The sequence below is a fragment of the Megalops cyprinoides genome, chromosome 17, assembly GCF_013368585.1.
Source record: "Megalops cyprinoides isolate fMegCyp1 chromosome 17, fMegCyp1.pri, whole genome shotgun sequence".
In the NCBI taxonomy this organism is placed as follows: Eukaryota; Metazoa; Chordata; class Actinopteri; order Elopiformes; family Megalopidae; genus Megalops; species Megalops cyprinoides.
The window spans coordinates 7,041,229-7,113,317 of NC_050599.1; the positions used below are offsets into that span (position 1 = coordinate 7,041,229).

Consider the following 72,089-nt stretch of genomic DNA (forward strand, 5'->3'; position numbering starts at 1 on the left):
ATTTAGGTCCCCATCCTTCCATAAGTGTGGTGTAAAACAAAGAACTTTGCCACCTCTGCCACAGTGTCAAGGGCAATGCAGTGAAGCAAAGATGACATAATCACTGACGTGCATTAAGCTAAATTTTACAGACTTAATAGAGACTTTCAGACAAGCGCCCGTTGAGTCACAGCTCTGATAGTGTAAAGACACAGTGGAAACTGCAAGTGCCCCCAGGTCAGACTGTGGACATTAATGTCTAGGGCGACAACGTCTCTCCCCAATCCACTGAGACAGGCCTTTCCGTACTGCAATATGATTATGGATGCTGTGTGATGCTCCAGCAGCTAAAGAAACCCTGACTGTGGAGAAAATCCTGACCAGAGACTTTTAATCTGAGCATTAAAAAAGTGATCCAGTAGCCCCTTTTTTCCCCTTCATTCTACAGTCATACATTACGCTTCTATTTTTTTCTCTCTCCCACGAGCCACAGAACTTCCTGCTATTTATAAGTACAAGTGATCTCAATTAGGGACCTCCGCGAAGGCAAGAGGCGGCAGACAGTCATGGCAGTGAGAGCAAGAGGAAACTGTCTTTACCCCCCAACCCCAAACCCCCCCCCCCCCCACACACACACACACACACCCCTCAACCCCCACCCCCACCCCCTCATTTTTCCAGGCAAACCTGCCATGCTGAAAGCAGACATCATCAAACGCACATACTCCAAAACGTTCTCTTTTTTTTTTTTTTTTTTTATTTTACCCCATAAAGACCTTGTCACCAGGATTTTTAACTGCTATCGGCCTCATCCTGACTTTTTCTCTTTTTTTTTCCCCGACGCAAACTGCTCTGGCTCCATCCATGCCATTACTGTCAGATGTTAGTAATTTGCGTGGTGTAACCGTTCTGCCAGGTTCCTTGCTGCAATTACTGCTACCTTGGCAAAAAAATAGATAGAGGCACCATTCCTATCATCGCTGATGTCACGAACAAGCTAATGAAAAACAATAATTATGCGCTTAGATCAAATCCCGGGCAGATCCTGGAGTCAAGGAGATGCCGAGAGCCTTTAGGATGAAGTAAGGAACACGATTACTTTGTATCATCATTTTGTGCTACATGGCGCCTGCCAAGGGTGGAAACAAATCGTTTAAGTTGGAAGGCTCTTAGACTCCATCAAAATGTTCCTCACATAAAGCTATAATTAAGTGTCTCGCAAAATATAGGACTGTGTAATGGAGCACCATCCAGTCTTAAGCCCAAGTACTTTTCATTTCAACAAATGAAAGTATGTAAGACCGTTAAAGAGAGAAAAAAAAGTGCTTGTGCAGTTTGTTACATAATATCTTGTTTAAAAATAAATATACAGCTCAAATTAAGCATGTTGCGTTAAACAAAACAGATAGAGGGGTGTTATGTCTGAACTGTGCGTTTGGCTACTGACACCCTTAAAGAAATGTTTAAAAAGAAGGGCCACGTTCAGTCTGTTTTAATTTTCATTCTGTGTGAAACGCAGGGAACAATGAGAGTAATGTTCTACATCATTTTCCTTACAGAGGTGTGATAATTAATCAAGGAAAGTAATACTGACTGGAAAGTACTTAAAACTACAGCACCGTCATTTGCCACAGACTACTGTCTGGCTCTCGAAGCAGAGCTGACTCAAACAGACACCATGTGGCTCCCATAAAAGAATGTGACTGAATGTATGATGTGAGTCCAGCTAAGCCGTATATAGGATCGCGGTCTAATCCCCACAACAAGCTTGGCACGTCATGCCATCTCAGTCACAGGTGGAGGATACAGTGAGGCTTCATAAGCCTAACAAAAAGAAAAAGGCTCGTTTGTTAATGGTGTGTGAGTATGAACAACCACTTTTTTATTTCCTCAAATTTCACCGCAGAACAATTTATAGCACGGAACAAAAGGGATTTTTTTCCCCCATCTAATGTGGTGTGTGTAATGTGGAATAATGGTTACAGAACTGATCAAGTTCATATCCTAGGTGAGATACTCCTAATGTAACAGTTTTATGTCCAAGTCATTCAGTCCATCCAGGCTTGTCATTTTGCCCTAGAGTCTAGAGTAAATCTAATACGCCATTCACACTACAGGGAATTTAAGGTCAGAACCAGTTTGGAAGTCCCCAAATTAATCCTTCCAACAGGAAATCCAATCAGAAAAAGTCTGAAGTTGTTTCAAACTGTAAGCCGCCTGTCTCCCTGAACTGGTGGTTTCAAGAGGATTTACAAGGTTTTACAAAATAAAAAACACCATAAAGGGTACAGACATACAAACATAAAAATATATAAAATCAGCTGCTGTTACAGTTAAACTTGTGTATTCAGTTACTGCTGCTGCTAGCTCATTGTACCTAGTTTTTTTGTTTACATCAAATGAGCTGTGTCAGGTTTAAAATAAAAATTCTGGTTAATACACAAAGTAGTTATTACCAGTTTAATGAAGAGTCCATTCAATATATACAAGTTTTGATAATACATGTGGTCTAGATTTTGTACCTGACATTACCAGAAAAAAAGATGTTTGGTTTATATTTTAGGGCACAGTATTTAGCAAATAAGCAGTAATGTTTTTTTTCTTGTCATGCAGTCTAAGTAACTGAGCTAACCTTTAGTTCATGTGTTTAATTTGGACATTGATAGTTTCAATCTACACTTCTTTTCAGGGTTCAGTGGTTTTAAGTGGCACATAATTCTCTTGGAGTTTGCGTTCTCCTTGGGTGTTGAAGTAGTTGTGAACTCTTGAAATAGTTGTGAATGCCATTATTTCACGATTGGTTGCAATGGGCTTCACTACAATCGGTTTGAACTGGTTTCAAGTGGTTCTAGTTGTGAAGAGAGTAGAGTGCTGTGTCAGGCATGGTCTTGAACACTTTGAGGCCATCTGCTTCCAGTAGTCCCGGTAAGCTATTCCAAGCAAAGTACTTACCCTGAATTGCTTCACTAAATATCCAGCTGTATAAATGTATCCTTCATGAATAATGTAAGCTAATTTATGTAAGTCGCCCTGGATATGATCATCTGATAACTAAATACAGCATATAATGTCATGTATAGATTGTGCACTATACCATTTCAATGCGGGTCATGGGGGTCAGGTCATGTGACTCAAAGGATTGGGAGGGACTGATGCTTGGCTTTATATGCTTAGTAGTTCATCATAAGGCTAATAAGTCTTCCAGGTAGGTTTTTTGCTGCCAAAATCTCATTTAAACAGAAATAATGTAAACATTCACCAAGAGCTGATGAGGGATTCAAGACAGAATCCCTTTCACCAGAACAGAGAAAACAGAGAGAGATCCACACAAATACACTTCCATCCAGTACAAGGTTAGTTATTTTTCTTGTAGAGTTATGACAGTCTTATCAGTGTTTAGATCAATCCAGTAGCTTATTTCTTAGCCTCAGTACTCACCTTATAGACTACAAGGAAGCAATGGTATGAGACATATACACACAAGCCAAGACTGAGATGAGGGACTTTTTTTAAACATGTAAGCAGCAAGTAGGTGGGGGAACATCTAGATAGAGAGAAAACCACACATGGGCCGTGTGACAAAAATCCAGCTCTGATGTGGGCGTCGTTGGCCCCCTCTGGAGTAGGTCAGCCACTTTGAAATGCCTTATCAGACAGACCACTCCTTGCGTGAGTGTAACAGGGCACACCAGTAGGGGCATGGCAAGGAGACACAGAGGCAGCTGTCTTATATACTGTATATCATATGTCTTATGCAGTGGAGTGACATACTCAGTCTCCTCCATTTCCTCTGTAACTCCCAGTCTCATTACACCCTGTGTGTGAAAGGGTGTGCACATATGTATGTGAGACCCTGCATGTATGTGAGTGCATGTGTATATTTTGGTTAATAAGACTTTAGTTAAAAATGCCTTTCTACCCATGTATTTCATTAAGCAAATTTTTAGCACTGTCTCCCAGGTCATCCATCACTAAGGAACCTGCAAACTACTTGCCTCACACAAATCAGATAATGGGTGAAGGCCATCTATAGCTCCAGCAGTCCAATTCAGTGCCTTCCTTAATCGGTCAAGAAACTGTGTCCTATGTGGAAAGTACTGTAAATGTGTGAAAGCCAGACCCGGGGAGACTTTAAGAAGAATTTCCCACTGGACCCATCATCACGCTCTGCTGCTCTGGGCCTGTAGGTAGCGCTCTCTGACTTGGGCTTTGCTAAGATGTTATTCATCTGTTACACACAAAGACAGAGAGAGCTTTCATGTAGCAGCAGCGGGATGAGAAGTCTGTCTCAGAGTTGTAATTACAAAGCCACTTCACAAAGAAAGCACTTCCTGATGACTCCACTGGTAGAAAAGTCACACCACATGTTAGAAAAAAAGCCCTTTAGCTTTTTATATATATATATATATATATATATATATATATATATATATATATATATATATATATATATATATATATATATTTTTTTTACAATATCGACCATCACCAAAATATCGTAGCTACAGCACATCAGTTGCGTTGTCCTTTTAACGGAGTGTATGAACATACCATGTTGTGCTTTGCGGAGTTAAATTTAATCTAATTTCTGCCTTGCACATATTCACTAGTCAGCAAACTGGTCAAAGTCTTCACAAGAAATCTGTGTTGACAGAGATACCAGGCATCTTTTTTCAAATTCTGAAGAAAAAAAATGTGCTGAGAGTATTGAATGCAGGGGAAAAATTTGATGTGTCATATCCCTGAGATTTTCCAATGCAAACCAAACATGCTATTTAGGTAGATCACTTCGCCAGTTGGTCTGCAAACAGTTGGTATTCGATACAGTGATCTGTTCTTGATCTTGACTCAAAAGAAAGAATCATTGATGTATTTCTGTAAATCTATGCAGTTTCTGAAACTTATTTTCTGTGGAGCTAAAATAACATACTGTATAACTCACTGTGCTTCAGAGTTTAGTTACTTTGATATTGTATACCTAGAAGCACACAGGCCAGCAAACAGCAAAATACAGGCCCGGTTTTCAAAACTGTGTTTTACACTTAAAAGGGAGTCCTTTTCATGGCCTTTGTCAAGGACATTGTACTGTAGTTGCCTTGAACACAAGCCTGGTTTTGCAAGGGAGACTTTCCACAGTTTATATCAGGCTTGATACTATAGTACCATTCAGGATTTTGGAGCAACTTTTCACTGTGGATCACTGAGAATGAAAGATTCAAATACAGGAGGAAATATTACACTTGATGTGATATTTTGGCAAAAAAAAAAAAAAAAAAAAAAAAAAACTGGTCAGCCACATTTATGTAGACCAATGGAGAGCCACTGCTGACTGGGAAATAACACAAAGGCACAGGAACTGTGGAGATTATGCCACTGTTACAATTCCTGTAGAGGATGTGCTTCTTAAGAGAGCTTGCACTGGTACGAATGGAAACCCAATAATTCTGAATGAAAAGACAGTAACTCTGGTAACTACCTTCACACTTTCTGTTTGCATTAGTAATACCAATTTTGTGTACACACAGAGAGTACAATACATTTGGGCCTTTGGCCACTAACATTTTAAAACAGACTAATGGACAATATGATGAAATCTGAGCCTTAATGGACAAATTCATATCTGTATAAAGAGGGCAGCTATCAAATCAAACAGGCAGACTACTAAATCCCAAAGGTGAGCTATTATATCCTGAAGGTGAAAAGGTCATTGTCTTTCACATGACAACAGCCCAGGAATTGTGCCTTTCAAATAGCTTCCTTGTCACGTGGTTTGTATGACAGTCTTTACTATTATTTCCTGTGAAACACATCAAAGCCATGTGACTGCCCTCTTTCCTTTTGTCAATAGATGGAGATTATAACGTAAACAAAATGAGAACTCTTTAGAAGACACGCAGACACAAGCTAGCTCTGTAATAAAAAGTGAATACAAAATAATAAAAGCAAATAAATAAACATCAATCCCCTACCCCCCACCCAACTAAACCACCCACCCTCCCTTGAAAAGAAAAGAAAAAAAAAAAAAAAGCTGCCGTTTCTTTTAATTGTGATGGCAGATGGTCGCCATGCATGTGGTAAAATGAATTCAGATGTACCAAATGAATTCTGATTGCTTCAGCATGTAAAGGTTTAATACACTGTTCTGTGTGTAGAAAAGGGGGAGCCTTTCCAATTTATTGTGTTTTTTATTCTGTAATTAAGTCAACTTTTATGTAGCTTCACTTCTTCATTTCTCCTTCTGTGGACGCCTGTTTAATTTTACAGGTTTATTCTTGTCCAAGAAACCCAGGAAGCCAGACCTGCACCAGAATATTTCATGTGTATTTTTAAAGGATTGAATGTCTTGTAATTTTTATTATACAAAAACATTAATATGGGCAATACATGTTAAAACAAAGTGTAAGTGACAAAGCCTATCTTATCTTATCTTATCCTATCCTATCTTATCCATGTACACAGATCACATAAGCTCAAAAATATACAGTCCAATAAAATATACATTCGAACAACCTCTATCAGCATGGAGAAATCAAATTAGCACACAAGGACACTCCCATGCAATCTAACATTCCATCCTTTTGAAATGAAGTGGAACAGTATTTCAATAGGGTGTTACTTACAATGATTAATTATTACAATTATTCCAGTCTGTCCATCCCATAAATTTATGGCTGATGTTGAGCACATTTGATGTTCAAAGCAGCACGAGTGAGAATCCAATCTGCTTAGCTCCTTCTTTTGCAATAGAGGCAAATAAGTCATCAGTGTGTGAGGGCTGAGGGGCATTTACTTCACCCTTGTATCCACAGGCCTGCATTCACACAAAGCTCACAGATCACTCCTCCATCGCCCTGTCTGTGTATAACACGAAATCAGACAAGGTCCTTTCTTTTCCATTCTGAAATGTTGATGAATGGCTTTTGGTCTCGCAAGGAGGAAAGATGGTAATCCTAGAATAACACTGGGAACATCCATAAAACAATATTTTTTAATCTAACTCTGAATGAAAAGTTGTCAAACAAACCTTTTAACTACAAAATTCAATAATGGTGAAATGGCTTTGTGATGCTGCTCACAAAACCTAAACCAAACATCCAGGTTTGATTTGCTGTTTTGAACTAGGGTGAGATATAGTGGTTTTGGGACAAAACAAATGGAAAGATATTGTGCTTTTTAAAATATGTTCTGTTGACTTGCCCTGAAAACAGATGCAAGACATATATGCATCCCATTGCTTAGACTGTTCTGATGAAACAGATCTGTGTAGCAACAAACATAAGCTGTAATTCCAAGAGGATGGAGTTCCAGACAACGATTTCAAAACTAAGATGAACAATGTGGAAGACTGCAAAATAATACAGTAATTAGAGGGCACATGCACTGAGTGATAAATATATATATATAAAAAAGAAAAAAAAAAACAGGCTGGCACCATTGAGGAATTAGAAACTTTCAATTGCCTTGCTTTGGGGAGTTTGTACAATAAACATGAAAAGGATTTGTTCTCGTCTGACCTTAGGATCAATGGAGCTGCATATTTGAATGGAATGCTATGACTACCCCTCACAGTTCTTCTTAGCCTCCATCACACACGACAGTCCTATTTTTTGCCCAATGCTCATCCTGGGGTTTACAATAAAAAAAACCTAACTGAAATTAATATGAATAAACACTCTGAGCTGTCAGTTGGTGGAAGCAGTCCGGTTTTAATATTGTCATGTGTACAACAACTACAGTTCTATCAACCTCTAAGATCAAATCGTTTTTTTATTCTTGGAAACAGTTCTGATAAGGGGAATCACAGCAGTTATTGAAGAATAAGAATCTGTTTCAAAGAACTCATGTGATTAGCTCTGCATCGATGTAAACGTGGGTGTATTTGTTTTCATTTTTAATAATGTGAAACCACAATTTCAGAATAAACATGCCCCAATGTTTGGACCTTTCACCACTAATTCTGCATTTGCTACTTAGTCTGCATAAATTAAAAACAAAATGTTCCATGATTTGTACTGTGACCATCTAATTTTTGTGCACCTTCGGCATACAGTGATTTAAACGATGCAGTCTGTGCATGAGTGTTTACATAAACATAAATAAGCTGTGGACACAAACAGATTCTTGGAAAAGTGAAAGGAAGTATTGTTATTTTGAATGTCTGATGTTTCGGCTGCATTTTCAAAAGCTGGTCGACTGGGTCTCACAAATCCAAAAACCAGAACCAGACCATTTCTTAAGCAGATACTCGGCCATAAAGTCTCGCCTCTAGAAATCTCTGAATATGTGTCTTTGTGACTCAGGATGAATTCAGACAGTAATGTGGATTTTTTCCAGTCTGGCCTTCAGATTAAACCAATATGTCTTGTGAATGAAACCCCCACACAGAACAACTACACTGTAGAGGGAGTAGTCACTGTCTAAATTCCAGAGCAGTGCTTTTTTCCTTCCCACCAGCAAACTGATCATTAATTTGCATCAAATTCATACCACTCATCTGAGGTCACTTCATCCAATACCCCTTTGAGATTAATGTTTGCCACCAGATCGAAGATATCTAAAATCCCCTTTATGGTATTCAAACAAGTCAAGAGGAAGATTAACCATTAAAACCAATCCCTTTAGATTTGCATTGCCATAAGTATTTTAAATATTTCAGCAAATGACAAATCCCACCAAGTTAAGCATTAATTAAGAACTACAAAAGAAAGAGACATTTAATAAATAAGCATATCATTAAGCATATTTTTAATAAGCAAGATAAAGATACCTCCAGACAAAATTGTACATATGGCTCTTCATGATCAGTTCCTGCAATGGGAAATGTACAACATGCTTTACTGCAGTCTTTTATCATCCAAGACAACTTGGATACAAACTTGGATGTACAAAATTACAAATTATGCATTGAAAAAAAAAATACAGATTTCTTTTTCCACGTTTCTCAGACTGAGAAATTTCAGAGTCTCTGAAATGCAGGAGTCTCCCCTTAAGATGAGAGGGTAAATTACCTTTACAACAACAAACTAGTTCCCAAGCTCTTTAAATGTTCCCTAGTGAGGATGTTTTATTTCTTTTGTTACCCTGCACTTGTACCAGTTACCTGCATGGACTGCAGTGCATAGCTGCAAGGCAAGACTTTGCCTGTGTTTTTATGTCTTCTTTAAAAGAAAGAAATTTAAACCGAATCCACCAACACTGAAGATTAACAACCTACAGACCATGTGTCCGTCAGATACATCTACTCCATGAGTCATTGCTTACTACACCAGCACCCCCAGATATTTGACTGAGGGGCAGACCCAAGGAGTGCACCAGTGGGTTGTACACTCGTAGGGAGATTTTTGTTTAAGAAAACTTCTGAGAAATCTGTTTGGTTTCAAATGCATTAAATGCTAGCCTTGCTGCTTAAAAATACATTGTGCAGTCTTAGAATTGAACTGAAGTTCCTTGCATGTAAATACACTGCCCAGAAACGTGCAATCCCTACAAAAAGCCAGCTGGCTTGTTCTGGTGAAAATGGGCCACTGAAAAAAAAAAAAAAAAAAAAAAACAGGTATCTCAGCCAGATCATGTTTTTGACACACTGTCTCATACGAGTACCAACAGACTGCCAAATCACATAACTGTGGACAGCAAACCTGTCAAAATAAAGTCAGTAAAGAAACTATTAATATAAATTAAAATGTTGATAAATGTCAAAATAAAGTATGAACTAGTGAAATGTAAAAAGTAATTATGGACTACTAGTACTACTATTGCTACTTCTACTACTAATCATGATGGCATATGTGAAGTGACCTAAAAGTAGCTTCCTGGTTCCCAACTGTAAAGAATGGGCAAAAGTGTGGGGAATGGACAGACCATCCACTTGGATGAACCCTATATGTGTAATGGAATACAGTACAACACAAGACGGATGGAAAGACAAACATAAAATTGACTTTATTTCTACCATTTCTACAGTTCTTAGTCATATGCATGAGTAGCCACCCGCTGTGCAAAGATCAAGTAGGCTATATGATCTGCAATGATCCTTAAGATATGTCTTATATTTCAAATATTTCCATGGAGCAGTTCCAAGGAGTATACTATATAATGTTCTTCTCTGGAATAAAAATCTACAATGGAATTCCCAATCTTTCTCAACTACTCTACTACTGGTTTTTTCTTGAATTAAAAAAGAAAGGAAAAAATGGTTGGTAGATTTTTTCTTTGTGACTTTTTACCCGGCTGCTGATGTTCAGACATGAAATCAGTCATTTTGATCTATAACATTAGGTAAGGACTTGCAACTAAAGTAAAGGGGAGTGGAGACAGCAGCACAATAAGAATTGTGATGTAATACATGCTATTTGCGTAATGGCGTAGAAAGTTTCGTTTTTCAAAAGATGTTGCTATCAACAGGCCTACTCACCTGTGCATCAGATGAAAGTACCAATATTCCCGCGTGGTCCAGCCTGCTTGTCGTGACCTTGCATCTGTTGTTTCTAACATTCTCATTTTTTACTAATATGTGGTGCTACAAGCCACAAAGCAGTTTGGCTAATGTTTAGAAGGACTTTCTATTAGTTCTGAAGCAGCAGCTGCATGGAATGTTTCATGTCTTGTTCTAGCTAGCCGCAGCTGTTTTATCTTTGAAATTTGATAATGATAAGCTGACGCACAGGGCAGCCGTGCACTAAAATACACTGCTCGATATTATACGATAACAGGAGATATTACCGTACGTATGTCTCTCTCTCTCTGTGCTGTCCGTTGTAGAATTTTGAAACTGCAGCGCGAGAAGACTGTCGGACGTTGTAGTTCTTCTTAAATGTGTTCCCTTTATTCGTTCACCTCTTGTCGCATATAGAAATACGAAATTATGACGCTTGTCGTGCGCCCTCTTCTGCCATCTCGCACAGTTTTGGTGTACTTGTAGTTCTTCAAAAAGCCCGAACCCCCTGTATGTCCCAATGCAGAAATTACGCACAACGACATGTGGCTAATTTAAAACACTAAATCTCCATATATTTATCAAACATTGTCATCATTTTAACTTCTTTTTCATTAAAGGGGATAATGATACCAAATAATATTCTTGCAAATGGGAAAAAGACAGTGTTACACAATATTATTTCAATCTATATAAGTAAATATTGCGTTTTCTATTTGAATAGTCAAAGGTTTCTTATTTATTGTATTAATCATTTTGTTTCGAAACGCAGCCGCATGGGTTTTGGTGCGACAGGTTTCAATAGGCTAAGAGCAACAGCTCTCTCACCTACCGACGAAAGTCTCTTTCTCAGATAAACCTGAGTCAGACTTGGGGGGAAGTGAGTCATTCATTTCGCCTCGAATTCTTCGCCAGTTTATTATTTATAAGTTTCTCTTCCAGTTACATGGCACTTGAAGCGAGCGAATTGCTCGAAGTCGCAATCCCCGGCATTAATCGCATCAAACAATAAAAATACGGCAGTTAAGCGATGGCATTCGGCATTTCCTCTTCTTATTCTTTGATATCCCGTTGTATGTCACTCCCCTTAATACATACAGGCCTGTGTAGTTCTCAGATGGTGGAAGTGGGCTTTTTGTGCCATAATGTCACATAGTTTAAACATATGTGTTAGCACTTCTAAGCAAGATTCGAGTTTCCACGGAGGAGGATCGATGCTCCTTTTAACAACTAGGTATGTAAATAATGCTCAATAAAGTTCAGACGCCTGCTTTCATTTTCAGTAATGTCGTACACCTATTCCGTCGTATTGGTGAGGCTGCGTTTCATTCATTCGAGAGTGCGTTTTAGACGACAGGAGGGAAAGCTTCTTTTTTTCAATGTAAATTTTAGACTTTCGGGGACATATCATTTCGACTCTACGACTCGACAGGGTCACAGCCATCGATAATCTAACGAGAACGATTTGATCAGACCGCTCCCCCAGGCAGCATTAATTTATTTATTTTGAACGCACTATGATAGCTGGCTTCAGATACCACGTGCTTGTGTCTCATCAGCATAATGATTGCCTTGCTAGTACTGTATATAAACCACAAAAACCTGAGCACTAGAAATCCCTTCCTCCAAAGTCTAACCACATTTTAGGACACAAAAAACTGTGGCTTTTTTCCGGCTCCTTCATCTTACCGACCGCGACTTTTTTTGGATCGACGAACTTTTTAACCCTATACAAAAGCGAATTATTAATTTGGGGAGAGGATTTTCAAAGGGTGTTTTAAGAGCGACGGAAACAATATGCTGTATTTACGATGAAAGAAAAAAGGGAGAAACAAACACTGAAATTGTCGACAAGGCTTTTACATTTTACTTTCGTCTTCCTTTCAGACATGTTTTAGACTTTTTGTGTAACGTATTGTTAAATTAGGCAGTATCACGTTTATGAGACTGTTAACCGAATAAGAGTTTGTCTCTTGGCAGATTGCTTATTATTTCATCATTCGAGTTTTATAACACACTTGCTGTGTGTGGGATTTCAGCTGTGCATAAAGACATTTCTGCGTAAAAACTTAAAGACTTAAAAACCAAAAGGAAACTGAAATGACTCCTTCAGTGGATCTGCGCGCGTCAGACATTAATTTGCCAGACTGATTTCATTTTGGATAGGGAAGCGCTCGAATTCAATGAAAAAGAAATTTGTCTGGAAAAGTTTTGAGATACTCACAACGGGAATTCTCGGTCATTTTAGGCGTACATCTATTTTAGCTTTGAATTTTTTGCGTTATCCTTACAGCTGCCTCATTAAGAGGAGGACTACGGTAGTCAGTGTAAACGCGTCTGTTTCTGAGAGCACCATAGAGGATATAACCATTCTCCAATCGTTTCCCTGTTCAGATCTTTAATTTTGTTACCAGTGCAGCTTACATTTGTATCCTCAGAGAAGATCTGTTTTTATCTTTCAAGAAAGGAGATTTTTTTTTGACAAGTCTATTTCATTCGCCCTACCTTTGCTAAAACAGAGTTCTGTGATGCGCATTCCCGTAGATCCCAGCACGAGTCGGAGGTTCAGTCCCCCGTCCAGTAGTCTACAACCGGTCGCGGGGAAGATGAACGATGTGAACACAGCGACGGGACAGCAAGATGCAGCCGTGCCGAGACTCCGGCCGCACGAGAATCGCACCATGGTGGAAATCATCGCTGATCACCCCGCTGAACTTGTCCGGACTGACAGTCCGAATTTCCTTTGCTCAATCCTGCCGTCTCACTGGAGGTGTAATAAAACTCTACCCGTCGCTTTCAAGGTAAGGTGTACTTATTCACCTTTCGTATGACCTATTCGATGATTTTGTTCACTGCGTTTTTATTATGCACGATAGGCTGTTTTTTTAGGGGGGAATGCCAGTTGAACGTCTGTCTTTGTACAGTTTGCTTGTCTATCAGTTCTTGTCTGATTAGGAAGATTTCTTTGGTGAAGGACAATAGTTTTTTGGCGTTCGAAATAAGTCACATTATAAATGACACAGCTGACGTTTTACAGCGTACACTTCTGGTGAAGTTACTTATAGCCTTTTAATTTTTTTTTGCCACATGACACATGAGTAGCTAATGTAACTGAAGTCACCACATAAAGTGCTACGCTTTGAAGAAGATAAACAATTAGCCTGAATGCAGGTAGCGACAGCCTTAGTCAAAGTGTATAAATAGAAATGCCACCGCACACGCTTATCGCGACGTTGGAGACACCTGAAATCTGAGAGAGACACGCTATACATAGCAACAGTCGCATTCAACGCAAATAATTGCCAGGCATGAGCTAATGGTAAAAACAATGTTATTGCCATGCAAATAAGCATCTCGATTTACCTGTTAATTATGGAAGAACACAATTATCATAGTATGGAGGAGGGAGGGATAAAGGAACCTCTTTTCTTTGTATTTTAGTCTTTTCATGTTTTCAGGGATTGATCATTTCAACTGCAAACGTTATTATTATTTCTGCTATGCATACACCAGAAATTCCTGATGTAGATATCCTCGAGTAGTCACTATGCCATCTGAACATCTGTTTTTGTTATCTCTAAATATTATTTTGATAAGAATATTTTCACGTAAATTGTGACCCTTTCAGTGGGCTCATTTTTATTACAGTAATTGCATTAAGTGTTATGCCTCAAAATGGAGCAAATTGATTTGACAGGTTTATTACTGGTCGTGACTTATTTTGTGTATCGGTAAAATCATATGCAGAGCTGTTGAAAAGCCACATAATTGTTTGGTATATGTGAGGTGAAAGCAATGATTTGAATAGCCATATTAGTAACTCTGACACGGCTATTATCAATCAATAAGGAATCATGTCAATAATTAGCAATGCCATTTTATATATTCATAACTATAAAATACCCAGATAGCCTATTGATTTGATACACTGCACAAATTTCTCGTGTTTTTTTCCACGCTTCTTTTTGTCTCGTTTTATTCCCTTGTGTTGAAGGAAGAAAAGATAAATTATAGGCTGCAGATATGGTTAATCCGGAATCCAGAATAAATTTACTCTTCCGATAACAGACCCAGTAAACAATAGTATCACAGTTTTGTTCTTTGGAGGAGAAAGTAAGTTCAAACATTACGTGACGAATACATAGACTGCATAATTTAATGCTTTTCATGGAACATGCGATTGGTGTGGTTCTCAAGTGCGTGCACTATCGCACTTTGCAGGGCCAGTTGGGAGATTTTAAAAAAAACAATATTGCTTAACTTACTCAACATGTTTTCGTTTTTCTTATATCAATATGATTAACGTAATCGAATAATGTCTTTACTGTCGACAAGCATTTAGGATATGTGTGGGGTGTTTTGAAGGCAGCTCCTCAAAGTATAAAATTCAATCATAAACTCAAAGTGCGTACTGTATTAATTTAGTATGAATGTTGGACAGTGATCTGAAATATAATCCATTTGGGAATAATTCCTTGTGCTCTTGAAAAATCTTTTCTTATATTGTATGCATTGTGATTTTCAGAACAGCGCGGTGATTGTCCACTCCTCACGTTTATTAACGTCTGCTTCCTGTTCTACAGAGCCACCAGTATAATTTTATTTGATTCCATCCACGCTTGAACATTTGCTGAAAGTGCTGAGCTGTTAGAAACAGTACAATGACTTCATGGTTTAAAATTAGAAGTCAGAGTTTCGACCAGCATGTTCACAAAACCGGGCCGACTTTGTAGCTAAGAGCATTATTACAGACAACAGATTATAACAGATTATAAGGGGGTTGTTGTTGTTATTTAAAGGTTGCTAAAATGCAGGCTGAAGTGTGCCAATTGTTTTGACTGCACGAAATGTAAGAAAGAGCAATGACTGGGTTTGCTGTCTGTAAAAATGGATAGGTAATACAAATATGAGACTAATAGAATATGACTTACGTGTCGACGCAGCGTTAATGTGCGTCATATATCCTAATACCTCCCATGCTTCTACGATAAACCGTTATTTAACAAAATGTAAAAACAACTTGAAAGGCTGGATATGAAAAGTGTGCAAACCTTATCAGTCAAACCCACGATAGCAAAATACATTTTACTTAATTGGTATTCAAATTTACGTAACGCTGGGGTCAAAACAATGTGCAATTTTTTAAAAAGAGGAGCTGGTAAGTAGGTAGGCTAATTGTTTTCATCCACATTTTTGGCAAGGGCCTCTAGTGTCGGTTATGGACAGAGATAAACAGTAAACCTGTTAATTGGATTGAGAATTATGCTCAGTTAAGGATATGTGGAATTTAGTATCTGGATAGATCACCCAAAAGGATATTGTGTGTGCACGCGTTTGCATACTAATATAGTAAATATTATAATTTAATAGCGTATAAGTGAAATTTTGCATTTTTACATAAACAAGGCAAATTCATCATGGTCATGCTTATTCAGCTCCTCCTACTCGCACAAATGTATGTATGACTGATGTATTCTTATAATTATGCATCACTACATTTTTTTTCCCATTATATATCTCTTCATCAATAACCCTTACATGCATTTTATGTATTAATAATTTATAAATGCATATATTTATTGAAGCAACTCAGAATTAGTACATTGCACACGGGTATGACTGCAGCACTATATCTGGGATTCAAACCTATTATCTTCTGATTCAAAGGCACATTTCCGTACGCACAAAGCATTTGCATTATAAAGTTGAGGAAACATTGAACCATCCTTTTTTATCACTGAACAAGTCATTCAGACCTGAGTGTGCACTCCTTTTGAACAAAGGCCAAAGAGAGTGTACGTTTTGCGGTTAGATGGACGTTTGCCGTTTCTGACTCTGTGCTCTTTTGTGTGCAGGTGGTCGCCCTCGGAGAGGTCCCAGATGGGACGGTGGTTACTGTGATGGCGGGAAATGATGAGAACTACTCAGCAGAGCTTCGAAACGCCTCAGGCGTCATGAAGAATCAGGTGGCCCGCTTCAACGACCTGAGGTTTGTGGGTCGCAGTGGAAGAGGTGAGTCCAGCATATTGCATATCAGTCAGTTCTGCTGCGTCCATTTTGAATCAGGTTAAATCAATACTGAAAGGGTCTCCAACTGCTATTCTCCAAAACATTATTAATAGTTTACCTTAACCATGACAATTTAACATATAAATCAAATTTGCCACAGAAAATAATATTAATTTGAAAAGTTTTTGAAAAAGTTAAGCAGTACTTTCAAGTGAACCCCCGAGCAAAGTGTTTAGGTGGACACTCCAAACACAAAGTAAAGGGCCCGAAAAAAGTCTGATAAGTGCTTCTGAAATTTAAACACACATTTTCCCTGGGTTTTGTTGCGTTACAGAAAGACTTTACATGAAAGTAATAAATTCTTCAATTTTACTGTTCTTAAGGAAGGGAAAAAATAACAATAACACTGGGATGATTCTAGGATTTTTATTGAAGGCTTTATGAAATATTTTGGTCGGGTGAATGAATTTCACCCCACCCCATTAACCGAACAGGAGATGGCATTGATACACATACATATGTTTTGGAAGGTAAGGTAAATGTACAATTGACTATAACTTATAAAAAAAACTCTCCCATTGAAAATATAGATAAAGCAACATTGATTTAGAAGTTCTGCCATGAATTCTTGTGGCTGATTTTACAAATGAATTTTTGGGACTTTGTATTCGTGTAACTACATATGAAAGCATAATCTTGTAAGTACTGTAAGTACTTGTAAGTACACCTTGTTACACAGTGATTACCATTCATAACACCCTCAACAATTAATGTATTTTTTATGTATCTACACAGTACAAATGTAGTTCTTACATGTGTAAGCATGCAGACTGAATGTGGACTGCATTTCTGAATGCATGTGACTTTTAAGGGTTCAATGGAGCTCAAATGCTTCTCTCTCAAGTGTAGTGATCCTATACATATTAGACATTTCAGGTAAAATAAAAAACTAAAACCTACCTACCTAAGACCTACACCCTTGTCATGCTAATGAATAAAAAGATGGCATGCAGTACATTAATTAGCAATGCATTTGGCCTCAAGTCATATACCTCTGAGAAATGAACGTGATTTATGACCATATCTGTAAAAATATATGCAGTAAATTAACTTCATCTGACTTTCACCCCCAACATTCTTGGTCATTTTTGTTTGGTTAGCCCAACTTATATTGGCTTTGACTTTCAATTCATAACCGTGACAATTTTTTTCATAATTTGCATTAAAATTTTACGTTCAATAACTTGTAAGTTGTTTAAAAAAAGGTACCATTTTGTTAAAATTGTTGTTTAAAGTTAAGCCTTGCCTACATTGTGGTTACATCAACTCGCTCATTCAAATGGAACCATGGTCGTGCTTAAGCAAACATGGTTGGTTGTGCAAATCACATCACTTGTTTAGTGTACACAGTCCCTCTCCGGGCATGGCTGGATGCTCAAGGCTGCTCTTGTGATGTTTGCAGTGGTTGTGATGTTGTTACAGGATACCTTTAAAATACAGCAATTGTTAAACCCTGGATTTCCTCTAAGTACTTAATTACTAGGATGACAATGAATTAGTTTGTAGCCTGTGTTTTTAAAAGCAGTTCATTGTAGGCGTGAAGGCACATGAAGCTCTCTTGATCAGTCAGTTTTATTTTGAATATGATCAGCATTATTGCTTCACAGGTGACTGAGGGCTGGACTCACTTTACAACATAATCATTTCACATGTATTTAAATGAAACTCGAAAGTTGTTTGCAGTTTTCTAGAAAAAACGTCATGAGAGTTGATGTATTAACATTTGCTCTGCCCAGCCAAACACCAGAATCTAATCAACATTGGATATTTTTCCAGTACCACCTTAGGTACTTATTAAACATGTGTTTTCAGCATACAGGAATCCTCTCTGTGTACTTTTTAAGCAAAGCACTCCGGGCAATTCATCACTGTGCCCAGCATCTGCAATCTGTAGGTACTGATACGGCATGCCCAGTAATAGCACTCAGGCAGTCACTCTCAGAATGATTGTCAAAAGACTGTATTAACACAGCATTATCAGTCCCTAGTTTACTTTGCTTGTAACCGCAGCGCTGCCACAATAGGTAATATCTTGAGGAAATAGCCTGTGGAATGAGGATGCTTGACTTCTGGACTGGGGATTCCTTCACCTGAATACCTGTCAAATGTCATCGTTGTTCTAGGAACAGCACTGCTCTGTGTGGTGCTCATCACTGATCTGTTCACATTCTTCTCTTTGGTGCTCTGTACTTCCACTTCCATCCTCAATTCTACATTCATATCCTATTTTAATATACTGTGACTATACATAGGTTTTACTCAAAATGCATAAAGTATGCATTTACGAATAAATATTTAATGTATTTGTCATTACATATACGTTAATGCTATTTATAAACCCTAACATACAGATGTATGTTAGATGTACAGAAGCACAGATGGTCTTGTTGTTTGGGCCTTCTTTAAGAATCCATGAGCAGTAATGGTGGAATAGGTGAGGATGGTTAACTGTTACAGAAGACAAGTAAAATGGACCCTTAACATGATGATGAAACTCACTTCATTTTCGAAGGCATGTAATTAGCGTTGTGGCTGGTGATATACTGCATTGCACATGCATTGGGGCTGTGAATCACACACCCTGCAGCGTACCCTGTTCTTGCACGGCTGGTTAATCAAGTTAGTCATGATTACCACACTCTGATTCCGCTCTAAATGGGTCATCATTTCTCGCATTCAAATCGCATGGGGAATTACTGAGCTCCAAAGCACAGGAAAACTCCCAATCCCGGACACAGCGGAACAGAGGAGGAGAGGGGAAAAAGGCCTGAGAGAGCATAAAAGCATAAAAAGTCGAAGATGCCTCCCTTCAGATGGGCCCTCAGAGGCTTCCCATGCTCCACAGCGACGCCTTCCCGAAAAACACACCCACATGTACAAACAAACTCTAGAGGAAACATTTTGCATGCACCCCACACATGCATTTTATTCTAATTAAGGCGATTGCACAATGCAGGGGTATGCATGTACACACAGGTATTTACGTGCATCTGACTGGAAGCATGCATATTTACATACATCTGAGTCATTGAGGTATGCTCTCAGGTGTTTTGTCTAAGCTGATGACCAATGGCTCTGCAGATATGAGTTCATTTATGTCCAAAGAGAGCTGACCCCCTGCCGAAACACTTTGTTCCACTCCGTCTCTCTGTGACTGATACTGAGTCAGCAGTCCCGTGGGGCAGGACACTGAGTTCAGACTTGTCTCCCTGTGTGCAGGGGGATGTTGGCCAATTACAGTACAGAATGGCAGCACATCGACTCCATGCAAACTGGCTAAGCAGGAGCAATACACAGGCTCCCGTTGCTGCAGTGCTGTCAGCCGAGACAGCTCTGCCGCTGGTTCTGGCAGCAGTTGGCAAGTAGGTTTGCGGAGGAGGGAACCGTTTTTTTTTTTGTTTTTTTTTTCACCTCGCCACCTTCTTCTGCCTGTTTGCTTTTCACACAGAATCTCGCCAGCCGATCAGCACGAAGCGGCGTGATGCTGTACGTGTCAGTTTGGCTGCGTTATCACTGAAACCTTCGTATCTCAGCGGCGGGAGGTCTGCGGTAGAGCCCTGCCTGTCAGTGGTCATAACACCAGCTGGAGGTGCTGACTAGCCCATGTGGCACACTGGACCAAACGTGAGGAGGAAGGGCTTAGAGTGCAGTTTGTTTATACGGGTCTGAGGTCACAGACATTGCAGCTGATAAACAGCGCTGATGTTACCCCTGCCACAGCACTCGACTCCCTCAATTTGCGAACGATACGAAGGGGAACCTCCACTACAGCCCCGGGAGGAATGCGGAGATTAGAACTCCGCGATACAGCGTCTGGCCGTAACATCCCCCATAATAAGTTATTAACCGCCCACTGCATTTTTTTTTTCCTCTCTCCCCAAGAACATCCTGCAGAAGGTGGTACATCCGCCAACACCCCCCCCCCCCCCCCCCCCGGGACAGATACGTTATGCCATTCTCACGCTGTCTGTGGGCGGAGTGCGTGTTTACCCGGGCCCGGCTCTGGCAGATGACTGGCACTTCTACCCGTTCCAGACTCAGCACATTCCAAGCCAGAGGTGTCTGGCCCTGCGCACTGAGTCAGAGCTGTGAGCACTGCTTAGAGCTGTCAGGGGAGGATTACACAGGAAGTGGTACGGGGGGGAGACAAGAAAATGGGGCATCTGAAAGATGGGGGGAAAAACTGTCCGAAATGATACCTGGCGTACAGAAACGAGACAGGGGCCTGCAGAGGCAGTTTGTTTTTACACCAGCAAGAACAGAAACAGAAATATTAACCAAACAAGTAACCCTAAGCTGAAGAATCCACAAAGTATTTCCCATCTGTTCCTTGCTGTTAGTTATTAATTGAACTTTTCTTCCCATAAAAATGCCATATACAGCATGTATGAGAACCAATTTGTTCTGCTGAATTTAATGTGAGGGCAGGAGTTCATTTAGCCCACATGCCATTTGTGCACTGTCCTCATATATTTATTAGTGTGTGTCAGTGACCACCGAGCTTATGCTAGTGCATCACTGAATTTGCTCGTGTTGTTGTGCTTGGTTATTAACTATTACTCAACATTGAGGACAAAGCGCATGGGGGTTAAGTTGAACATGGGCCTAAGTGATTGGCCCTATTCTCAAGCGCCCTACCTTTCTTATGTATGGTTCTCGGTATATATAAGTTGAAAGTAAGAGGCCCACTACAGTATGTCTCAGACCTAGTGCTTCTGTATCCTCCTTAATCTTGAATAATGAGCTTAAATTAATGTCTCTTTGGCAGGACCTGACACTAACAAAAGATGCATTCCCAATGGGGGGGGGAATCACTATCTTAAAGTTTGTTATGAATGGTTTATGGCAGGATTCAGCGCAGTAGGACTGAATCCAGACGCGCTTTTTGTGCATCTCGTTGTGAGGGCGCACGGGGGGGGGGGGCCCCCAAGGACCGGCGGCGTGGTCTCCGTGAGGTGCGTGCGGTCCGAGCGCTCTGATCCTCAGCCCCCCTGTGTGCGGCTGCTGCTGCCGCTGCCACTGGCAGCCAGACTGAGTCACCCTCATTCCGCCCACCTCTTCCTGCCTCTGCAGCCGTGCGTACGTGACACGGGTAACCATTCGCATTCTTCGCTGATTACCAATAACGCTGAGCCCAGCACTCCTCAGAGCCGCCGCGTGATCCGCCAAGTTGTAGCCATCTCCCCGGTCCAGACAAAAAAAAAAGCACAGTCTGACGGGTCCTGTCTTAGAGTGTTTGTTTTATTTTTAAGCTCCTAACTGTCACGCTCACGATAAAGAGGCAGTAATATCAAATAAATTGTAATAGTGTTGCAATATTAAGGTGCAATTACATGAACTTCCAGAATTTGTGACTTGTTAGACAGAAACAACAGGCCAAGAAACATTTTAACAGGAATGGAATGATATCAGAGCTGTACAGTACAGTGAATTGTAATCAAAAAGTTGCTGAAATTATGTGAAAGTCTTGAGTACCCCCCTCTCATAAACAATGTGCACAATGATCGGTGCCAGAGGCTTTATCAAATAAAGTTTAGAGCTTTAAGCCGGCCGTCACATTAATACACTGTGCGTGTGTGTGAGTGTGTGCGCACGCACGTGTGTGTGTGAGTGTGTGTGCGTGCGTGTGTGCGTGTGTGTGCGTGTGTGTGTGTGTGTGTGTGTGTGTGTGTGTATGCGTGTGTGTGTGTGTGTGTGTGTGTGTGCGTGCGTGTGTGATGGTTCGATTGATACCCTGGGATTTGTATGTGTGTTTGTATAAACAGCCCTGTGAGAATGGCTCCCCATGTGCCAGGAGGCAAAGTTTGCACACATCACCCTGAGCCATAATTAAAATGCTTTCACCCACACAGAAAATGGCCCTCTACAGGGAGAGGGGAAGCCAACACAGCTTCTCCACCCACCATTTTTACTCTAGGGAACTATCAGTGGAGCAGCTTGAACACGGCCCACATGCAATCCAACTGCAATGCACTTTGCCATTGAATAGATGGATAGTTACTTTGTGTGCATTAGTGCGACTCCACACAGCTTGTGGGTCATTTTGAAGCACTATGTCACTGCAAGGAGAGCATACATTTTTTACTGATTATTGTCTATGTTTATAACTGCTTTGGTTCTGTGTGTGTAGGCTTAGGTGTTTAGCCTTTATAACAAACAGGTTCAATGCTGTCCCTGTACCTCCCATGCCTTTGGTCTTCCTTGTAAGAAGTCTAGTGATAAGAATTGGGCAAGTCACCCAACTAGGATCAGCATTTTGCATATTGGCTAGAGTGTATCTATCAAGCCTGGACTTGAATGCTGTCAAGGTCTGCATCTTATTAATGATGATAATAATAATAATAATGATAATAATAATAATGACATGATCATAAATTGAAAAGATTTCATGTGAAAAGGTATCAACTGCAATTTTCCTGTGGCTTTTTTGGTTTCCTTTTTCCTGATTTCATTACCCATCAATTGATATGATACGATATATCAAGATGTGCACAGACATAAGCATATGAAAACAGCTGCATTCACCCAGTTACCAAAAGCAGAGCAATCGGCGTGGTATCTCTCTCTGAAAAACAGTAAAAAAAAAGGCTGTCATCACTAAAAACTTTTGCAGATATTACATGTGGAAAAAGGAAGGAGGCGTGGGTAACCAAGGCAAAAACAAATGATCTTTATATGAGGCATTAGCCCTGGATTCCCCTGTGTGGCAATCCCTCACATAAAGGTTCTGCAGCAAACGCACTGACTGAGAGAGTGCAAGACAACAGAGATTTTAGGGACTTTCATCTCTGCAGTAATTTGAATCTAGAGGGACACGGCTGATGGGCAGAGGGAAAAGAGCAACGTGAGCGAAATACTGCCGTGGGTGTTCAGAGTCGCATGGCAGCCACTCATGGGCATATTTTAAGTGATAATTGCAGGCGCATTAACTGTATGAAAGCTGGATTGTGCATTGTTCTTTGGTTCTTTTTCATCCGTTGCCTTTCGGGAGGGGAAAAAACCCACAGCCCAGAACATCACCAGCAAGAGGTATGCAAATGAGCGCGAGAGCTCTGAATGTGACACATTGTGCCGGCAGCTAATGGGGTTTCAACCTTTTTTTCTGTGTTTTGCAGGCAAGAGTTTCACTTTGACAATCACGGTATTCACTAACCCACCCCAAGTGGCCACTTACCACAGAGCCATAAAGGTCACAGTGGATGGACCACGCGAGCCAAGAAGTGAGTAGCCTTCGGATTCATCCCCGTCCTGTATTATCATAATAATTAGGGAGGTCACTGCGGGGCGCTGGTGGAGGGTCGGTCTGGTCGGGGATCGATGCCGGTCTGGTTGGCACACAGCCTTGCATCTTAATCCCTGTGTGGGAGGACTGCAGATATTTGGGAGGGTGGGGTGAGGTTTGGGGTGGGGGAGGCTGGAGTTGGGGGGGGGGGGGGTGGTGCGGGTTGGGGGGGGGTTGTGTTGGTGGTGGAGGGATGAGGAGGAGGATGTGTTGTGTTATGTTGCTTGCGTTAACAAATGCGGACGCCGCAGAAATCCACAAAGCTTCCTATTGTGTTGTGACGATGCGCAGAGCGAGCGGAGAACACAAACAGACGTCTTTCAGCCGGTCGCCTTAAAAAATGTTTACCTTCCTGGCCTCCCGTCGGGTCCCCACCGCGTGCGGGGAACCAACGCGGCCCGCCAGCCCGCAGACCCCAGAGCAGCTCGCTACCGCCCCCCCCCTGCCCTCCGACAGGCACGGTGGCCTGGATCTGTTTCCTGCCACGCTGTAGAACGCCTTTGATTTCAATTAACAAATATAAACAAGCGCTGAACCCGTTTTCGCAGCGCGAGTTGCTGAAAAGGTAACACCTGCCCACAGTCCTTCAGGATAAAGTGCTTTGTGGTTAGATTGATAGATTGAATCCAGGCATCATGTGGAGACCACAGAGCTGCACTGAGACCAGAGAGATTCACTGAAACCATAGAGCTGCACTTAAACCGTAGAGCTTCACTGAAACCATAGAACTGCTTGTAAACTGTAGCATTTAACTGAAACTATAGAGCTTCACTGAAAAAATGAAGCTACACTCAAACAATAGAGCATAGACTATGTATGAGGCTGCAGCACTAGTTGACTGGCTGAAGCTGGTGGATATATTAGAATTTAGATTTTAGACATCTTTGGGGTCAAAGATCAGGCCAGACATTTCAACATTATGCAATTTTTTGGTCTAGTTTTCCATTAGAATTTCACAGCACTGACCAACCCTGGCGATCCCATGTAATTCCTAGTAACTTTGTGTGTTCATCCTTAGCTTTTTAATTTGGATTGCATAATGAGATTTTAGCGCTTCAGTAATTTTGAGATCATTTTAGTCTACAACCCTAGATAGACTTTGATATTTAATGATTTTTTAGCATTTTCAGTTGACTTTTGAGAAGGTGAAAGTTGAATGTGAACGAGGTTCCTAAGAAGACCATGGTATGTCGGCCTAACACATGCTCTTGAAAAGAGACTTTTATCTGTTTTAGTCAGCATGTTTCTGTTATTTTTCCATAATGCAAGTCTACAGTTAGACGTTGTTTTTCATAAAGTTCTGAGCTGGCGTCAAAGCTTTGTCCTTTGCTTAAACTTGGTCCAAAAATAACGACAGAAAACACACATACAAACAAAACCCTCTGAGCTCTGGAGAACGTTAACTGAACCCAACATGGTGGACCGCAAAAATAAAGAAGGTTTAAGAGATATCATGTGCAGATGGTGTGTTTTTCGGCCTTAAATACCACAGACCCACCCAGGCTTTCCCCGAGACTTGATGGGTACTTTGTGAAACAGTTGAGCAGAAAGGACAGGAGGTAAATGCAGGCTTTGCCAATGTTCATGCTAGTGCCCAGAGGCAACAAGCACACACAGACTGCAATGGAAGACTTTTATGTGGCTGAAAGCCGAACGAAGGCCGTATCACCATAAAGTATGAGAGAATGTTTACGTGTTCAACCTGAAACTTGCTGACAGCATGCCACGTCCATTTTCATAGCCATCGTTGTTATTGTTTATAGGTTTCTTTTTTACATTAGTATTGCATTTTTTGTGTAACATACTGGAAGAATAAACACCAAATATGCACCCGTTTAAAAATTAGACTAAGGCAGGCATTTATTTTCAAAACATTCCCCCTCTCCTATTTTGTTTGCCTATGTCCAACTTGATGCAGACATCTGTGTTTTTGTCAACAAGCAGCTTATTCTGAATGCAATGAAATATTAAGACAAAATCAAATTTGTTTCCTCTGGTATTCAACGGCCAAATACAATAGTGAAGTACACTATTTTGGGTTCAGAGCAGAAGTTTTTTATGAAACTCAATTTAACATTTCAACAAAAACAAACAAAAAAAAAACATTCTAAGAAATTTTTATTTCATTTTCATCATGGAAGCATTCTCCTGCACCATGTTATATTCCTCTCCCAGAAGCTGGAAAGTCTCCAAAAGACTGACCGGCGAACATATTGCTCCAAGGTTACCTTGAGTAGCATACAGCTAACATCAGCTCATTTTAATGGAGCGTATATAAAAACTAAAAAAAAAAAAAAAACGACTTTACAATATCCGACGATGCCAGCCAATCTGGCGAGCAGCTGTTCCCGGAGACTTTTTATTCATAAAAATATTTTTGTCCTCCCCCCTTTTCTTTGGCACCAGAATCAATGCTATCACATCGCAAACAACTCCTTCCCCTCTCAATAAACACATCTGGCACGAGAAGGCTGGAGCCTCTTCATACCAGCACAAGATCATCACTCATTACTGGATTAAAAGTACCCTGTGGTACCCCTGATGTGCCCGGCCTTTGATCTGACTCACTTCCTGTTACTCTGCCTGTTTTCTGAAACCTCCTTTTAAAAGAAATTCCAACAGATGACTACCAAACACTTAGACATAAAAGTTTGTGTGTGTGTGTGTGTGTTTGGGGGTAGGGATGGGGGGTAGCTAGTCTTTTGTCCTACTGTATGTTAAAACAGACACCTTTAAAATTTGCATGTGTTGTTTGTTCTCTAGCCACACCAGGGCACGTGCATCAGATTTGATCATGACTCAAAGCCTAAAAGAACTGCAGATGCAATTGTCTTGCAATGTGTAAAATTGTATACCAGGAGTTTTTATGTTTGCTTTTGTATTTTCCGAAGAGCATTTGCAAAGACTGCCACCAGACGCTGACCAAAATCCAGTGTTTCCGAACTGCATGTAATTAAAGAGCAGTTGCCCTATGTAACCAGATCTAACCCTTGGCCATGTCTGGTCTTAAGTAGGTGGATCGTGCCATACAAGGAAAAACTACTGGTACATCTAAGTATAACATGTGTCGCTGATTGAACACTTTTAAAATGAATGATCATAAATGAAGTAAAAAAGGATCATATTTATTTGCATTCTCATTGTCGCCAGAGCATGGGGCACGCAGAACTGTTCATCTGACAACTTGCTTCCTTCAGCTCCATTTCAGTGGAAGCACATAATGATTTTGAAGGGAAGATACAGGGCAGCCTGGTGCATGTTCTTCATTGCATCTAAATCTGGGCTGTTAGTGTCTTATCATTTGGCTATATGTTTACTTTGCATAAACAAAAAATGACTATGTTGTGATTTACTGAGTAGACTCCCACATCCAGGAAGACGTACACAGCTGATACTTTGTTTGCTTGGCTGGATGACCTTTGATCTGTGGATATTTTTGTGTTTCTGGCGTTAAGAAGAGATAACACCATGATTTGTTTGCATCTGTTATGTCTTAGTCTGTGTTTAGGTTAGCATGATTCGCGGGAGGTGTGTTTGCTCTTACCGCCTATGTTAGGGCCACGTTTTCCTCAAATTCAGTGAATTTACCCTAACCTGAGGGGGTTTCTGTGGGTTGCCGTCCTGTTTTCCGTATTAGTAACCTATCATGAAAAGACATCTAGTTTTTTTTCTTCTTCTTATAAACCAGCACAGCTGAAATATGGTTTTTATCTTACGGTTTTTAATCGTCACTCAAGGTGAGCTGTAGCGTGGCTCCTCTCTCTCTCTCTCCATTCCGTTTCATGTAGTATCTGTTGTAGTTTTACTTCACTTTACAGTCCCTTTGTTGAGAGCTCTGTATTAAGTAAAAATTTGATAGATTTGATGTTTACTGAAGCCGTTCAGGATACATGCCTTGCTCAAGGGTACACCAGTACTATCCCACCCAGGACGCAGGGCTGTAACCGGGTCTTTAACCCTCCATTCAGAGGCCCTACTCCCAAAACACTGCCCCACACGGCTGCCCCTGTCCATTCAGCATGCAGCTCCGCACTTCTCCTTGCCTGGATGAGTAAACCCCAGGAATACAGCAGCATGTATGTACTGGCGTTCCCATGTGGGCTGCGCTGCGGGTTATTGCTGGTCCACCACATTTCCACACTCCGCTCCTGTGACACGACTCGCGTGCAGGTGTCAGTTTCGGAATGCAGTTATGAATCTGGACCTAAAAAAAAAAAAAATCACGCCCAAAAATGATAGTAATTGAAAGTGAAGTGGGTAAGGAGGACGGCTCCATCTCTCCAGCTTTTCTCTCTTCCTTTCTCCTTCTCCCTCTTTCTCTCTCTCTCTCTCTATTTCTCCCCCCCCCCCCCCCCCCCCCCACCCACCCTTGCTCAGAGACTGGCAAGTGGCCAAGCAGGAAATGACACGGGCAGAGGCATCTGTGTTGTGCAACGTCCTGCGATTCTGATGTAAGGCCACTACTGCCTGTTTACGCATTCCACCCTCCGGAATACAGGGAGCCCACATACATATGTTTATTTAGAAATTTTTGAAAAAAAATCCGAACATAACTCATACGAAGAAGTTAAAAATAAGGAGGGAAAACAGAAGCATCCACTCTTGAATGCGCAATGTGCATTTCGCCACTTTTCACCACAGACAACGATCGATGAAAAAAAAACATTTTTTCGAGCGCTCTGGAAGCAAAGACAGCTCTGCGCTGAAGCGCGCCGGTCTGACAGGGACAGTGAAACCCAGTGTGTGTGTGTGCGATTTGGTCTCCAGAACTACCTGAATGGTTCCACTCATGCTCCCTCCGGTGAGCTCGGAGCCAAGCGGGGGGTCAGGGAGTCTGTGATCTGGGCTGAATTAACACTCGACACTGAGCTGGCACAAATTACGGTAAAGCTTCAGAGCCTCTGCCGTCTCACACCCCAGCTTTTGTCACTTGAAGGCCCTCATTTACAAAACTTCGGTCTTGTAGGTAATTAAGGCCCAATTTGGCCCGAAAAATTGCAAGTAATTAGGAGGCCCGCGGAGCCGAGAAAAGGCGGAATCTTAGAGGGGGAACACCATTCTCTCAGACGCCAGGACACGGGACAGAGATTTTGGCTTTTTATAAGTGTGTTATATTTGACAAAATTGATACTTTCAGCACTTTTTCAGCTCCAGAACATCTAAAAATTCCATGTGGAAATTAAACGTAAAATATGCCATTACAGGCATTTAAACCTTCAGATGCAGCAAATATTCTGGAGCTTATTGGCTCACACTGATCCTTTATGTTCCCGTTAAAGTGGACCCTTTTTCTCCTGACATGGCAAAAGCCTTTGGTTCTCAGTACTTTTCAGTATTTATTTTCAATGTACTTCTGACACACTTAGCACCGGCTGAACTGCCATAATTTCCCCTACAGGAAATCCATTACCAACGTATTTATGTTTTAGGTGGCCTGCTGGGCATCATTTGATTCCTAAAGGAGCAGAGATATAACCCCCCCCCCCCCCCCCCCCCCACCACCCCCAGGCTTCTCTGGGAGAGAGAAACACACGTGTTGTTCATTGAGAGTCTTCGAACAGACAGGCTCTGTGCACACCTCTCCCAGGAAACATGCTGTCCGCCCCGCACTCTTCCCAGGGAACACACTAACCACTCTACGCACTTCCCAGGAAACACACTGTCCACTCTCTGCGCGCCTCCCGGGAAACACACTGTCCACTTTTTGGCCCTCTCAGGTAATATTGTGTCCTCTCTTTGCAGATGAAGACCAAACATACACCGCCATATTAAAATGGCCAGAGCTGCCCTTCTCAAGTGCTGCGGGCCTGTTCTGTCTGTCAATAATTCTGAGTGTGAATGTGTATTAGTATATGTGTATGTCTGTCTTATAATGGAGGTCGTAAGTTGGCAGCACTCATTGTGTGAGAGGTGTGATGGCAGCTATTAAAAATAATTTGGATTAATAGATGGGGAGGGGTTGGTTAGACTAATAGATATTGATACTGCATTTTATAGAGAAGTTCTGTGAGACCAGGCTTTTTTTGAGCATTCAACATTCACTTGCATCAGAGATGTACCTCTGGGTTGTGTATACCTTCAGTGGCTATTAACTGACCCATTAACTGCCTGTATGGAAATTTGTTATATCTACATATATATTTTGGAGAGCTGGATCACATTCAGTAATCAGGAGGAGGTTATTAAGTATAGGTGATAAGGGGTCAATGCTTTGTAATTGTTTATAATTATAACTGAAAATCATTGTTTTATACAGTGTCAGAAACAGTTAACAGGCGATGATGAGAAAATTACTGTAAGGCTTCCTCCTCGGGTGTAATGTTACCTTTGTTTCCCTGAGCTTCACTCACGTATGTGGGATTTAGGGACATGTTTTGATTATGTTCTTCTTCTTTTGTAGTAGCTCTGCAGTTGGCATTGGCAATGTTAGCAATCAAAGCCAGCAGTTTTAGATGAATCGGAAAACAACAGGAGCGTGTTTAGTACACACTCATGGTGTTTTCACTCTGAGGGTGTTGAAACTCTCTGTTATTCTGGAGGAATACCTGTGTTTACAGTAACCACCTTGCTGCTGCTCCTCTCCAGGTTCCTTTTTTTGTCTGACAGAGCTATCTGCTGTGATAATCTCTATTCTCCGTGATAGTCTACAGTTTATTTGGTAATCCCAGTTTATCTGGTAATGGTTTTTATCATAACTCCTGCATTCTGTGGCTAGTTTATGTAGTAATCCCTGAATTGTGCAATATACCCGACTTTCCATCGTAATCCCAGATTTCTGTAGTAATCCCTGGTTTCTATCACAGTTCCTGGTTTCTATGTCAATCCGTAGTTTCTGTGATAATCCCTGATTTCTGTGATAATCCCTTATTCTTGTGTTAATCCCAGTTTCTGTGGTTCCTGTGAAAATCCCTGAATTATGTGATGCTCTCAATCAATCAATGAAATCAATCCTTGTTTTCCAATAGTGATGAGGGTTCTGGGTTCCGCTGGTGTATCATAAAAGAAAAAGCCTGTCTGTGTGTGTGTATGTGTGTATGTGTGTGTGTGTTATAGGTGTCATTAGTGGGTGAAGCCAGTTTTGTTGAGGGTGTGATAGCAGTTATTAAAAGTAATTCAGACTAATAGAGTGGGAGGGGTTGGTTAAACCAAGACATTTATAGGTGGTTCTATGTTATTATTATGGCTGCATTTGAAAGACAGGTTCTGTGAGGTCAGATGCTCTACTCTGAGTTAAGCAGCAACCATGCCACATTCCACAAGCAAGGGTAAACCCCCGAGTGACATAATTCTAGGGTGATAGTTGCAATAGAGCGTGCTTTTCGTGAATGGACCTTTCCATAAGTAAAAATTAAAAACTTCTGAGGATGCAGAGGTAACTGTCTCATCAGTATTATGTTTTTATTTGCTTGGCAGGATTACATAACTCAGATTTTACATGCTTAGGTTAAGGAGCAGCAGTGTCACACTTAGGATTTAACCCTGAAACCTGCCGGTTGAAAGCCTCACTGTCACCTTGTCACACCTCATACCTGGACCAACAAGCTTTATGTATTATTTGATTTCTATTTTATCTGTGCTTTGCGTTACTTTTGTGGTTTGACTTTTCAAGATAGGAGTTTGATGGGTGTAAGTGATGTACTTCATCTTGCAAACATTTCAGGTGCTTAAAAACAAATAAACAGTCAACATTAAACATCCGAACTCCAAGGCATCTGCTGACCTCACAGTGTAGTGAGCCAACAAAACAGAGGTGGGGTTACCTCTCTTTGCCAAGTCCATTTTCAGCATGGCTCGGTTTGTTCCACTAATTGATCATTAGTTGTTGTCATTGTTGAGTTGTTTTCTTTTGCTTCACCTTGGGCAGTGCCCGTTCCATTCCCTGTGACCACTAAATAAAAGAGAGTTTACTGAAAACGATGGTTTGTGGATTAACAGGCTTAATGCAGTAAATTAGCCAGGAGGAGAGAGGATAGATGCAAGGTTTGGGTGGTGCAAGGCATTATTACTGGGAAATATTACCACATTATTACTGAAAGGTATTATTACAGTAAATTGCACTTTTACTTTTTACTCTACAACAGAAGCATTGATAACAAATGACTAACTTGCATGGTAGTCATGGTAGGTTTGTAGGCACTATGCAAAGGCCTTCATGAAAACTTAGCTCTGCTGTGTCCATGGTGTCTTCATGGTGTACTGTGGTCACTTCTGTACCTCTCCCTGGAAAATAGATCAAAGAAAAAGAGATGTGTTTACGTTAGTCCGTCCCTTGGTTTTTACATTGTTCTTTGAGTTACACCACAGCAGCATACCGCAGACTTAACTGCCCTGTCTGCACCCCTGAAGTCACCTGTAGGCGTTGTGAATCAGACTGAAAACAGAGTTGTTTTTCCCAACAAATAAAACAGATAGAAGCCAGGCTTCGGTGGCCTATTTATAGCTTTTTTACGAGGGAGAGTTTCTCCGTTCGAGAGAGAGAGTGCAGACTTTGTTGACTTTAGCAGGAGCTCTACACCGCCTTCGCTACATTTACAAGCATGTAAACAGTGCAGCACAAAAGCAGAAGCATGGTCATCTCTCTCCCCAACATGGCGCAGTTTGGGCTGCTGATGTAGAGAGGGCAGGAGAACCAATCAGCCCTTGTCCTCCCATGACAGGTGAGACGGCAGGCCTATGAGTCAGTGTGGGGCACTTGGGCATGAAGAGGAATTACAGATACACAAGTTTGTGGTGCAGTACTCTCCTCAGACATGAGCAGAGCCTTTCATATCTGCTTCCTCAAAGACACGCCTAATTGCTAATAATAATTATGGAGGATTTTTTTTTTTTTTTAAGCACGTGGCAACTATTATGGCAGAGCAGCAGATGTTTTAGAAGGGGGATTTTGTATTTGACTTTAAGATCACAGATTTTCTGCATGATTTTTCACGTTTGTTTTTTAATCAATTCCCTCCCCACCAATGCATGGGGAATGTCTTGTACTGTTGTTAGGTTTGTAAGAGTGGCAGAGGGTGGGGGAAATGTGTTTGGAGGTGGGGGGGGGGGGTATTACAGGGGACAGGTGACAATTTTTCCAATTTAATAGAATACAGCAGGACATGTTTTCATTTTCACAAGTCTGGTTTTATTAAATGTGAGAAAGAGCAGGATAGGTTTGCATTGCTGTCTATGCGTGGACACCATCTTGTCATTTGTGATTGCTTAGTATTCATTGCACCATACCTGCTTAGCATTCGGTATATATCAGCTGTATCTTAGATATAATTCCTTCAAGTAATGTTAAAATGGATGGCAGTATGTTACAGTTAAATTTGCAGAACTACGACTTCCAAGGGTGGCAGATCCTTTACCTCGTGCTGGGCACTTCTCTTGAACAGCTTCCTTAACTCTCCAGCAATATAGATGGACACTGTAAAAGAAATCCAAGATTCATCATTGCACGTATCTCTGTCTATCTGTCTGCAAGGTTTTTATATGTACCAATACCTTATCACCCTAATTTTGCATTCACCTCTCAAAAAAACTCGCCATCACCTCTCTCAAGAAGAGTATTACACAATACATGACATTGTTGCGCACATTAGTCTGCCCGTCGATATACTGCAGAACACATGAGCCATATGGAATCAATTTCATAACGTTTTGTGGAATGTTGGCTGGGCGATTCCACCCCAGAGTCGTCTACTGAGTTCAACCACGGTGAGAAAATCCAGATATGGGGGGGCATGTCCCCTTTGCTGGGGGGGGGTGGGGGGGTATGACAACCAAGAAAAGAACGCGACATGCCAAAGCCGTTAAGACTTTTAACGAGGTGCTATGTGCTAAATATTCACTTCACTGCGGAGAACTGGAAAAGTGCTTTTGTCTCAAGCAGGATTCTCATAAAACTTTAGCCTGTCCGGCCTTTTAAAACCTCACCCATCTGTCTGCACATCACTTTGCTTACCTCAGAACCTCATTCTCCTTCTCTCTCTCTCTCTCTCTCTCTCTCTCTCTCTCCCTCTCTTTCTCCCTCCCCCTTTTCTCTGTCTTACTCTTCTATCTCTTTGTCACCTTTGAATGGACATGTTTTAACTGGGATTAAAAGTCAATAATGTACATTCTAAGATTTTGTTGCAGAGCTAGAAGGCTCCATTGTTGGTCATACTTTTTGTTAGTGTAAAGCCTTAAAATAAATGACAAATTTCATTAGAAATCCACCAAAAAGCATAGCTGCATTATTTTCCACCACCATACATTCTCTAAAGAGTATTTGGTCTGAAGTCCATTTTTGATGCAGCAGTGACGACAGGTTTCACCTTTTTGAAATATTGAAATGTAACTGTTTCAGTTTGTCTGCAGAAATGGGTCATAGATTGGCTGCTAGCATTTGTAGCCACATTCTTGGAGTATAAGGCAAATATAAAGCCGATTTCTTATCATTGGACATCAGCGCTTGCGAAGCAGCTTTCTGTTTCATACATTTCGTGCAAGTCTTGACAGGTGCCAGGCATGGCCAGGAGTGATTGATGAAGGCTTTTTTTGCAAGAGCTTTCCAATTTTTCTGTACTCCAAGGACAGAAAGCAACACGGGAATTCTTTCCATAACAAACAGAAATCTCCGCCTTATTTTTTCTCTGCTTTCTCAGGAGAGCATGGACTCCGATTTCTGTGCCGTGTCTCCGTGAAAGTCAAAGCCGTTGTTGTTGTTGTTATTGGCGATAGCACAGAGGGAGTTTTACATAGATGACGGCTTTTTCACCGCCCGGCAGGCCCTGACAGTTGGGTCTAGTGCACCTTGTGTTACCCCAGTACAAACTGCTGACTATATACAGAGGGTTGGCACAAATAGGCAAAGCTGAGTCCTTCTGTCGTTTTTTGGCACCAGATAATGTGTTTCAGGTGAGCAGAGAGTTGCACGATACTGGGACACCAGTATCAATGTCGTCAAATTATCCATTTTTGCAGTTTGCTTACTGTACATACTAAAGCTGTACTGGCGGTGAAAAACATTTGATACATGTACCCTCATTTAAAGGCCATCCAAGTTCATTTGCTGTACAAAGGGTGGTTGTTTGCTTTATAAATGGCATCCAACATGTGCATGTAAATAGATCATGAACTTTTCCTTGAAAAGTTTGTATCCCAGGGTAAGTGTTTGGTTGGCCCTCATGAGGCTTTGTGGGCCCAACCAAACATTATCCCTGGTTTTTATGTTTTTTTTAAGGTTATGTACCTTTCTAAGCTCTGTTGTCAGTGTACGGGGAATAATATTTTTATGGTGTATATATAAACAGAGCACAGACAGCTGAGGCTCTTTCAGAGTAAACTCGGTTTACAATGGGAGAAGCACAAATAAGGCCGGCTCAAACAGCAGCTGGGGGGGGGGCATAAAGAGAAAATAGATCCATCTAATCCTCAGGCCGTCAGACCAGTTTCCCATGTGGTCCTTCCGAAGGTGCCAGAGCAATTTAAAAAGCTCGCTCTGGTGAGTGTGCCAGAAAGCTCCATTCTGAGCAAAGTCAAAGGACACGCCATCCTCATATCAAAACAATCGATCTTATCTGTCTTTTCCTTTTTTTCTGATAAAAAAACAGGGGGGAAAAGACGTTTTAACATGTCTGCAGAGGTGGCGAGGAAGCTCGTCCACGGGGCTTGCAGACAGCCCATCGATTTATAACACTCTGGTAGCGTGTGTGCCCTTTCCTGGCCTGCTTTGCTTCCTGAATCCTGGAACACTCGGACCACACAAGCTCCTGGCAGAGGTCCACTGCCGCCTGGCTCGCCTCTCCTCTCTCCCTCTCTCTGCTTCTTCCTCCTCTCTCACTCCTCTCTCTCTTCCTCTCAAGCCCTCGTCTCTCAAACCTCTGTAAACTCTCCCTCTTCTTTTCTGTCTCACACTCTTACTCACTCCTCTCTTTTTCCTTTCTTTCCTTCTCTTTTTACATCCCTCACTACCCCCACCTCTTTCTCTCCATCTCTTTCTCTTTTGTTGCCCTCTGCCTTCATCTCTTTCTCTGTCTTCCCTCTCTCTACCACTCTACCCCCCTTCCTTTCCCCTCTCCTCCTCACTCTCTCTCTCTTTCTGTCTTTCCCCCCCTCTACCCCCCATTCACCCTCCTCCCCCCTCCAATCCCCTTCACTTTTTCAGACTCTCATGGTGGCTGTATGTCTGGCCTTGACCCATTTTTTTTTTTTTTTTGCTCCTTTTTTCTTCCTCTACTTCTTAACATGCTGCCAGTTACTTGGGCCGCAATATGAAATAATCCATTGTTTCAGCCTTCAGAAATAAAGAGGGAAGGCCAGCCCTGCTGTCACCACTCCAATTATACAATGAAATAGAGACGGATGTACGTCTCTCTTTATGCTTTCATGCCTTTTATGCGCTGTGTCGCCTTCAGATGATTGATGCGCACCGACGGCCAGATACATTTGATATTTAAAGCATATTAGTGTTTTAACATAAGCCAGAGTCTGGATTTTCTATTCTGGGTCATAACAGAATGAGGTGCCAGTCTCTGGTCCAGGAAGAGGGCCAATAATGCTAAAGCGTGGAGTATATGTTTCTCATTTCTCTTTCTGGGGAAGGGGGGGGGGGAATTGTCATTACCATACAGGTGACAGCTCTAGCGCATAAAATGGCACCTTTTATGAGTTCTCACTGTTGTCACTTTGTAGACTGCGCAGACTTGCTCATGTTTCATCCCTCCCCGACCTTGCATTCCAGACCGTCTACTTTGCTGGCTTTGTGGAAGGGGGAATACCTCTTTCATCCTCGGCGCTGAACACGAAATTCAGTGAATTCCTGCTCTGGGATGTGATCAAAGCTCCCGTACTGCGGGGGGATCAGACAAGCAAAACTCAGGATCAGTCCGCCAACAGCTCACAAGTGGCATCTGTCCCACCCAGCCCCGCTCCACCCTACGCGTGGTGTAAGTCTGGCTTAGAGTGACTGGTACAGTTGTGTCTGGTTGGCACTGCCGGGTGGACAAGTAACATGGCTGGTGTTGTTAAAAGTTTCCCGCTTGCGTGTGTGTGTGTGTGTGTGTGTGGTGTGTTTTTTTTTTCTTGGACGATGAGCAGATGTGGGACTTTCCTGAGAGAGTGATGAAATGTTGTGACCTCACAGCTCTTGTAAGCGTGGAGTCATTATGGCCACCCTGGACCGTATCGTATCAGTAAATACATTCTGATATACCCTACACCGTATCGTATCAGTAAATACATTCTGATATTCAGGCTAACACATGTTATCCTCTGTGCCATCTCTGTGAGTTATTTGATAGGCTTGGTAAAGGCATTTCACTTTTGTCGTAAAACTAGAGCTCATGCAATTTATATAGGTTTGCTACTGTGAGTTAAGAAATATATCTAGAATTCACTTTTTTATGGTTTCTGCAATTTAAGGACACATAGATACTCATCTATGTGTACACTATTTCTAGAAAGGATAGCTGTAATGCCCTTTTTTTTCCCTGTCTGCGTGGGTATGCTTTATCTCACCTGTGGCTGATTCAAAAATGCCGATGCTGGATTTTCAATGAGACAAGAATAAGCACTACTCTGTTCTTTTACTATTTATACTGGCCATCAAGTGCTTTTACAATAGAGGTGAAGATTTTATTGATTCCTTCTAAGGCATTATGTGTTCAAGCCCTGAGTGCATATCTGAGCTACTGGTTCCTATACATCTGAGGTCGTCATTCTCAGGCTGCTGGGGGTTAAGAGTGACCTAGGCCCTGAACTTTGGGATGGCCTGCATTAGGACAGTGTAGCTAAGGACAGTTTTCAAAACCTTAAAAAATGTTTATTTGTGTCTTACTTCTTTATAAGTCCTTATAACCTTTTTTAAAAAATCTAATTTATCTATGTGTGCTGTTTGGCTGGTTTATGCATGTTCACATTTGTCGTAACAATTGTCCTTTTTTGAAAAATGCTCTGCATTTATTCTGTCTGAATTGAAATATCTCTTTTAAAATTCACTCAAAAATTATTTATGAACACTGTACACAAAATGCAATTTTTTGTTGTTCTTGTTTTAAAAAGGCATGTAGAGTCAGAGATTTTATGCAGAATAACCTTTTTTATTTTAAGAAAAAAAAGTTAAAAAGTATTACTCCTGTTAAATTAATCTCTACTGCTTGATCCCCTGAAAAGATATAGAGATTTCCACCCAAACCCCCCACACCTCAAAAAAAAGTCACGTTTGTAAAGAGAACTTTGTGTTAGACGAAGCACTGGAAGTGAGAAAAAAAGGCCCTAACTATTTCAGCATACAGTGCTTGGGGAGGGACTCTCAGACCGTGGTCAGCAATATTCGCAGAACACCGGACTCAAATGAACATCAGGCCGTCTAAATTTACTGTTGATCAGGGCTGCTGAAACCTCTTAGCACCGCGCACAGGTATTTATATGAATCTTTATGTAGACACGTCTGGAAATATGACTACACAAAGCAGAACTTTGTGCAATTTCTCTCAGAACCCGCACGAAGGAGCCGGCACTGTGCACGCCTGAGAATAAAGAGGGATGATTGTTCTTTCTTCCTGCGGTGCTGCCGCATTAGCAAAAAAAATTCATTATTCCTGTCCTATCATGTAATTTACAAAGGAACTGTGCTCAAGTGGGAAATGTGAATGGCGGGACGTAATCCTCCTCAATGAGATCCAGATAACTCCATAAACACTCCCGGGCAGCTTTTCCGAAGGCAGACGCGGTTCTCAGACTGACACTGGCAGCCCTGACCCCCACCCTCCGGCAGGATCACTTCACCTAAATCAACATTAGTTTTGCCCTGGGAAAACAGTATGCGCTGGGATTAAATGGTCTAATTGAACCATCTAACGTGGTAATTAGCAGATTCTGACTAGCCCTGGTGGCAGGGATCTTGCATGTTGTCTTCGGCAACTGTGCCAAGTGTGTAATTTAGACCTGGATCAGGGCTAACAGTGTTTTGAGCGTTGAGCTGTTTTCATTAAACATTTGATTATTTTGAATATTATGATCTGTGAAAAAAAGACTCGGCAGTTTTTATGAGGGCCTGAAGCTGTGGCGGTCATTACCTAGTACAATATTTTCCTCTCCTTTTTCTTAATAAAAACAATAAGAATAATAATGATAACAATAATCAGGTGTACATTTAACTCTATGCTGACACATCTAGGATACTCCGAGGAATGCCATTGTCCCAAATGCAAAAAACTGCTCAAAAGATACAGCACACATTCACCTTTGAGTGAGTACCTTCCTTATTAAAGTGATATTTGCTCAGCTCCGCACTTGAGCGCAATCAGGTTTTGCAAGATTGGAGGTTCTGTTGCTCGCTTTCCCTCCATGCCAACTGGACTCTGGCCAGCTCCGAGTTGAGCTCCAGCTCCAGCAGGAGTTTCTCTTTCTTCTGTTTGATATTTACTTTACAGCCATTCAGAGGAGTCGGCCTGGGCCAGACAGACAGGCCCGTTTTTGTGAGGGGAAAAAAAAAGACGAGACATACACAGGCTTTTTTTTTTTTACCCCTTATCCTTCCATTCCCTTGTATTGACACAAGAGTTTGCCCCCAAAAAAGACGGAGTGCACCTGTGGGCCTTCACAGCACTCTCACCTGTGAGTCCTTACCGCATTGTTCCGGCCTCTCTGCTCAGAGGCCGTTTTTCTTTTGCTTTTTTTTTTTTTGTTTGTCCCAGGAAGAGGCTGCCGTAGGGCCGAGAGGCGGGCGCAGGGGCATGGCGTGACAGGCCGTGTTTACCGGAGGATGAGCCTCTTTTCACGGGACGGCATGAATCAATGTTGGCTTTTTGTGCGAGCAGGATGTCGCTCCCCTTCTCACGAAGTGGTGCTCTTAAAGCCTCGTTTTTTTTTCTCCTTTTTCGCCGGGACGTTGGCGCGTGTTGTGTTCTCGTCCCGGTGTTCTTTTCACGATTGTGTTTGCGAAGAGAGCTGCTCCACGGTTCTGTGAGATGCGCACAGGAACGGCCAGCGACGGTCTGTTTCAGATGCATAAAGGGCTGAGAGGACGTTATAAAGCTTTGAAACTTTACCAGGGTGGAGACAGAGAAAATGGCATTTTTTTCCCAAGACCAGAACTATTTTGTAGATATACAGTATTTATACTGGAGAGTCCATACTGTGTGGGTATATTAACACTGGAGAGAGTTCAGGCTTTTGGCTCTCTGATCAGACTTGATCATGTTCAAACACGTGTTCCCAGCTTTCACAGTTTTTGATGAGTTAAATCTATAAATTAAATTTTTTGTTGGTCTCTTGGGGAAAATTGTCTTTGCATCAATAACTTCAGTCGACCGCCATAAACACTTGCTTTAGAATGCAGCTTGGAAATAAAACCAGAAACAAAGCAGCACTGCCCCCAACCAATATTCAGATGTTTTGCTTTATCAGAATCTGAAAGAGCTGAATTAAAGTGGAAGCAAAGCTCCAATGTAGGTTGCACTGGAGTTAAAAGTGGTAGAACCAGAAAGGCAATGGAGAGCTGCCTATCGTAAATCTTTTAGCTGGAATCAGACAGACAACCTTTCATTGTGCCTTCATCCATCAACAGCTCAGTTTGCATTATTGACTTCCAAAAGCAGACGTTAACAAAAAGCAATGCCAAAAACGACTTCAAAGCTAATGCATTCTGCTCTTTATTTTCCAGGTACAGCACACTAGATTTAAGGATGCTGGTTCTGCCACCATACTTTAAAAGCATGCCAGCTTTAGGCACCCTGCACTTTCAGCATCTTGCTGCCATGATGTATTTTGATTCAATTTATCATCCATTTCTTTGAATTAGTTTTGCTTCAGAAGGTGGAAGGTGTTGGAGCAGTGTAGCATAGTGGTGTGGAGCAGGACTCGTAACCGAAAGGTTGCGGGTTCGATTCACTGCTGGGGCACTGCTGGGACACAACCCAGAATTGCCTCAGCAAATATCCAGCTGTATAAATGGATAACATGTCAGAACTGTAACCTATGTAAGTCGCTCCGGATAAGAGCGCCTGCTAAATGCCAATAATGTAATGTAATGGAAGGAAATGCACACTGCTTAACTGAAGTGGGACACCCTGTGGGGGGGGTTGATGGCTCTCTCCAGCGTGATGCATCCATTCCACTGCAGTGCCGTCCTAACAGGCGCGTTACTGTTCTCCCGCAGGACACAGGCAGAAGCTGGAGGACCCGCCCAAGGCCGGCCTATTCTCCGACCGCCTCAGCGAGCTGGAGCGCCTGCGACAGACCACCATGAGGGTCGCCGTGCCGACGCAAAGCCCCCGGCCGTCACTCAACACGGGGCCCAACTCCTTCACGCCGCAAGGACAGACACAGATATCAGGTGAGGAGAGGAGGGGGAGATAAAGGAAGAGAGGGGGGGGGGGGAGAGATCTGGCGTGTTCGTTTAGACCCCCTGTTACAGATGACTGTATTCACATGCATATGAATTCTGCCATTCTCAAGTTCTGAGCAACGCAATCTGATGAAATCTGACCCTGGATGCCAGCGCATCAGGAAATTAGAGAGGATTTAAGTAAGAAGTTGTTTGTTGGTTTAAAAAATAAATCTCAAGCATCCTGTCTTTGCAAATCGTAAAATCTACCCATGTGTAATTACTTGAATATTACTGCAAAAATCAAATACAAAAACGTCCCGTGTGAAAATTTTCAAAAAGGCCTACAGATTCTGTACCTTTTGACATGAAAAAGAGAACAAAGAATGAGCACAGAATGTAAGATACTGTCCTGTTCCAGCAGACATTTGAATGTTTGCTTGGAAGTAGATTGCACTAAATGAGGTTTATACGAGCAGTAATCCCCATTCTATGACACAGCAGAGCAAACAATTACTGTCTGGGTACAGAACAGTACTCATACCTAAGATACACATTGTTTCACATTGGCTTGTCTGTGTCATACTCATTAAGTGCTGTACTCATATTTCTTATGGTGCACCACACCATTACCTCATCATGGAGTGTTTGAGGTGAATGTTGAGATGAATCAGTTGCCTTTTTCACCCAAATGTTCTTCTTGAAATGCATAATATGTTTAATCAATATTATGAAGTACAGTTTAAAGTAATGGAATCGTGATTTTAAAACTTCCCCCTCTGCTACTTTAATGGACTCATCTTTTATAGCTTCCTGGCTTTGGTTTTCATGGGCAAAACCCTTACTGGCACTCCGACTGTAGCCAAAAAATGCAAACAAATTCTTTTCAAATGTGCTGTGCAGACAATGTGGGTATTTTGCAATGCTTCTCACATTTGGACCCCCCCCCCCCCCTTGGACAAATACCAACAGAATTCTCTATCTTTTGTGCATAAACATTTTGTTTATGGTGACAGCATGTTGCAATGCAAACAGGAAGCCCTTGGACAGCTCTTTGAATTGTTTGGATGTTGCATTTTTTTTACTTAAGTCACACATGCAAACTGTCTGATTTCTGCAGAAACTTTATCAGAGTGTGCATTGTGCTTAAAACCAATGGATTAACAGACAGTAACAACTCCTCTGTAGGTCTATCTGACCATCCATTTAAAAAGATTATTATTGCTATTATTATTATTTAACACATCAAAAATCAAAGATATTGAAAGGGACAAAAACCAGGATTTCAGCAGCAAAACTCAGCTGAAACAAACCTGAAGATGAGGACGGCCTCAGGCTGGCCTGTAGGTGGCGCTGTGCCCATGGAGTTCTCACCCAGGGGTCCCTCCGCTCTCTCGCCCCCCCCTCCCCCAGACCCGCGCCAGTCCCAGTCCTCGCCCCCCTGGTCCTATGAGCAGCCCTACACGCCCTACCTGAGCCCGATGACATCACCCTCCATCCACTCCACCACGCCCCTATCCTCCACCCGAGCCACCGGGCTCCCGGCCATCAGCGAGGTGCCCCGACGGCTTTCAGGTAAACCTCCCGCAGGTGCGGCCGCGCCTCTCCTCTGTAGGTCAGACGGGAAAGGGGGATTTACGGCTGTAGTCTACCCTTTCAGTAGAAAAATACCTGAACGAGGAAAGCCCAGGTGGCTGGCTTTGATATGTGGCGGGAAGGGATGGAAGGGGATTCATTAGGTTTGTGCCCCCCCCCCCCCCCCCCCCCCCCCCCCGAAAGATCTCCCAATAGGCAGTGAGAACAGTGCCCTGTCCAATCAAGCATTACCTCTTTAAACATTCTCTAAAGCTACGGGAGCCCTTCATTATACTAGAAATACAGTTGCCACAAAAGACTCGAGTCAGGTAATTGGCAAAGAGTGTTTGCAATGCGCATGGGTGCCTGCTTTTCGAAGATGCAAAAGAATGAGTACCTAGTGTAGTTCTTCAGGGAGGGAATTCCTAAAAAAAAATGCCTTTAAAGTCAGTGTACAATTTAATTGATTCTATGTTTACTGCCTGATTTATTGTACCAGGAGTAGCAACACTCTGGTTAATTGTACATTACTAAGTCATCAACTCTGGATTTACACTATTGTATCCTTCAGAAATGTAATAGGGTGGGTGAAGCTAAGCTTGCCTTTCTGCGAGACGCGAGAGGGAGATCCAGCGCTGTGTTCGCAGGCCCTGAGCCACTCCAAAAAACGCGAAGAAGGGCCATGTTTTCCGATTTCCCCTACTAAAGCCTTTGATCTTCAGAGGACTATGGGTAATAAGAAGGAACGGAGTAATAACAGGCCCAGCGTAGACAAACCAAGTGTCTGCCTGTGTTTATAGAGCTCCAGTCTGAGACAGGCAGTCAGGGTAATCCTAGGAATCAGAACTGTGCCTGTGCCTGACTGTAACAGTGCCCTCATTAAATATTCGGCGCACTCATTTATCTTCCTTTACCTGAGTGCCCTTTTAAAATTTTAATTTAGACCAGTTCTCCTCTGTGCACCTGTTTGTCTGGCTGCCAGGTAATTTTCTCCAGCTTTTTTTTTTTTTTTATCCTCTCTCCTTTGTGATGGCCCCGCTCCCTAACTGTTTTCGTTTTGCCCGAAGCAGAAGCAAAAAAACATTGGTGTGACGGCTCAGTGGCAGGTTTGAACGCCGGCCAACCGCCTTGTCGGATTTGATTAGTTTAGATTTCATCCCCCTTTCATCTCGGAGACGTCGAGCTTTGTTCTCCTCTGAAAGAGACGCTCGCACCTCTTGGTCCTTCCCAAAGGCCCGCGCGCTTTGTCGGAAAGGCCTGTCACGTCAGCGACGTCACTCAAACCTGCAGAGGCGGTGTACCCTGTCACCATATGCCGTTGATTCAGGATTCTCTGACAGCACGCCCTCTTCACAGTGTCACTCGAAAGCTGTCCTTCACAGGTCTACTGGCACTGAGGAACCTCTCACTTTGAGAGTGTGTGATGTAGTACCGTGTTGTTTGGAAGTATTTAAAAACTAACGCCCCTTTAGTATAAAGCATACCCTTATGTTTTATGCGGGTCTCATTTTTAACAACACTGGAAAGAAAATTTTAATTCAGAAATTCAGAAGAACTCATGCGGACTGCAACTCCCACATCTTGGTCAATATGTGGCCCTGATTAAAAAAAAAATCATCCGCATATGTTTTGTACTTTTCCAATGGAATTGGAAATCCTGTGTTGCTATAAATCTTATCTTGTTTTCCAATGAACCTTGATAATGAACTCCTTTGCTTTAAATTGACTTCAGGGGAAATTGTTACCGCATAAGTAGCTGTTACTGGATCTAACTGTTATGCAAAGCCTTTAAGGCTAAATGGAGAAAGCTAAACCTTGCTAACGATAGGATAGCAGCCCTTGTCATATCACATGTAGAGTTCATATACAGTTTGATAACTTAGGACTACATTGTTGAGAATGTTTCATATTTAAGATGACAGTTTTATTTGGATGCAACAGGCTGTGATGATCCTGAAGCCATAAGTTCTTTTCCAGAATTCATGCCCCAGACTTTTGCCTAAAGGCAGTGAACGCATACTTGAACACCATAACCTCAAACCTATGAGTCCAGTTTTCTGTTCATTTGGCCACCGAAGCCCTGAAGTCTCCCAAAAATATCTGCAAGTGGCCTGTGTTTAGTCGCACTTTGAGTTTGTTTGGTTCTCTGTAAGCACGCCAGTCAGACAGTATCGAGTGTTGATTGAAACCTTAGAGTAGCCAGTCACGAGCTCTGCTCTCCAGCTGCAGGGAGCTCCACCCGCAGAGAGAGGGCCCTTATTGTTTCCTGTTTTAGCAGAATTAGTGGCTAATTCTGTCAACAGGCATTATCAATCACTCACCAAACCTCCTCCTGCTGCCAAGACAAGCAGCTTTCATAACCCCAGTGGTCAGTTGGGAAAGGCAGACAGTTTCAGGATCTGTCATTTTCTCAATTTATGATTCTAGGCCCTCATTCAAAGCTACCTGTCTCTTTCCAGCAGCTAAAAAAGGGCTAATTCAATATGACCCTGAACCTATTGTGGATGACATGTTTCCTGCAGTATGCACAAGCAGTCTAATGCGACTCTCCAGCCGGGAGAGCGGATCGTTGAATGAATCAATGTACCAATCAGTGTGTGTTTTATAGTTTGTTGTCTGGGCTTCAATGTTAAAACTCGTTAATCAGTTGTAATACTTTTTTTTTGTCTTTAAAGATTAATTGGATGCAGTGGCAAATTAATTGACATATAACAAATTGACATATAAAAAACGTATGTTTACTACATAACTATAAATAATGAATAATTGCATTAAAAAACTCAGAGTACAAAGTATTGTCTTAGCTCCAGATAGTCATCCAGGCAGCTAACGTTGCTCAAAGCGGGCGTATCGCCACAGTTCTTCCCCAATATAGATGGCACCACATCAGCTCACCGGCATCGTCATGCCAACCCTTCTGCAGAGCTGCATCTGCCGCCCAGCTGACGGCCTGGACCGTTGTGTGGGCAGAGGGCAAGTCGCCCTGTCTGCCTCCTCAGAGCAGACAGGGCTGCTCTTCTTCCTCCAGTGCAACTTCCTGTTGTTTTTTTAAATGGCAGGGATCTGATAGAGCGGGGGAGAGGCGAAAAGGACCCTAATTGACCGCACATGTTATCGAATCCCAGCCCGATAAACACGGGCCCCCGAGCCCCGCGAACGGCAGACATGGTGACAGTGAAGACGCCTCATGATTTATGATAAGAGCGCCGTGTCTCTGGGAGGGGAGGCGGGAAGGGTGCCGGGGGGGGGAGCGAAGGGAGCGGAGGGAGTGGGGGGGGGTGTTTTTTTTTTCTCCTCTTCTGGCTTTTTGGGCCCAGCGTTCTGGTAGCCACAGCCTATTAGTGGTTTTTAATTTTTAGAAAACCCAACAGAAGGGACCTGCCCTTTTTCTCTGGCTAATCGAAGACACGCAGCCACATCTAAGAGTGAGCCTGGCTCATTATGCATCTCATGGAAACTGTTTTTCCTGAAAGCGTTTCCATATGTGCAACTCCCGATTTAACCCGACTCTTTTTCAGATGTACATGCGGATGCATCGCGCACACGCAAATGCACGCACACACAGCCACACACACACACACACACACACACACATTCGGATGAAAATATATACACAAACATGCACATATGCATGCAAGAACACGCACGAGATTGCACACACATACATACACAGACACACACACACACACACACACATTTTCAGTTGACTGACACAAGATCAGGGATGTGACGAAGCCATCTGATCTTTGTGCCACTTGTGTGGCCTTTTTTAAAAGACACCAAGCCCTGGTTTTTGGACCTTGTCCCAATGCAATATCTGTTTTCAAAGAGCTACTTTAAACTAAGGAAAAATCTTAATCAATGCAATATTGATTTTTAAGTCCTTCCAGAGAGCGAATATGAGGCTCGAGTAATATTGCTGCAGAGCTGCGGTAATGTTATATTTTAAATGTTCCTTTTAATAAGACATATTTTGAACTTATGCAATTATCCTGCTCTGTTATACTGATTGAAGCGTAGGAGCCCAGTCTAGAAGAACCAATGGGCTTCTTGCTTTCTTGATAGTAGAGGAACCAATTTTTAGTTTCTTCATCTGCATGCAGCCAATGGAAAATATATCAGCATTAAAAAAGACTCTGATATGCAGAAAATCAATCAATCAAAACTTCATTTTTTTTATATTATATTTTTATTAGTGAGTTGTCCCAAAGTACTGCACAGAGTTCATTTTCCAAACCAGAAAACACAGAGCCGGTTGGGAAAAACTTGAAAATGATTCCCTTATCCTAGGAAAAGTGGAAAACAGAGCTAGAAAAAAATGAAAATATCTGTTGTTTCACTGTTATGCTTAGAGACTGTTTGCCAAGGGGCATTGACCGGGCACTTATGTGGACTGATTGGATTTATGTGTGCACCGATTGGGTAAAGCTTATTAGCTCTGAAAGAGGAAACTGGCATAAACAGGCTGCATTAATAGACTTTATTTCTGCATTAGCACCTCTTTTAGGTTTTAAAAGAGCTAAATTTTAAAAACTGTCCACATCTACCAGAAGGAAGTCATTATCAAATAATCTTGCCCAAGCTTTTTTGACCTGGTTTATTCTGTTTCTAATTAAGTGAGTAAACACCACCTTTCAAATCATTGCTTCTGAAAAAACCTATTACTTGCCTGTTGCTATGCTGTGATTAAGAATGAACATTTTTTTATTAAGAGGGATACTCCTTGTCATAGATTTGTGGTTTTGGATGATGACAATAAATAGTTTATGATATTTTTTAGTCATTATGAGTATTTAGTATAGTTGTTATATTGTTTAAAATATATAAAAGTATTGTTACCAATTTCCCAATGGTTATCTACTTTTATCAGCATTGTTAAATCAGCTTCGACTGATTCGTTAACAGTGAATTAACATTCCTTTAAATCAGAGCATTTCACAGTGTCGGAAAGCCAGTAGCAGTTAGGTTATTGACTAGCCAATCTGAATTTATTAAATGGGAACATCTACCACTGTCGAATACAACTGATGAAATCAGACCTGCCTGTCTGATGTGACCATTATACATTTGCTTGATGTCATCTTCAGTGGACCCAGCAAAGGGATGAAAAGTTACCCGCAGCCATGGTGACCACTAGAGAACTGAAATGGCCAATACCAACAGGCCATAGGGTTACCACGAAAACCACCCCACCAATGGCTGAGAGATACCTCTGTAGCCTGCTACCTGCCATCTCCCAAACCACAAAAAGACTGCTAAAATGCCTTCTGAAGATTTATGCATACCTCACCATATATGTGTGTATAGTATTATTTTAAAATTTACTATAATATTTAATACTGTAGTAATATTTTCCAGGGGTTTGTCAGGAAATAATTTTAATAATTTTCAGTTTCACGCTGACTAGCCCATGAGTTTTCCCTTTTTTTGTTTGCTCTGGAAAACCTATGCACAGCACTCTGTGACAACCTTGGCTGTAAAATGCACTACACACAATACATTTTGTTGTTGTTGTTTTTCATTGTGGCAGAGCTCGGAGATTATTTGGAAGAAGCAGTCAATCACAGAAAAAAAAACATATTAGCTGTCAAGCAGCTCATAAATTACGTAGCAATTTCACCAGCTTGTGTAAAAGAGACTGTGGAGCATGAATGTGGAAAGTGATTGCACTGAGTGCCCAGCTGTGATGACTGGAATGCCATTAACCCTCATAAAACATGCCATAATACGTCTTAATTACACTTCCGATCCCCGATATTACATCCTTGTTCTGTGGTTTCCAGCTAACCCTAGTCATATGGTTTCATATTTGTGCATTGTGTAACATTGTGTAAGCCCTCCAAGTCTGACAAACAAATCAATTATTCATCTGTTTTTTTATATGTATGACATTATTGCAGTAGTTTGCAGTGCCTGTTTGATTTTATTATCAGTGCAGGCACAGATTATGGCTTTGATTTCGTGGAGTGGGCAATGCTGAGAATAGAGAAAGTTTTTTTCTTAAGACGTTGTTAAGATGTCACAAAATATTCTGATGTCGCTGGGTTTGATGCACTGTGTCTGTTTCTCACGCAAGGTGCCTCTGACCTGAGCCCTTTCTCGGACCCGAGGCAGTTTGAGCGCCAGTTCCCCGGCCTGTCGTCCCTCACCGAGAGCCGCTTCTCCAGTCCCAGAATGCACTACCCGGCTACCTTCACCTACACGCCCACCCCCGTCACTTCAGGCATGTCCCTCGGCAGCGCCCACTACCACACCTACCTGCCGCCACCCTATCCTGGATCTACCCAAAACCAGAGTGGACCCTTCCAGACCAGCAGCACGCCTTATCTCTACTATGGCGCCTCCTCCGGGTCATACCAATTCTCAATGGTGCCGGGGGGTGACCGCTCGCCTTCCCGGATGCTCCCGCCTTGCACTAGCGCCTCCACGGGCAGCTCTCTCATCAACCCCAATCTGCCCAGCCAGACAGATGGGGTGGATGCAGAGGGTAGCCACAGCAGTTCACCCACGGTGCTGAACGCCAGCGGCCGGATGGATGAGTCCGTGTGGCGGCCATATTGACGTCCTCGGGACCCCGGATCACCACAGCGCCTTCGGACAGTGCCTTGAACGATCAGATAGAGCTGAAACTCAATGGTTTTGAAAGCACAAACTTTCACAAGGGAAATTGTTTTTCTCTTTTTTTGCCTTTCTTTCTGCAGGACCAGGTTCTATCTTTTTTTTTTTTCTTTTTGCAGTTTTGCATTTATCTATAATTGGGATTAGAATCGAAGAGATTTTTCTCTTGAATATTTATCGAGCGTGGTCTGAAGAGTGCTCAGATCATGCTTTGAGCAGTAAGGAGGACGGGTGTCCTAGAAGAATAGGCATTATTCCAGTATTTTTTACATTGGGACAATCAAATGGACTAATTATTGAACTAGTAAAAATAAGAGCTTCCTTTTTTGTTGTATTGAACATGTTTTTTACAAGGCTGTTTGCTGAGACTTTTTATACTAACTAAATTTAATGCTGCAATTTTAGCACTGAATGGCAGTCTGCTTCTTATATGTGTGTGTGTGTGTGTGTGTGTGTGTGTGTGTGTTTGTGTGTGTGTATGTGTGTGTGCAATTTGTCACACTCAATGGTAACAGCAGTAAGGTTTCTTTAAGTGTGTGGAGGTTCTATTATTGTCATTTAATTTAAATTGTAAATTGTAGCTACAAAGTTGGTACTGGTTGAGAAATAATCTCTTATAAAGCCATAAATTATATAATGTATTTGATAGTTGAGAATCGGACGTTTGAAAAATATTTTTGATGAATCTCTTATTAAGTTAACAGTGATTTTCTAAAATAATTTAAAGAATATGTTCTATTTTGGAGTACCCAAAGAGACGTCGTTTATTGACTTCTATTAACTTAAGGAAAAATGGGAGGAGTTTAAGAGGTTTGAAATGGCACAGTTTCCAAAGAAAACAACACAGCACTCAGAACAGCATTACTGAACGAGTATTTGGTCTGGAATCAACATCACAATAACAGACAAATGGAAAAGAACAAGGCTGACGCAAAGAACTCTGATATGTTTGCATATAATCCTGGAAAAAAAAAATTCAGAAAAGTACTACTTACAATCAGGAAAATCTATTCTTTTCTCTTAGACTAAAGGAGAAAGGAAGTATTGTGATGTTTTCTTTGGTGAATTTTGTCAAGTTTATTTATTTTTTTGCTTCCTTTTTATGTCTTTTTATCCTGCAAATAAGCCCAGTGATTTTTCAGTTGAAAACTTAGAATGGTCACAATAACAATAGCTATATTCTTAATCCAGTCTTATCAGAACGTACGGCCTATAAATGCATATACAATTATTTATACACTACCAAAATATCCATTAATACAATGTCTTATCTTTAACATGCCTATCAAAATGTTGATGTGCAATGCAAATAGCTTCACAGAATAAAGTCTCTGGTAGCTGGTATTGACAGCGATTCATTAAACCACTCTCTGTGAGATTTGATACACTTCAAAATGAATAGACTGTCAGTATTGATGAGTCCAGTATATTCTACAATGATTCTATGGTACAATGTCAAATTCATCAGTATTTGCTCATCAGAGTCTATGGCTTACGCACACATTACAGTTATTTATGGGTTAACTCTACCTGGTCTGTGCCATTGCGGATATCCAAACATTTTCCCACTTCAGTATCTTTCTCCAAAAAAAAAAAAACTTTGAGAATCACTACAATGTGCAGTTTCCAAATGGTTTTACTGTCCAGAAATAATGGGTATCGTGGTTTTATGTGCTTTGGGTTTTACACTAGAGTGTAAAATGCTTTTTTAGATTTACTTTAAAATTCGTACACAGGTGAAACCCCTACACCCACACACCTCTCAAACATTCTTAAGAAACAAAAGATTGACAAAGCTTATGGTCGTTGATCCTGATTTATGTTATACCTTTGTAGCTCGATACATTTCCTCTGTCTTCAACATGTTCGTTTTATTCACTTCTAATCCAAAAGATGTTCTGCTCAGTAGCAAAGGGTTTAGATTCAGAAGCCCACACAGCCACCTGTTTGGGTACACAACTCATGGAAAGGAACACAACCATCACAAACTGTCAGTGGTCTCAGTCAAAGTACAATATTTGTAACCTTTTTTTGTTTTTAGTTGGTGAGAAGGGCTTTGAAGATTTGAGAAATGTTGTTGGTACATATAAATATCTGACTTTTAAATAATATTCTGTATAATGTAATTTAATTTGGCTGCGGGCAGCAACCTGGTAAACCCATGTAATAATTATTTTGTATGTTCTGTACAGTGAAGCGCTTCTGGTTTTTTATTATTTTATACTTATTGCTATTTCCTAAAATTTAAAGCCTGATAATGTCTTCGGGTGATTAGAAGCACTTGATACTGAGGGTCAGCGGGGTTGCAAGGTTCAAATGCATCTACTGGGTGATGCCAGACTTGGTCTCATCTGTGTGCCATCAGCATACATTTATGCTTGTCCATCCCAATAGTGCCTTTCACAGCATCTCAAAACCTCTCCCAATGGTGCATGCTTTAATCTTTAATCCTTAGCAATGATCTACACGGACCTCTGATCAGATCCTCTTGCAGCTCCTGCTGTTTTATTTAGGGATCTCCAAAAGTCTCAAAATATTCAGGATTATGCTCAGTGTGGTAACTCACCATTTTAATGCTCTCACACGGATGTCACATACAATGCAATGTCGGTATTTGTCTTTACATATATTTTGAGTAATGTTTTGACACTAAAAATGAGAGTTTTTTGGTGAAACAATTTTGAGTTAAAAGTGGAAAAAATCAAGAGTCAATAATGCAATCATTGAAATTAATACATGTTTATATTGTAATACTGCAGTTAAACCTTCATAGTAATTTATCAGTAAAGGAAGCAATGGTAATACAGAAAACATTGTACACATTAATTTGATGTAAAGTTTTCAATAGCTGCACATAACCCTTCACATCTTAAGGTTGTGTAAACAGCTGTACTTTTATTTCTGTGATAGATGATGCATCTTAAGGTACGTACATAATAACATTTCCATGATAATGTTTTTTTTTCATTTCATGTACAATAACATAGAATCAGGATAAAATAATCTGTAAAATAGAGAAAGTCCAGAGCCGAGTGTAGTAAACATTCTGCCTTCTCTGACAATCATAAATGTGACTTTTTTTTGCTACAAAAGCATAGTTCAAAGGGATATGAATATGGTGTAGGAATATTATACTAATTAAAGACCGAAGCAGTTCGAAGTCCCATCAGGAACTTAAGTTGTACAGAGTCATCTGCCTTTCGTCTTACAGGCCTACCTGTTTACAAGCCATTTAATTTAACAGCATGCTAGAGGTACCCTTTTTTTTGTCCCAGGTTTGTCTTTGTTTGGTTGAAGTAGTGTTGGATAAAAATAATGTTTCCAACCATCACTGGACATTTCTGCTAAAGCCTGTGGTACGTGCATTAATCTGTGGGTTTTCTAAAGTACTGGAAGGCCATTCATGTGTAATATGTGTGTAGGAAAAAGTGCCTAGTTACAAAAGGAAAGCCATTAAACAGTACTTTCAAAAGGCAGAAGAAATGTCATCTTCTCCAGAGATGGACACCCAAGCACAACAATGTATTTATTCATCCATTCACAATGGCTGAAATCTTGAATCCACTTCTTTTTTTAACCATAAAAAGGTCATTATACGGTTTCTTTTAGCTGTGAGATGAGCTGAACCTTGTTTACAAAATGTTTACAGAACTGTAAGCATATATTATATAATATATATTTGTTTGTATCATCGAGCAATCATACTTTATGCTTTCTGTATCTATTATGTTTTTTGGGCCTTCTTTTAGTAACGCTTATCATCTTTTTCAAACGGCTGCAAAGATGTTTTTGTGGCACGTGGAAACATAAGCTTTCTCATCGTGGTCGAGTGTGGCTCTCCATGCACATACTGTACAGAGATCATGTTTGTTTCATTTTGATGTGTTTGCCATTTTGTTTCGCCTTACAAACTTCATTGATAGTGAAAGAAACCTTTCAAATGATAAGGGACTAATAGTCTGACAACAGTTAGCAACATTGGCTTTTTCTCATGATTGTATTGTTTGTTTCTTAAGAATAAACTCTGCTTTTTTGTTATACTGTAATGGCTGTTTTTTTTCAGAAATTTGATTTTGGATGTTCATTTATGGATGGCTGTTGCTCAATTATTTGAGATTTTGCTAAAAAAAAAAAAAAAAATGTAGTGAGCAAAAAATTTCAGTTGACAAATTTGGCTAGATAAAAAAAAATCAATTAAGCTCTACAGCCCTAATGTAAACACAAACACACACACACACACACACACACACATTATATGAGGCAGGGAATTTTCTTGGACGCTGACATCACATTGCCTCCACCTCTGTGACCTAAACTTATATTTCTGTCTTCCACTGCATTAAATGCAGTCTTCCATTTAAACTGACCAAGCTAGAAGTAAAATGCGTTATGCCTTCTGTGTTTCTGATTCCCCCCATTCCTTCTACCTCCGCCTAAGATTCCCAGCTGCCCGTAACCTGCTGCCAGTGAAGCATGCTGGGTAACAGTGCAGTTCCTTCTGTCTGTGAGGTAGCCTGAGCACAGCAGAGAGTAATTACTCAACAGGTAATATATGGTCATATGTCCAGGTTAAATGTATGCTATTTGTAGAGAAGCTGGCCGCCACTTCTCTCACAAATAAGCCAAAAACAAAAGGTGAAAACCCAACAGTTTGTTTTAAAATCCAAACAGACAAAGAAACCAGCCTATGCAAGCCAAAGGCCAGGACAAAGTGAGCCTCCTCTGCTCCCTGGCCACACCTGTATTTAATCACCTTTCAATTAGTCGGGTGTGGCTCGTTACCCAATAGGCTGGCTCCCCAAACAAATTGCCAACGTGCACATAATTATAAATGATTGACACACAATTGACAATTTACAATTACAATTAAAAGCATTTAGTACAAGGAAGAGGTGGTGAAGGCTCTCCTTAACACTATTGTGCAGCTTTTCATTGTTTCAAAAAAAAAAAAAAAAAAAAAAAAAAAAAATATATATATATATATATATATATATATATATATATATATATATATGGTTTATTTATGAGTAGGGGAATGTGCGTCACTATAAACCAGACTGAGAAACTCTTCAAAATATGGATATGAAATATAGAGATGAGAGCACAATTCCAGTGTAAAATAAGAATGCCACACTGTGACACCTTGAAATGTTGATGTTTGTTTATCTTGTAGGGTTTTTGCTGACTCAGTGATACAAAGTAAAATACTGTACTGTTATAGTGTGGAAGAATTTATAATTACGAAATAGTAATTAGTACAAAAAGTATTTTACTGTATCATGCATCCACCCTTTCTTCCAAGTCATTGGACCAAGCTGTTTGATTTATTGAGTCGTTTTCTACTGCAATAGTAATGAAAAATGATGTGGCATTAAACATTCAGACCAGTTGATAGATGTCTTCTCCTCAATTTGCGTCTTCAGAAGCAATAAAGTCCTGTTTGCCTTGGGACACCTGCAGGTTCATTGGAACATTTGTGTGCTGGTTCTTTTATCTACAAGTAGTTGTACAGGCTGAGCATACTTTGGTCATGACTGCTTCAAGGAGATTTCCTCATGAGAACACGGAAACAAAGATTCTTTTTTTTTCCTCATTCTTCTTCCCATGTTAGCGTGGAATGAAATAATAAAAAAAAGAAGTACATGCAACATTCTTTTCATGTCAGGTAGTGATTAATAACAGCTGATTCATACAAGGAGACATACTGCTCCGTGCCGATGTCCACTCGCGTAGCACAACATGGCCGGCCATACCTGGAGCAAGCTCTTTTTACAACCGTATCAATGAGGAATGCAAACATCTAAAAGTTCAGCTTGGATCAACGTTTGGCTTGGATCATTCTGGGCAGGAAACCACTCAATAGAGCTATTTTGTGCTACTGGCAAGTCTTTCTCCTGCTAATGGTGTGCACTGCGGACATGGATCTGAGACCTTGGGGCTGTTTTACATTATTTCAAGACATAACAGACACAATCTGGACCTACGCGTAGGGATGTGTTTTTAAGAAGGACTGGGAATATTCCTAGTGTTTCCCCTCATACAGATGGAGTAGAGAAAAAAAAGTCAAGCTGTCGTGGAGTTCACACTGACTCTTTCCCTACTCTACCTATATCTGTGTAGCAATGGCAATAATACATTGAAAAGAGTAAAGAAGATCTGCATTAATCAGTAATGTTAAACATGGATTCATTTTTTTACGAAGCACTAAATCCGTATTGTGTGACTAATCAAATTAGCAAGTCAATGTGGCATGGCATTTTGAAATATTCAAAGCACACTTCCACGGGAACCATGAATAATAACCCTGGAGGTTACATTGTAGTTATTAACAACTGAATTGTTAAATTAATAATTCAGCTGTAGAGAATGAGCAAAATCTGCATTCTCTGAATTTTCCGGCTGCCATGTGCATGCCCTTCAAACACCTCTCTGTCTGTTGTACCTGCCTGCTGGGTCAGCATTTGAACATTTTTGTAATGGCTTTTGATGATTTTTTAAATGCTTCTGTTACATTTTACATCAATACATTACTGAAAAGTGTATGGCCATGCACATTCTGTGTTGTGTAAATGTCGTGTAAATGTCGCCATGAAACTAATCCATCAACACAGGACACTGGCGAACTCAGCTGTAACTAAGAAAAGGCTTTCTAAGGACAGTTTCAATCAGTGTGTTCATTTTACCGGAATCAGTAAGTCTTGGTGTAGACTCCCTCTTCAGCTAAATAAAATCTCATTAATTTTAGATTTTAAATGATCAAGTTTCTCCAAGGATAGGTTTGTGGCATCTAAAAATACATTGTTTTTTCCTGTATCCTTTTTTCACAGTGTATATCCTGCTTCTATTTTCACAAGAGTAAATAGACTCTGTGTAAATATGCTGATTATCCATGTGATTTGACTGGCCCCAAACATTTTTCCATGAGACATGGTGTATGAATCACGCAAGATCTGTGTCAAAACAAATAAAATAATATTCAAATATGTTATGACATTGTTGTTTGTGTAATTTCCCTCCTCCCCCCCCCGATCATTTGCTCATTGAGTGGAAATGGATTTTGCATCAACACTGTGTAAATATTTACGCTGAATCTGACGGGGAAACAGCACCTTGAAGAATCAGCACTGCCGAGATTGGGTCACGAGGTCTACATTCACAGAATTCTCACAGATCTGTTCTGATAGAGCAAACAGCATCTGTAGTTCCAATGCAGTATGTGATCACTGTCATAATATGCTGAAGATCATATAAAATAAATGGATTTAACTTACGGCCAGTTAAAAGTTGGTGTGAGCTCTGCATGAACAGTGCTTCAGCGGCAGGCGGCCAGTGATAACACTGTACTTGTATTCTCAATATCCTTGGTGGTATAGTAGTTAAAAGACAGAGAACTTCAGTGTGAAAATCTAATAAATATTGTTGTTGGAAAAAAGTGGTACATTTACAATGGGATAATCCAGCCAAAGCCTCAGGTTAATTCGCAGGCACTAATTACGAGTACTTGACGGAGTCAGGTTATTTGAAATGAAATCCAAAAGGCAGATCACGGCAAAAAAAGAACCCCGGTAAAATCAGATGCCAGACACTGGGGCTACAAGTTGGAGAATCTTTTTCCTCATAACTCCACCAGTAAAGAATCGCTAACGACACCGCGGGGAGGGAGGAGGGGAAATGCAGGAGGCCATCAATCCAGATAGCACCTCTGTACGACGCACTCCAAATCAACCTGTTTACTTGACCCTGGCAAGCTCTTCAAAGCCCGCAGCTCTTTTACAAGTCTTGCTCTTGGACCTCTTATTCCCTAGCCAAGTGTCCCAGACAATTGCCCTTCACTTCCCCATCCTTATTTCAGAACAATAATTTATGCATCACATTTTTTTTTTCTTATTTCTGCGATACAAAGGAGGACAGTGACTTTCTCTGATTGCACTGTTGGGTAGCCATCATTCATACTTACGCCCCGCCCTCCCCCCCTTCCCAAACTTTCTCATTGAATGCTTTCAAATCCAGCTGCATTCTGCCGCCACCCCACCCCCCCCCCCCCCCCCCCCCCCCACCCCAATCTCACTGGCACACATCCAAAGACAATCCTCAATCTCCCTTTATAGGGGCTGCAACAGAAAAAAATACAGCCCCCTGATTTTAAGGGACAGACCTGAAACTGGGGGAACCTTGGCGTGTCTGAGGGGGGTTTCGGCCCAGGGCTCCTGGGCTCTGATTTATGCCCCGGGCCCCGGCAGCCGGTCCCGATGAAATATTTGCTGCTGCTGGGAGAGATCCGGACAAATGAAGTGTGAAGCCCCGGGGATGGAGCAGGCAGTCGCTCCATAGTCACTAAACACTTCCAGTGCGCTGGCAGGGGAGCCAGGGCTGTGGTCAGGAAAAAGACCTGACCTTCGGGGGGAGCCACTGCGCACTGCGGGGGCCGTGATCAGCCCCAAAAGAGCTCCCCCAGACCCCTCCCCATGGGACCCCCCTGTGTGCCATGCAGTGCACAGTCTGTGGGGTGACTGCGGGGTTTGCGAATTTTAGTGTGATTACAGTTCAGGCCACACTGGGTTGGAGCTTTGTGTCTTTGAATATTGCCCCCCCCCCCCCCCCCCCCTCTCTTTCTCTCTCTCTCTCTCTCTGTCTCTCTCTCGCTCTCTCACTCTCCCACACTCTCTCTCTCACTCTCTCTCTCCTTCTCTCTCTCTCTCACTCTCTCCCTCTTTCTCCATCACTCTCTCTCTCTCTCTCTCTCACACTCTCTCCCTCTTTCTCTTTCTCTCTTTCACACACTCTCTCTCACTCTCTCTCTCTCTCTCTCTCCCTCTCTCTCTCTCGCTCCGTCTGGATGGAAAGAAAGATGAAGGCCTTTGATGAGAGTCAAGGTGGGCCAAGGCTTTTGAGAGGGAGCCAGAGGCGCCCCGTCTTGGAAATCCAAGAGGCCGTGGCACGAGTCTGATTTAAACCTGCGTGCTGCGGCTTCCTTTTCTCCGGGAACGTTCCAGCTGGGCCATCCAGAAGCTTCAGAGGCATCCGTGTTTATAGAGGGTGGTTTGCCACGAGATACATTATCTGCGCATGAAAACCCGAAAACATCAGACGTCAGACGCCCTAGCAGTTAAAATCATTACGATTTGTTCTCATTCTTAAAAATAAAATGGGTGGAACTTGTTATTGAGAAAATTCAAATAAACACTAGAAGTTCGTTATGAGTCACAGTAGTAGTGAAGTTTACTGTGGGTCACAGCAGTAGTGAAGTTTATTGTGAGTCACACTAGTAGCGAAAATAATTATGAGTTACAGCAGTAGAGAAGTTCATTATGAATCATTTGCGAAGTGATATGTAAAAAATGGGAAGATCATAATGGGGGCAGGTCAGGGGCATCTATTCTCCACTTATTTAAAGCAATTTTAAACCAGGTTTAAAATCAATTATCAAGACATGAAGAGATCACCAACTCTGTTTTATTGTGTACAGAAATAATCACAATGTAATATTTTAATGGGTATCTATATTGTTCAGTTAACTGCTCAAGCAATGTTTGCATAACCTTTACATGAAAGTAAATAATATATCTAAAATTTGTGAATTGTACAATTTCCCCCTCACCATTATCATTTCATAGATAAACATTATCATGTGCGATCACTACATACTGTAGTACTCTGGATATCAGTTTACTATAGCTAGCACTTGACAACATACTCAAACCATTGGTACTCTGCTCAAAACTCCTCCCACTATTTTTCTGGCTCCATGTCAGCTATGAAAGGCTAAAGCATTGGCCTCATTGGACAGTCATAATTGAAAGGCACTGTGTTTGGCTAACTAACAAGCTAACAACACATCTTCCATTCAATCATTATTTAACAAACTGGAGCTGTTTATTTTAACTGCATGGTTTTATGCCTCTATTTTGTCATTACTCCCACCATAAAAGAAAAAATATGGTCTTTGCATGGCTCTGTTTAATATTGTTTCGCTGTGAAATGGTTGTAATTGTTAATACTAATTGTAATAACGTACCCAGCTATGAAATGCATTATTTGATTGGTTACTCATGCAGACCACATGCTGGCTACAGCGCACTCTGTTTGCATGGCTAGATACCACCATTGTGCAACAGTAAAGTTAAAAGAAACGGTAAGACATTACATTTGTGTATAAAAACTGATCATATGCAAAATGAATTAAATTAAAGGTATAGCGGTATGGCAGAGGCATGTGCCATATGCATATGTAGACGCAGAACTGCCTCACCGTGTCACAGTAAAGCAGACCTGGCAATTATTCTGTTAATAATTAACTGTGTTTTGATGAGTCTTTGGGAAACCACTGAACACAACTGGTCTGTTAGATGAGAAGGATGTGAACGTTAAACTTCAGTTATAGTTCAACATTTAATTATTGGTCATCATAGCAGTGAACTGAACAGACCTTTCTGTCCTGAACAGTCAAAAGAAAGATGAGCCCTTTACAGTATATTAATGACCTGGAAACCTGTAGAGCTGTCTGTCTGGAATTACAGGGCTGTAAAATACAATGTGGTTTAATAATTCTTTCCAACTGAAGACCTCTTTCCCTTTCTGCAATAACAGAGATCTAGCATTTCACTCATCTTTCCTTGCCTTTTTTCTGAAAAATACATTTGACAGAAATATGATTAATGTCTGGATGAATGAACCCACATTATAATTAGACGACTTTAAAGGAAAACAAATAACAAGCCGAAGAACTTCGCTGGCATTCAGACCATTAACTTTCCTGCCTTAAGTCCATTAGTGACGATGACTGAGAACTGGTTTCTTTGCTTCATATCCAATGATGACACACACATACAAAAAATAACAACCATTACACCCTTGTTTCAATATTTGGTTAGTCTTTTTTACACAAATAAAACACTGCATGCACTGCATGATTCAACAATAAAAAGTGTGTTAGCTGGTTACTACATACAGACCCACCAAGACTTATGCAGCCACAACCTATCACAACATAGTGGAGCAGTTGTGGTCTGGTCTTGGCTCATGGTTTGCCCTGTGGTAAGGATCTGGCCACCTATATTTAGACATTGTGAAGATGTAAGTTCATAAAACCAGTGAGCTAATGTTATTGATAAGACTTTTACACAACATTGAGATATGAAGTGCTCTGTGTTATGTAATGTACCCTGAAGGAGAACAAAGTAAATAATTTAATTTGATTTAAGTGGCACAGCATTTCAGCCATATTATACTGCGGCACTAGAAGTACAGGTTTGTGATTAGGAGGAACTGTTGTTCCAACAGAAAAGTTTTGAACTTGCATCTCATGGAGACTGACATCCTTATAAATTGGGGCAAGACAGAGACCTTATCTTTATTTAGTACGTATTCTGAACATGCTTTTTTGCATGATTCAAGTATGTCAATTTAAATGCAGCTGATTCAAAAGCAAGATGATTCCTTTTCTCTTGGTTGCAATTACTGGGGAAACTGCCATTTTCTACTTTGTATGAAAAAGTGGTTTTTAAGTTTTTAAAACTATCCTCTCTCTTTGTTACAATATATCACATTACATTACTGTATATTACATGCATTTAGCAGGCAGTCTTATCCAAAGTGACTTCCAGTACAAGAGAGCAGAAGTGTATCCATCCAAGCTAAATGAGCAACAGTGTCAGACCAGTGAGTGCAAGCACAACACCATCCAAAACCTACCAGGTTAAGTTAACAGGCGCTAACCAGAAGCAAGACAGCCTAGAAAACTAAGGGAAGTCAAGTACACATGCTACAATATATCATAAATATGTTGATCAAAGTGACCGAAAGCGGCCCAGTCTTTTTTGCTAAAACTAGGCTGTGTGAAGTTGAAGAGGCAGGGTTACCACATTACATGCAATTAGGGAAATGGAATCAGCCACTGACGGGTGCTCCATACTAAAGTCAGTAAGCTTTTCAAATCACAGAAAAACAGGCTCAGTGCAAGTTGTCTCCCCTGTGTGATGCTCATTGGCTGTTACTGTACTGCTCCCTTTTCCCGTGGCACCTACACAGACTTTTCCCCCTTTTCAAATGCCTGTTCAGACAAAACACATTCACATTCCATCGTCCAGTTGGTCTCACATGTGAAAAAATCATTTCCACACCTGTTACATGCATCCCTTCCTGCAGGACATGCACAGACTTGGATGTGTCTGTCTTCTTCTCCTTTACAATAATTAGTCTGCCTTTTTCTTTTCTAGAATTCACCCTCACTCCATAATTTGGCAAGGCAAACTAGAGCAGAGCATACTGATTTTGCTTTATGTGCATTAAACAGAATTAATCATGTAACCATTGTGGATAGTTTTCCTTGGAATCCAACGCTATTGTACACATGAAAGGAAGGAAATGGGAGAGACAAATGCATTCTCTCAGGCTTCTGTTGAAGCACTGCTCTGAAAAAAACATGTCTCCACATTTTAAGAGGCTTCAAATTTACCAGTGGTTCCATTAGTGTGGTTTCAGAATCCTCAAACAAGTACAATGACCGGGGGGCACAAATGAGCTGCAGGAAATTATTATGGCTTCCATGACAACTGGATGGAACTGTGAACAGAGACAACAGAGGAATCAATCAATCACATTCTGTTTGGTATAGCACTATTTACAACCAAATTGTTGCAGTGTGTTTGACAGAGGGGATAATAATGACACGAGAAGAATCCTTTTAGTTAATATGGGAAAGGTTCAGTTTGTCCCTGTCAACACTGACATAAACAGCCACCCTGAAATAGGGATCTGTCTTGAAGCTCTGATGGGGACAGATTTAGTGACAATGGGAACATACGGTGCCAGGGGGAACAAGCTGAAGGGGGAAAATAGAAGGAGAGGAAAATCTATGCAAGACTATTTAACCACCAACACCCCCCCACCCCACCCCTCCCCACCCCCCTGGTGCTCCATAAAAAATATATTTCCTAATCTAGAGCCTTTGCATCTCTCTGCATGTAAACACAGAGGCAAGTTATAAACAACTAAAAAAAAAACTCTTCCTGTCATGATGGTGTTTATGTCTGACTGTGTATAAATACAGAAGACAGCATCCAACATCTCCACAGCTGGAGGGATACTGAACCCAGTGGATATGTGGCAGAGTAGATACTGACTCCAGCTCATCTGTGGAGGGGTAGATACTGACACCAGTGGACATGGGGAGGGGTCAATACTGTCCCCAGTGGATATGTGGAGGGGTCAATACTGACCCTGGTGATATGTGGCAGGGTAGATACTGCCCCAGTACAGATACAGGGGGGTGCGTACTGACCCCAGTTGATATGTGGAGGGTAAATGCTGAGCCAGTGCAGATACAGAGGGGTATATACTGATTTCTCCTCTCTATTAGCTCTGCGTCAGGACAGACCTGTGCTATGAGTGTGAAGGAAAGAATAAGATTGCTTTCTGACACAGTTCACACCACAAGGGTGAATTCATGAGTGAAACATAACAGAAATCATTTGGAGGCCAGAAAGAAATAATTACTTGGTGCAGTGCTACTTGAAGCTTAATATGCTGCCAGTGGTATTTTTTTAAAGATGCAGACCATAATAAAACAAACTATTATCATTGAAGTCAGTCCATTGAATAGTTGATGGGGAGTTTGGTTTAAAAACCTCATGTTTGTAAAGTGGGGATGAAACCTGGTTACAATCCTCACACACAAGAGGCATACTATTGTAAGGAAAAAAGTAGCATGTAAACATGGTGGTTTGAGGATATCTATATATCAGATGAAGACAGCTTTATGTCAGATGAAGATAGCTTTATATGCAATGCATACAGCTATATATCAAATGAAGCTGCAACCCCTCTTGCAAGATTCCCATATTCACATCTCTGTGTTAAGATAGTATGCTACTGAACTCCATGTTCAGGAGGATCATGTATCAGTGTATTACTTATAGTTTATTGCAGCAGGCCCAAGATTGTTTAGATGTTTAAGGAGTGCTTATAATCTGTGGCTTTATGATAGATTACTAAAATGTCTACTGACTTTGCTTCCAGGCAAAGTAATTTCAGTCTGATAAATCCAATACTTACTATTCCTTTTGGCAAGACACAGATCCATTAAAGTTGCAACATCAAATAGAAAATTCCTTGCTGTTTCAAAACCACTTGGCAGATATAAATATATATATATTTTGGGCATACTCTTTAAGTGGAGGCTTCAAGGAAAATATGTATTTATTTTACTCCACTGACCTGCTTATTTTCAAAGAATCAGCCAAAAAACTGACAAAGTTGTGTATTAGAAATCAATTCTGAGCAATTTCTGATTTTCCATTTTATCCAAATAAGTTGACACATTTGATCTTTACAGACAAGAAAATATAAATGTAACCATTTCAATCATTTTGTCATATCCCAGTATTTTTTTGGATTACTGCACACATTCAACAACATGGTCCAGTCCTGGTTGTTGTCTTTTAGTTGTCTTCTCTTTAGTTGTAAATTCTTATTATGTTGATGATCTTGGTGTTCTGCACTTCTGTTGACTAATAGTACAGTCACTCTGCACAAGGGTGTCCCTTAGGCCACAAGCCCCCCACATAGCATTTTTCAGTTATTGGACTGATAATCTGTTCAAGACCTTTGCGCGCGGTGACAAAGTGCATCACCCAATGGGATTTAATTCGAAGCCCTTCTAAATGTGCAAACACTAAACTTGTTTGGTTCGTGTAAACATTCGGGCAGGGTAGCATGTGAGGCTGTGGTTACAGAGCTGCTCTCAGGATCTGAGGGTCATATGCTTTGCTTCCGGAGGGGAAGGGGGGGGTAAGGTGCTTCAGCCTACCGGAGCTCTGCTGAAAGAGAGTCAGATCAATTTGGAGGCAGCTACTGTACTGTGTGCTGCCACAGCCTATTGCATTATAAAAACTGAGGCTACACTACCTTCATTGCCCATTTATCTGGGGACAACAAGCTTTATGTCAGTTGCGTTAATACCACAGCATGATTTCAGAAGCAACTGACTTGTTGAATGGCTGGAGGGTGAGGCATAAGGGATGGGGGTGGGGAGTAAATGCTTGTTATTTCCACCCCAACACCTCTCCCCAGGTTTCATTTTGGCATCAAACAACCCTGGACTTAATTAAAGTAATTTCACTGAATGATTGGCGTAATTTGTTGTATACATTTACATTCACATTGTTGCTTTGGTACAGATGCAACTTCACTACGCTAAAAAGTAAAGCCTGGACTTCGCACTACACCTACGGACTTGTCTCCAAACAGTAGATGCAGCACCTCAAATTCACAAGCACCTCGAACGGCTTGAAACACCTCCGAGGGCCCTGACCCGCAGTTTGCACTTCCAGCAAACGACTTGACTTACTCAAAAGTGGCAGTTTGGTTTTGAGGATAGCGCTAAACCCAATCCACATGGTGTGTAATTTAAACCAGGGGCAGGGCTGCGAGAAGTGCCAGAGAACTTGCACAGAAACATGCCCTGTCTACGGCTCTGCTCCAGGCAATAACATTTCAAATATTTGGGCAGAGACCCCATCTTCCAGCGAAGCCAACCGTAGTTTAAGTCAAATGTATTTTCAAGTCGAACGAACAGTTGGATAAACTCCGTTGGTAGCGTGTTAATTGAGAACTAATGGACTGGCGATGCAAAAACACTATCGTATGATACATTCTGAGACTTTCGTGGAAGCCTGCCATTAATTCATTCAGTCTCGTTCTACCCCTCGGTTATTTTAGAGTATCGTAATTATAAATGAGCCATTATGCCAATTTCAAATGGAAGGCAATTTGGGGGATGCCTGAGTCTGATCCCTCCCCCCCCACACACACACACTCCCTCTCTGTAGTTTTTAGTGTGTTCATGACAGATTCTTTGACTGGAAAATAAAATGTCCTCCAGTTCCTGGTGAGCATGTGATGATTTACAGTATTGATTGATAAAATAAATGATTCTGACAGCTTAAGGCTGGGTGAGGGCTTTGGAAAGTTGGAAGGGGGCACTTCAAACGCTCAGAGACAGCAAATCTGGACTCAGTATTCGGCACGTGTGTACGCGCCTGTGTTTGGGCATATGTGTATGTGTGTGCATACATATCAGAACCTCTGGGTAGGTGTGCATGCATGTTTCTGTGATAGTGTGAGTGTGTGTGTGTGTCTCTAGGTGTGTGTCCATGTGTGCACGTTTATGTGTGCAGGTGTGGGTTTCTGTATGAGCCTAATGAGCTGGATGTCATTATACTTCTGCTATTTGAGAATCATTTAAAATGTGCAGGATAGATTGGCTGTTCAGCAAGACAGAAATTGCTGTGAAGACTCAGTTTCAGTATCGGACTGGAACGCATTACTGTGGCCGCGCCACACATAAGCCATCACCATCACTTAGACTTTCATCAGCTTAACAAGCTAACAATCATTCATGATGGAAATTCAGAACATAGCTGTGAAACAAAAGCCACTGCCTGGTGATCTGCTCATGCATCATGGTTTCCTCTGAGAGTGTTTTTGAAGTAGGGCCCTCCATTGCCCAAGAACTCCCATGATTCCTCTAGGAATTCCCTTACACGGACGCATGTATTCTGTGTTCTCATCCTGATAAAACAGAAGCGTTTAACTGATAAGAAGAATTTGAATGCCAAATAGAACAATTGTTTGTTTTAAGGCATTGCAAAGAGTTCAAAAGCAAATGTTAATAAAAATAACTGTTATGTAACAGTAAAATAAAAAAACATGAGGACAGAGCAGAATCTGGGCCCTACTATAAACTCTCCATTAACATCTTATAATCATGGACTTCATCAGCTGTTTTCTGAATAACTCCTCTCATAGCCATTTTTTGGGGGAGGTGTTCCTCTCACCTTCTGAGGGAACATCAACATCACTTACTGTCAAGCAACTGTGTTGCCTCCCCTCTGAAACAAAATCTATGCCACTGAGCTCCAAACCTCAACCCCCCCCCCCCCCCACCACCACCACCTCCAACTCCCGCCCCCATCCCCCAACACAACACACCTGTGGACCAAGTCAAGCCAACAATCCCAAAAAAAACCTGCATTTCCACCCTACTGACTCACTTTCTGCACAAACCTATTTTACATAATAAAAATAAAACACTATTTTGATGCTTGTTTTGGAGGGTTTTGCAGAAGCACAGCATTTCAAATCTTAAGGTCCAAGTGTATACAATCTGTTACATGCAACGCTTCAATTTCAAAGACTCATGGCCGGGGAACGAAAATCTGCTAAAAATCTGCAAAGAAACTAAGTAAAGTCATGTTAAGATTTGTTGGCTTTAATAAGAACTGAACTGACATCAAACACACCAACCACTTCAAAAGCTTCCATGTTCTTTTGCATTAAACATTCCCTGGACGTCCCGAAACACTTCAGTGGACTTCTCATATTGTTTCAAAGTTCTCCAACTGGGATTAATGCAGACATGTTATTACTGCAAATAAATGGGAACGTTTCTGAAAAGCACAAAATGATAATGTGCGATGGGTACACTTAAGAAGTTGCTCTGGTCTAAGATTATATTGTGGTAGCAATCAAAGAGACAAATGTAATTACGATGCAGGCATTTCATATTGATTAAAGGAACATTTCCAGTTATGAATCTGTTTGAAAGTTTTAGTTTCTCAACCTTATCAGTAAAAGTTTACCCACTCGGTTCAGTGCAATGCTAACAATGAAACTACTCCTGACTGACAATAATTTGGCCAAGTAAATATTAATGTTCTGAAATGCAAACCTGCTCCATCGCCTAATGTCCAATTCAATTGCACGCCGGAAACATCTCCACGCTAGATAAGTCAGCCTTTGTGCACGCCTCTGAATTCCTGCGAACGGGTCTAGACAGGCATGGAGAACAAAGCCCCCGTTTACAGCTTTTTACACCTGCTGCCTGACACAAATCAGATTTTTATTGCATTACTTTTTTTTGCAGGATATTTAAAGATTTTTCAGAGCGGCTGCCATCGTGTGTTAAATGACAGCATGGCAGATTTAGTGCTGATTATCCTTGGCGAAAGAGACTGTTGGTAACAGTGATCCCCAAGCCAGCTTTGATGTTACATTTTTAAAAATTGCCCGTTGATGCTAATGATAAGATTCTATGTATAGTGAAAGGAATGCTACGTTACCCAATGAAAAACATTATGAAAAATCCATCAATGCCATAAATTCAAAAAAAACAACTTGCAGTGAGGCCTATGGGTAACAATAACTTTCTTTCAGGTGAAAGAATGAATACTTATTCTTTTTTGAGCTGTGTCAAATCAGCTGTGAGCAGCACTAAAGGACAAGGGTCACCTTGAGAAAACCCCACAGGCCATTTATAATTTTAACAATTTTAACACAAAACGACCAGCTTTCTTTTCAACAGAGTTTTTGCCAGTGTGTGTAACGGTCTGGGGCTAGAAAGTCTGTTCTTGCCATTAGGGCTCATTGTGTTCTGAGGGGGGGGGGGGGGGGGGGTAGTGTGAGGCTCACTTCGGTGGTAGCAGGTTTCCAACAAGGTTACCTGGCGTTGACAGGTCTATATTACCCAGCGCACACAGTACAGGTCTGTTTACATAGTCACAGCTACAGTCATTGCTTGGCAGGCAGAGCATGTGAAAGAAATGTAGGAGCCGTTTTATGATCGCGAGCGCGTCCACACCGTTTCCGCCTCTGCGGAGGTGTTACACAGCTAATGCAATGAATACCGTCTCATTCTCAATCATTCAGCCCTGCTGCTAAGTCTCCGATCTAGGAATACAGAATGACTTCAGGGTCCAGTGGCATATGAGATGCGGGATAATCCCCTCGACGTGCCTGTTTAAGGAACGGGGCCACCTGGAGTTCACCTCTTCCTTTGATTGCTAAAACCCGCTTTGATTTGCTGTGCTGTGTGAAGAAAAATGACCAGAGTTGAAAAAGAAATGCATGCCCAATTACGTTCTTCCTCCATAAAATACAAAGGATAACAGTAGAACAGTACAGCACAGCACTCAATGTTCAAATAAAATGCCAGAATATGTTTAACACTAGGCCAGACACTGTACCAGACAATGAAAACCAACTTTCCAAAGTGAAAAAAAAACACATCTGGAGACATTAGTCTCTGAAACAATACAGCACAATTCATTCAGGTTATTACATGCATGGTGTGTAGGGTTCAGCTCCTAACAGACAGACGGGTGGACGGTATGCCAGCTCCCCCAATCCCCCCAGATTCAACGATCTCCCAAGTGACTCAATAAGCAAGACAATTGCCTTGAGTGCAGACTACGCCCTACAGTCCAGGTTCAATGTCCTGGGATTCATTTGCCAGCAATGGCTGTGAGGCCACAGCTGTACAATAAATGTGCTTCAGTCCAGCAGGGGCAGCGGTGAGCAGGTGGGACAGGGTTTCCTTGTCCAACTGTTCTCATGCACCCTGAGATTTTTACAGGTGCCTGCAAGTTGTTCAGCTGATATCAGTGGAGTCAGTAGGCTTGTCCTCTAATTGGTGGTGCATGTGAGTGTATCGAAGGATTGCATTTGTCTGCATCTGAAAGCTGCATGATCAGATCCAAAGTGTGTAAAGTGTAATTATATGACTATCCATTTACACTATATGGTTATGGTATGAATTGCCCAAACAAGTATCGGGATTTGGAGCTTAGACAAGCCAGTCATGCAAATTGGTGTGTGTTTCTTTCGTTGGGCCTAAAATGTGGAGGAATGGCTTTGTACAATTCGGCAGTTGTAGTTTAGCCCAATGTTTCACAGTCTTGGTCCTGGAGCTATACCATGTATGCTGGTTTTCCTTTCAGCTCATAACTGTGTTAAGTAGACTTTATAGCAAAGTTCAACCAAGTTCAACCTTTGTCATCCTTATATTGAACTGCTATTCTTTGTGACTGAACTGTGGCCCAAACACCTTTACCTTTGACTGGAAACAAATATTTCTTGATTGATGTCAAATCTAGATGAGTATTCAATTGACAGTTCAACCAAAAGTAAATGAGAATCTGGAGGGAAAACCAGTATACAGGGTGTGCCCGCAGGACTAGGGCTGGGAAACACTGACTTAGTCAACGAGGGAGGATACATCTAAGAAGAGAGAGACAACTCATCGTTTCTGTGGTTTGTTCAAGCAGAAAAAACTGCTTGAATATTTCCACTTACAGCATGTTTTTGAAGTTTTCCAAAGACAATGTAACCTTGTCTCAGTAAACATTTAAGGGCTATAATTCTGTTCAACCCACAGAGATCTATTTTCTATTTGTAACTCTCTCTCTCTCTCTCTCTCTCATTCGAAATGAAAGAGAACGGTCATCCCCGGTGCAGTCTTCAATATATGACAGTATACATAATTTTCCTGAACGCAGAGCATATTCAACATCCCTGCTAGCACAAGCAACAACTTCAAGCCCTCACACCGTGCTCCTGACAAACATGTAACATCCCTGATGAGCACATGGCACACTTCATGAGAAAATCGTACTCTTGATAAACACATGACACTCCTGATGAATCGGTAGCTAATGTTCCCACTGAAGACATAATGGTCCTGACGCACACACAGTCGAGCGCTTGCTGTCTGTGACAGGCTGTGTCACGCCGTCAGTTTTGTGCTCAAACCGCAGGCGTACTGCAGCCAGATTGATAATCCCCAGTAAGTCTCGCCACAAGTCATTTGAACCCCCCCAGACTAGGGGCAATTGGGGAGATTGCATTCTCCGCCTATATAAATCTGATCTCCCCTGTCTTAATGTGGCAGGGGCCAGAGACTGTCACCATTCAGTTCCACTCTGACTCCACATTTATATCCTCCTGTTCTCTCTAAGTATTTCCAGGCTTGATTGAGACTTCCTGTGAGCTGTGGAAATTGCATCAAACTCTTCTGGAAACTTTACGCTGATGTCAGATCTAATTACAGTATATAACGCAGCCCTCTGCAAGAATGGATACTGTTGAATTTTTCTTTTTTTATGTTTAAGTTTTTTTTTTTTTTTTTTTTTTACTGCTCTCAAAGGAAATAAAGCATCTTTACTCCTTTTTGTCACATTCACTCTAATTCAATTTCTGACATTGGTAAATGATCTCACCTTAAGTTCAACATGACTGCCGTCATTGTATAATGAGTTAAGAATATGTGTTTATGATAATAATGAGGGTGTCTATTTTTAGGCATTAGAATGTTACATTTTAACAGAATTTAACATGAATTCTTAATCAAGTTCCTCTGATGCTGTACAGTGGCCCAGATTCAATCAAATCACAATGTATTTGTGCCTGAAACTTAATAAGAACATAAGAACATATTATGACGAGAACAGGCCATTCGGCCCAACTAAGCTCGCCATTACAATTAAAGAGAATCCAAAACTGCATCAAGTCTGGACTTGAACACAGCAGGGGTCTCTGCGTCAACTACATGACCTGGCAACCTATTCCATGTATTGATAACTCCGTGTAAAATAGTACTTATATCAGTCCGGAACTTACTATTCACTAGTTTCCGTTTATGCCCCCTTGTTCTACAGACTGAACTCACCCTAAAAAATGTATTATAGCTAACCTTTTTGAGTTCTTTTATAAATTTAGAAACCTCTATTAGATCACCCCTAAGTCTCCTCTCACTCAGTCAAAATAGGTTAAGTAACTTTAATCTTTCCTCGTAGCTTTTATATTTCATGCCAGGAACTAATTTAGTTGCCCTTCTTTGAACTTTTTCAAGAGCCTCAATATCTTTCTTATACTGTGGTGCCCAGAACTGCACACAATATTCCAAGTGAAGTCTGACTAAAGCATTGTATAATTTCAATGTACCTCTTTAGATTTATAATCAATACTTTTGGCTATATAGCCCAGCATCCTGTTGGCCTTTTTACCGCTACAGCAGACTGCCTAGATCCTGTTAAGTTTGGGTCCACTATTACTCTCTAGTCTTTTTCAAATTGAGCACATTCTAGTCCCCCCCCCATGAAGTAGTCTTGTCTAAGGTTCTTATTTCCCACACGCAAGACTTTACATTTAGTTAAACTGAATGTCATCTGCCTGGTATGTGCCCACTTTTGGATGTTGTTTAGGTCTTCCTGTATTACCTTAGTTGATTCTATACTGTTGGCTAGACCTCCTAGTTTATTTAAGAGATCATTATTTAGTAAATAATTTTTTTGTTGTCAGAGGCCTTAGAGGAAATTACCTCTGGACAGCAACTTTGATGCAGTGTCTTGAGTTTTCAGACTCAATTCTACACAAAATGAAAACCAGCTGCAGGGGAAATATTACTCTGACTATCATTATAGGCACAGGTCAGGAAGAGCATTTGTTTAACCACACGTGGAATACCTGCATTTTGTCTAAAGCACTTTAGAAAGGTCTTCACCCTTAGTATTTGTGCCCTACTTGTGAATTTATCCAGGATCCAAAACAGCTGGAATCAGCCTAAATCACTCAGATACAATTTCACCAGTCAGGATGAAAACTGGCATCAACTGCTGTAAACTGACCATACCTGTACAAACAATAAAATATGATATATCACATTAACATTTACTGTCTTCTATAGTATGTATCTGAGGTTTGTGGCCAAATGACTGATAGTCATTAAAAAGTTGTGTCAAATGTTTTATGTAGTTACTACTTTGTGCAGCTGGCCTTTTACACTGGAGTTATGCAAACTGAAAGAAGTGGAGGACGCAAGTGTAGTAAATTGGAGAATAGACTTAATATAAACTAATAAACTGTTCTCCACCTAGCGTATACAGTAAGGTCTGTTCCCATGCTTCACACTGCTGTCCTTAACCTGTGTGGCGTGAATATGTAAAGTTATCTCAGTCTTTAATTTGATCCATTAAACAGAAGCCACTGAGCTGCTGCGTCGTAAA

The 72,089-nt window shown here is 41.2% G+C and overlaps 1 protein-coding gene across 1 annotated transcript; it reads left to right on the plus strand.

Annotated features, from left to right (window-relative positions):
- Positions 1–12,816: 12,816 nt before the first annotated feature.
- On the plus strand, positions 12,817–49,215 carry LOC118791947 (runt-related transcription factor 2-like). The gene is made up of 6 exons (XM_036549526.1): positions 12,817–13,215; positions 16,270–16,426; positions 23,599–23,703; positions 40,891–41,067; positions 42,472–42,633; positions 48,710–49,215. Exons 1-6 carry the CDS (start codon positions 12,943–12,945, stop codon positions 49,192–49,194), a joined length of 1,359 nt encoding a protein of 452 aa, XP_036405419.1. The 5' UTR covers positions 12,817–12,942; the 3' UTR covers positions 49,195–49,215.
- The last annotated feature ends 22,874 nt before the right edge of the window (positions 49,216–72,089 follow it).

Bases quoted from the DNA above. Each gene is read 5' to 3' on its own strand.
- LOC118791947 (XM_036549526.1), top strand. From the start codon at position 12,943: ATGCGCATTCCCGTAGATCCCAGCACGAGTCGGAGGTTCAGTCCCCCG. The intron at 13,216-16,269 runs GTAAGGTGTACT...TTTTGTGTGCAG, and splicing joins CTCTACCCGTCGCTTTCAAG to GTGGTCGCCCTCGGAGAGGT. The intron at 42,634-48,709 runs GTAAACCTCCCG...TTCTCACGCAAG, and splicing joins GGTGCCCCGACGGCTTTCAG to GTGCCTCTGACCTGAGCCCT.